This window comes from Entelurus aequoreus, linkage group LG04 (genome assembly GCF_033978785.1).
Source record: "Entelurus aequoreus isolate RoL-2023_Sb linkage group LG04, RoL_Eaeq_v1.1, whole genome shotgun sequence".
Taxonomy (NCBI): domain Eukaryota; kingdom Metazoa; phylum Chordata; class Actinopteri; order Syngnathiformes; family Syngnathidae; genus Entelurus; species Entelurus aequoreus.
In genome coordinates, this window is record NC_084734.1 from 70,803,224 (window position 1) to 70,865,950 (window position 62,727).

The window sequence follows — 62,727 nt, forward strand, 5'->3', positions numbered from 1 at the left end:
GTTTTTCCTTCAGCCTACAATGGAGACATGATATTTAATTGATATTGCAAATGTACATTGGTGTGACTGTGAATATGAATTAGACGACTGGGACTCTTGTTCTCATGGTAACACAAGCAGGATGTGATGTGCTCACCGACCTTGGGGCTGTGGAGGTTTTTTTACATCTAAAAACTAAGCACTGAGGTACATTCGAGTGTTTGCGACGGAGGCATGCCATCAAATGCCGCTGTTCGAGTTCCCTCCTCTCCTTCGGTTGCATTCACACGCTCTGATTAGTTTATGCAGCGAGGAAAACAAGTCTGCCGGAAAATGAATGGCAGCCATTTCATTCATTGCGGTCGGTCTATTAGGAAATGTTCAGGTGATCATTGTGTAATGTTTTCATTTTCACAGCCAATGCGCAGAAACTGCTGAGGGGCCGTCTGCCGTGCCCCCTCGTTGCTACCCCTGCAAGCCTGCGGGGGGCACTGCAGCACCTTCCCCTCATCTGTCGCCCTCCATCGCCACTTATTCCCCAGCCCTCCCTCACCATTTTCTGTTTTCCTTTTGTTCTGTGACTCTATCACAGCTCATTCTTCCTCCCTCTCTTTTCTCGCACTAATACTCTCTCATCACCGCATCTTCTTTTGGCTCTCTCTCTCATACACCTATCTCTCAAGTTCATCCCCATCTTCTTCCACTATTTGACTTTTAGTGGGCACCCATTTTGTCTCCCTCCTCTCTTCCCATTCCTCATTCTCAGACCTGTTATCTGACTGGCACTTCTTTTTTGTGGATTGCCATTCGATGCATATCACTCCTCTTCCTTTCTTCTTCACACCCATGTGACAATGTACACACATTGGCAACAAGCACTAAGTGTAGCTGGACCACACGTCTCTCATTCATTGTGTCTCCACATTGAAGCGGGTATAATTGCAGCTGATGGGCAAAATCCCAATTTGATCTGTCAAAAACAAAACTGGTTAAAGGTGATAACTACAAACCCCGTTTCCATGAGTTGGGAAATTGTGTATGTAAATATAAACGGAATACAATGATTTGCAAATCCTTTTCAACCCATATTCAATTGAATGCACTTCAAAGACAAGATATTTGATATTAAAACTCATAAACTTTATTTTTTTTTGCAAATAATAATTAACTTAGAATTTCATGGCTGCAACACGTGCCAAAGTAGTTGGGAAAGGGCATGTTCACCACTGTGTTACATGGCCTTTCCTTTTAACAACACTCAATAAACGTTTGGGAACTGAGGAGACACATTTTTTAAGCTTCTCAGGTGGAATTCTTTCCCATTCTTGCTTGATGTACAGCTTAAGTTGTTCAACAGTCCGGGGGTCTCCGTTGTGGTATTTTAGGCTTCATCATGCGCCACACATTTTCAATGGGAGACAGGTCTGGACTACAGGCAGGCCAGGCTAGTACCCGCCCTCTTTTACTATGAAGCCACGTTGATGTAACACGTGGCTTGGCATTGTCTTGCTGAAATAAGCAGGGGCGTCCATGGTAACGTTGCTTGGATGGCAACATATGTTGCTCCAAAACCTGTATGTACCTTTCAGCATTAATGGCGCCTTCACAGATGTGTAAGTTACCCATGTCTTGGGCGCTAATACACCCCCATACCATCACAGATGTTGGCTTTTCAACTTTGCGCCTATAACAATCCGGATGGTTCTTTTCCTCTTTGGTCCGGAGGACACGATGTCCACAGTTTCCAAAAACAATTTGAAATGTGGACTCGTCAGACCACAGAACACTTTTCCACTTTGTATCAGTCCATCTTAGATGAGCTCAGGCCCAGCGAAGCCGATGGCGTTTCTGGGTGTTGTTGATAAACGGTTTTCGCCTTGCATAGGAGAGTTTTAACTTGCACTTACAGATGTAGCGACCAACTGTAGTTACTGACAGTGGGTTTCTGAAGTGTTCCTGAGCCCATGTGGTGATATCCTTTACACACTGATGTCGCTTGTTGATGCAGTACGGCCTGAGGGATCGAAGGTCACGGGCCTAGCTGCTTACGTGCAGTGATTTCTCCAGATTCTCTGAACCCTTTGATGATATTACGGACCGTAGATGGTGAAATCCCTAAATTCTTTGCAATAGCTGGTTGAGAAAGGTTTTTCTTAAACTGTTCAACAATTTGCTCAGGCATTTGTTGACAAAGTGGTGACCCTCGCCCCATCCTTGTTTGTGAATGACTGAGCATTTCATGGAATCTACTTTTATACCCAATCATGGCACCCACCTGTTCCCAATTTGCCTGTTCACCTGTGGGATGTTCCAAATAAGTGTTTGATGGGCATTCCTTAACTTTATCAGTATTTATTGCCACCTTTCCCAACTTTTTTGTCACGTGTTGCTGGCATCAAATTCTAAAGTTAATGATTATTTGCAAAAAAAAAAAGTTTATCAGTTTGAACATCAAATATGTTGTCTTTGTAGCATATTCAACTGAATATGGGTTGAAAATGATTTGCAAATCATTGTATTCCGTTTATATTTACATCTTACACAATTTCCCAACTCGTATGGAAACGGGGTTTGTATAAACCCCACAACCAGTGAAGTTGGCACGTTGTGTAAATCGTAAATAAAAACAGAATACAATGATTAACAAATCCTTTTCAACCTATATTCAATTGAATAGACTGCAAATACAAGAGACTTAACGTTCTAACTGGACAACTTTGTTGTTGTTTTTTGCAAATATTAGCTCATTTGGAATTTGATGCCTGCAACGTGTTTCAAAAAAGCTGGCACGAGTGGCAAAAAAGACTGAGAAAGTTGGGGAATGCTCATCAAAAACTTATTTGGAATATCCCACAGGTGAACAGGCTAATTGGGAACAGGTGGGTGCCATGATTGGGTATAAAAGCAGCTTCCATGACATGCTCAGTCATTCACAAACAATAAGGATGGGGCGAGGGTCACCACTTTGTCAACAAATGGCCAAGGAAATTGTCAAACAGTATAAGAACAACATTTCTCAATGAGCTATTGCAAAGAATTTAGGGATTTCACCATGTACGGTCTGTAAAATTATCAAAAGTTTCAGAGAATCTGGAGAAATCACTGCACGTAAGCGATGATATTATGGACCTTCGATCCCTCAGGCCGTATTGCATCAAAAAGCAGTGTGTAAGGGATATCACCACATGGGCTCAGGAACACTTCAGAAAACCACTGTCAGCAACTACAGTTCGTCGGTACATCTGTAAGTGCAAGTTAAAACTCTACTATGCGACAGCCATTTATCAACAACACCCAGAAACACTGCCGTCTTCGCTGGGCCCGCGCTCTTCCAAGATGGACGGATGCAAAGTGGAAAAGTGTTCTGTAATCTGACGGGTCCACATTTCAAATTGTTAAAATTGAAAATTGTGGAAAAGAAGGATCCAGATTGTTATATGCGCAAAGTTCAAAAGCCAGCATCTGTGATGGTATGGAGGTGTATTAGTGCACAAGGCATGGGTAACTTACACATCTGTGAAGGCACCATTAATGCTGAAAGGTACATACAGGTTTTGGATCAATATACTGTATGTTGCCATCCAAGCAACGTTATCATGGACGCCCCTGCTTATTACAGCAAAACAATGCCAAGCCACGTGTTACAAGAGCGTGGCTTCATAGTAAAAGAGTGTGGGTACTAGACTGGCCTGCCTGTAGTCCAGACCTGTCTCCCATTGAAAATGTGTGGCGCATGATGAAGCTTAAAATACCTCAACGGAGACCCCCGGACTGTTGAACAACTTAAGCTGTACATCAAGCAAGAATGGGAAATAATTCCACCTGAAAAGCTTCAAAAATTGGTCTGCTCAGTTCCCAAATGTTTACTGAGTGTTGTTAAAAGGAAAGGCCATGTAACACAGTGGTAACAATGCCCCTGTGCCAACTTTTTTGCAATGTGTTACTGCCATTAAATTCTAAGTTAATGCTTATTTGCAAAAAAAAAAATATATATGTATATTTTGTTTTTGAAGTCTATTCAATTGAATATAAGTTGAAAAGGATTTGCAAATCATTGTATTCTGTTTTTATTTACGATTTTCACAACAGGCCAACTTCACTGGCTTTGGGTTTTGTAGTTTATACATATTTTGACGTCATTAACACATGCATATCATGACAAGCCAAGTCTCTGTTATGATGTTGTCGAAAGCTTAGCAGACAGACAAGATGAGCCAGTTGGCCCTATACATAGTTTGTTACAAAAATAACAGTATAAAGTCCAAAAAAAGTGATTTGCAAGAAAGAGTTTCAGTTTCACTAAAGCTGTAAGTAGGAATGAGTACTGAATTAGGTACATTTACAGGCATTGACCAAATTCCGTCGATACCAATTACAATTTTTCGAGGATTTTCGAGATAAAGGGAAGGTGGGACAACGGCCGGTAGTTTGCCATGAGGTCTGGACCGAGGTTAGGTCTTTTGAGCAGAGGACAACGAGGTGTACAGATAGCAAAAAAAAAAAATATGGGGATGTAACAACAAGCATCAAGCAAGAGTCCAAACAATCCAAAATAACATCGACAACATGGACCAAAACACACGTAGCACGGTAGAAAACGCATGCAGTGACCCAACAATTATACGCTACATCTCAATGTAAATAGTGCTGATCAAAGCAAAGCTGCTGCCAACGGTGAACAACAGTAGAGGGAAAATACCAAATAAGAGTCTGACAAGAAAAATAAAAGAAACAAAACAAGATTATAAGTCCAAAACCTAATCATAAACTGGTGTGTGGTGTGTTTTAGCTTGATTTTATTTGTAATTTCATTTGGACTTGTTAATAAACACATACTATGTTTTGTAGAACAATTTCCCTTGTGGATCATTAAAGTTTGTCGAAGTCTAAGTATGAAGTTGTGACCCGTTATTTATCTTAATGTTAAGATAATACAGTGAACATAGGCATATTCCAGATACAGTGGTTGCACATGGTAGGTAAACATAATTTAAAAAAATTTAAATGGGTGATTAATCTGATTGCCATAATTTACCGACCATAAGTGTATAAAATTGTATAATGTATTATTGTTTCTGTGTTCGCAAGCTTCACGTGCCGTTAATAAATTTCACCTTGTTACGTCAGACCAATGAAATTACCGAATTGGTCACGGTGGACCAATAAAACTGTTCATATTAAATCAAACATACTCACACAACCATTCAGTCAGCCATTTAATGCATTAGTGACTCACCCTCATCATGGAGAAGAAACCACAAAATGCAAAGGTGTAGCCCCCAATTTGAAGGTGATCAACTCGGCCATCAGAAAAGGAAACGACCACCCCGAAAGGCACGACAGACGCGTGTCAAAAGAGATGGCTTCAGCAGTTTCGGCACGCAGGAGAAGATGGACGAGGACCGCGCTCAATGACCTCTAAGTATAGGCTATACTGTTAAATCTGTCTTTAAAAAAAAAAAAAAAATCACTACATATATATCCATCCATCCATTTTCTACCGCTTATTCCCTTCGGGGTCGCGGGGGGCGCTGGAGCCTATCTCAGCTACAATCGGGCGGAAGGCAGGGTACACCCTGGACAAGTCGCCACCTCATCACAGGGCCAACACAGATATATATATACTGTATTTATTATTATATTTTTAATATATTTTATTATTACAATTTAATTTTAAAAAATTCCCTCCCTCAGGGGGAGAATTCGACAGGGCAATTGCTGGTTCTTCCATCTCCATCGTTGGGGTCCCTTCGGGTGGGGTGGGTGGTTCCCGTGGCCCAGTGCTAGGCGGTCCTGCGGCAGCCGACTTGGGTGGGGTGGCCCCGTCGTGCTCTCCGGGGCATGGGGGTCTGTCTCGGGGGTGGCCCGGTTGCTGGTGGGGCGGGGGCGGTCTTCCCGTCCGGTTGTGTATACACAGTTATTCATACATACATACATACATACATACATACATACATAAGTACCTACGCTCCCACATACATACACAAATAGAGTACATACCTACACACTCAAAGTTCGTACATCCACACACACATTCACTTTACAAACATACATATACACATACTGTACATATGTATTCACTGTACAAACATACATATACATATACATGTACATATACATTCACTGTACAAACATACATATACATATACATGTACATATACATTCACTGTACAAACACACATATACACATACTGTTCATATACAAGTACATACATATACATACATACACTCATGCATATTATCACGTTTCATTAAAAATAGCATGTTTCATCAAACATATATCAACGTTGTTACCCTAGGGGAAACTGGGTAACACATGGCACACTGACAAAGCTTAAACTATAATTACTATAACAATCTACAAGGTTAATATAGCTGGCTTTTAATTCTTCCCCTCCATTTATCTGCTTTCTTTTGTATTTCAAGTTATCATTACATATACGTATTCTTGAATTTGAACAATTGTATTGTTGATAATAGAGGTAAATTATTGGTATTATTCATTATCAATAGTGCTATTTCTATTGGTATTTGTATTGCTCCATTTTTAGTGTAATAATGTTCATTGTCCTTTCTGTATTATTATTTATTTCACTAACTGCTTCTTTGTTATCACGTTTACTATCATATTTGTACATATCATATTTGCTGATGTTCTATTGTTGTTGTTGTTGTTATTGTTGTGTTTGCTGTTGTTGTTGTCTCTCTGTCTTATCCTCCTCTTGTCCCCACAATTTCCCCCTCTGTCTTCCTTTTTTTCTCTTTCTAGCCCCTCCTGCTCTGGTCCGGCTGCACCAAATAATAATATAAATACATTTAATAAAGTCAAATACAAATAAGGCAACAAGAGAAGTATCCCACACTTCTCTTTTTTAAAGTAAATCTGTACAGCCGATATGGGCATCTACATCAACTATATGATTTGCCCGAGAAACAGGACAGGACAAAAAAATTAATAAATAAATAAAATAAAAATATGTCTTTTGTTAAATTTGTGAATGAACATGTTTCATGTTCATGTTCAAAAGGTTTCAATTTCAAAAGGTTTCAAGACATTTAAATACATAAGTCTCATGGGGTCCAGCAAAAGGGTTTACTAACAGTGCCAGCATGAGGTGTATTTGTCCAAAAATAATATCAAGGTCTACACAGTAGGGATGCATATTTTGATACATTCTCACCTTTTTTAACTATGTCCGCTAATTTAAAGTTCTGGGAACTCATGTGGTCCAGATGTTATCAATCGTTATCAGCTACACTTGAAGCAATATAATACAAACTGAACCATTTTCCTAATCGATTTGATCGTTTAGCCTTCGTTTACTGACCTGAAGCCAATTCCTGACGGGAACGTAGAGGAGCGTACTGTTTCTATATCCACCATCTCCACCTGCGGTGTCACAATGGAGGAGTGGAAGTTAATTACATTAATAACACGTGCAGTTCTGAGAAATGTCAAGTCCAAGAGCATTAAGGCAGTGCTACATAACAATGGTGCTCACACTATATATCCACACTTCTGTTCACTGTGAGGTGTTCTTACTTGCCAATTATGTCAACAACATTGGCTGTGTGTTGACAGGTCTTCAAAGGACAGTAATTGTGTGAATAACATGTGAATTTGTATGGTTTTTATTGTGTGAATGCTCCAAAGTTCTTCTTCCTCTTCTTCTTCTTCTTCTCCACATTTTGGCGCACTCTACCATCCACATTTTTCATCTGATTCAAACCGTTCCAACTTCAAACTGTTCAGCCTATTAGAGAATCGCGGGCTTTAGCTTGTAAAATTCCAAAAATTCCCAGATTTTCAAGAATTCCAGGATTTTCCGGGACATTTTTCCAAATCAGAATGAATTGGCCCTTTTTCAAACCTCCACAATTTCCATATTTTTCAACCGATTCATACTATTCCACCTTCAACACATTCCACCATCCTGGAACTACAAACTTCTTTTTTTCAAAGTTCCAAAAAATTCCATGATTTTCCAGAATTTCTGTTTTTACAAAGCCCTATTAACACCCTTTTTTCTGGCGACTACTCCTTCCACATTTTTTAACGCATTTCAACCGTTCCACCGTCAAAACGTTGCTTTTAATTAGGACAAAAAACTAAGTGGTTTTTTTTAACTGAAAAACTTCTTGGGTTTTCCGAAATTCCAGGAATTCTGTTATACCATTTCTCAATTTACCATGTTACTACTTCAACATTTCTTGACTGATTTAAACAATTCCAACACCAACCAATTCAGCTCATTCAGATTCATGTTCCTAATAATTTTCTTAAAAAAATACAGCTTTTCTCAAAATTCTCAAATTTCCAGGAAGTTCCCATTGAAATGAATAGGACATTTTTGTCACGGCACAGGTGCATTGGCATGCGTGTTCTTCATTGAGCCCCTCAGAGCGCACCTCGGGACACGCCCCCGGCCGCTCACCTCCTGCTGCAGCCGGCAGCTGTAGTCAATCTGCAATCAGCACACCTGTCAGTGATGATCTTCCTGCGCTTCTTAAGCCAATGCAGACCTGCGTTCCGGGCCAGAACGTAACCATCCGTTCCAGTACAATAAGAGATCTTAGCTCTATGCAACCTTGCTCTTTGCTCTCCGTGTTTTTTTCCCCGTGTGTGATTAGTCCCTTATCTTCCTTGTCGTCCTCTCAGCAGTCTGCCTTTGTTCCCGCGTCAACGAGCTGTGCGTCTCGTCGTACCCCCCTCGTCGTACCCCCCTCCCCCCTCCTATGCCCCCGCTTAGCCACCGAATTACTGTCTTTCGGATCACGAGCCTGCCTTGCCCTGTTGGACTTGCCTCTCGCCCAACACTACGGTAACACTCATCAGTTAATTCATACACATAGTCACACACACATACACTCTCTTGGATTTTGGTCACACGCCATTCTTTAGTTGATTTATAGTTTATTTGATATTATTGGCTAGTGTGTGAATGTGAGTGTGAAGGTTGTCTGTCTATCTGTGTTGGCCCTGTGATGAGGTGGTGACTTGTCCAGGGTGTATCCCGGCGTCCGCCCGATTGTAGCTGAGATAGGCTCCAGCACCCCCCGCGACCCCAAAAGGGACAAGCGGTAGAAAAAGAATGGATGGATGGATGGCTGTTATTATATGTGTATATATAGTGTGTATATATATATAATAAAACATAGAGCTTCTACGCCCCCTTGTGGTCTGTGCCGTCTATACTCCTCCTGCACACATAACAATTTTCCCAAGTTGCACAATTCCCACATTTTTCAAACTATTCAAACCATTCCAACATCAACACAATCCACTTATCCTGGACATTCAAACTAACACTTTCCCAAGTTGCAAACCACATTACCGTTTTCCTGGAAATTCAAACTCTTCAACATTCAAACCATTCCAATAATCAAACCATTATTACATTCATACTACATTCTGTCAGCATTGGAGCATTCACATGCAATTCCTTCAGGTATTGCCTCCTCTAGTTCTATACTGCTTTCCAATCTTTTCACCGACTACTGTAAAGTAAGTCATATTCAAGATCATTTTTTTTTAGTATGGAAACTTTTTTCACCTAGTATCACCTCAGAAAACACTTGGCTCTCCGAGTACCACCATAATATATGAAATATTAAAATACAGTAGCATAGTAGGTCTAAATATTCATTAAAAACAAGGCAAGGATTTTTATTCAACAAGTATATTTGATATTTTTGGCCACTGTAACATTACACACAGTTTGAACAGTAACACTGTGTCTGAATATTCAATTAAGCGATTATTTGGCATACCTCTAAATGGTGCCCGCCTATATCATCACAGTTTGAGAATCACTGTTATAGATCATTTGAGAAAAAAATAAAATGGCTGCTCAAATGTAAAATGTAAGATGACAAATTAATGACACCATTTTCTAGACTTGTTCCTGTTGATTATATCCACTTTGATCAGATTCATGAAATGGATCCGTATGTTTAATCATGGCAGCCATTCTTTTATATCATTTGCAGATTCCCTTGCTATTGAAGGCCATTTCATCTTGTTTGAGCTTCAGGCTTAAAGCGCCTTCTCAAGTACATAGATATTTTATCTCCAAAAAATGTCAGCGTGCCAAGTGTATGCCTTAGTGTAATCGAGTTGACAACATCTGCACTCCAGGGATTAAATGAAAGAACAGCAGAACGCTACCAGAGATTGAGCAAATCATATTCAATTGCCCTGCCTGAGGATAAAAGGGTGCCCACTTTGCAGTTTGATGTGCTTTTATGCCAGCCACACCTCCATAACTCTTGTTTATTTCATTAAAAAACATTATTGATTCATCCCGTGTCACAAATGATAATAAAACGCAGGCCGTGTCAAGTGATGGTAATTAATGATTAGCCCTCATATTTATTACTTAGGCAGGAAATGAGCGATGGCCGCTTGATGGCTGACAGCCATGACCTTGACTGGGGAAAATATCGCTAAGGGGGCACATCAAGGAGATAGGTTGCATGAGGCGGCCATTTCCTAATGACTGAATTATATCATATCACTTTCATAGATGATGGCTTCATGCCCCTATAACACACAGATAATTAATTTTAAACCACTTCTCCAAGTTCAAATTGCACCGGGCTCCTTTGCAAATATCTACATGCCTTTTTTTGAGGATTAGATGTAAAAGGGGGGTTGTTTGAACCGTCTGCGATCTCATTTCCACGGATGAGGATCATATTTAAATGTGAAAAATGGTTCTTGTAATTAGCAACCTGTTAAGCAATTTGGATATTCCATATGTGTTTCTAATTGCTTCAAAACCCTCACACAAATGTGTATGTGCACCCAACAGTTTTTCTTTCTTTGGCTCAATAATGATAACAATAAAGTTATTATTGTTATTAACCTTTATGTCTTATTTACACTAGCGTCACCATATCCTAATGCAGTGGCGTGCCGTCACTAGAGGCAGGGGAGGCACGGCCTCACCTGCCATCATGGAGAGAAAAAAAAAGTAAAAAGAAAAAAAAATTAATTCAATTGTTATATGTATCCAGTGATTGTACTAAAGTTATTTTCCATTTAACTTCACCAGTTTTAGATTATTTTTATTTTTATTTTCACATTTGCCGTTCAAATACTGAGAAGAGACGGTGCGGTGATCAGCAGCCAGTTGAGGCACTTGTGCCTCACCATGGATTGCGACTCGGCTAACTGCTGGCCTGCTGTGCAGTGAGACCGTATTGCTATATGAATTATATTATACATTTCCATAGTTTAGTTAGCTGAGGTATATAATGTACAGTGTATTTTGTCAACAACTGCATTTGTGTAACATATTTTTAGTGCTGAGCGATCATAAATCTGCTGCGGAGACGCACTGTGTGAGGCTCGTATCATAACCCCGCCTCCTGGTGCCAAGCACCTCCGCCGCAGAATGCACCGCCCGACGGGAGCGCCACACCAACCAAAGCCCACACCCAAACCCTCCACGTGCAAGACCGAATCCACCCAAAAAAAGTCACTTAACAAGAAGCCAAAAAGTGCAAAAACAACAATACTCGCGCTGCAGGAGCCGCGAACGACCGCAGGGACACAACATTAGGTACACCTGCACTGCAGGTTCATATGTTTTTAAATTTGACTGTGATGATGCAGTCGTGCCTCACCAGACATTAACCTCACCGCACGCCACTGTCCTAATGCATCTCATACATAGAACAATCTGTGCGGTGCTTTTGGAGAAGAAAAGGAATTACTTTTCTGAGTAGTAATGATAAAATAATGGCTCCCAAATGAATTACATTTTGATCCATTGTCCATAGCTAGATCGTTATTATTTGTGATTAATCACATATAATAGTTGTATCTTTAATACGTGTATCTTTTTAAAATGCAAACCAAACAAGGGGCTGGACATGTTTTCTCAATCATGCAAATGTTTACTAAACATTAAAGGCCTACTGAAACCCACTACTACCGACCACGCAGTCTGATAGTTTATATATCAATGATGAAATCTTAACATTGCAACACATGCCAATACGGCCGGGTTAACTTATAAAGTGCAATTGTAAATTTCCCGGGAAACTTCCGGTTGAAAACGTCTATGTCTGATGACGTTTGCGCGTGACGTCAATGGTTGAAGCGGAAGTATTCGGACACATTGTATCTCAATACAAACAGCTCTGTTTTCATCGCAAAATTCCACAGTATTCCGGACATCTGTGTTGGTGAATCTTTTGCAATTTGTTTAATGAACAATGAAGACTGCAAAGAAGAAAGCTGTAGGTGAGATCGGTGTATTAGCGGCTGGCTGCAGCAACACAACCAGGAGGACTTTGAGTTGGATAGCAGACGCGCTATCCGACGCTAGCCGCCGACCGCATCCATGATCGGGTGAAGTCCTTCGTCGCGCCGTCGATCGCTGGAACGCAGGTGAGCACGGGTGTTGATGAGCAGATGAGGGCTGGCGTAGGTGGAGCGCTAATGTTTTTATCATAGCTCTGACGAGGTCCCGTAGCTAAGTTAAATTCAATGGCGTCGTTAGCAACAGCATTACTAGGCTTCGACAGGCGGCACAGCATTAACCGTGTAGTTACATGTCCAGTGTTTGGTTCTGTGCCTCCTGATAGTAGTATTGTTGATCTTCTGTCTATCCTTCCAGTCACGGGCTTATTTCTTTTGTTTCTATCTGCATTTAAGCACGATGCTATCACGTTAGCTCTGTAGCTAAAGTGCTTCACCGATGTATTGTCGTAGAGATAAAAGTCACTGTGAATGTCCATTTTGCGTTCTCGACTCTCATTTTCAAGAGGATATAGTATCCGAAGTGGTTTAAAATACAAATTCGTGATCCACAATAGAAAAAGGAGAAAGTGTGGAATCCAATGAGCCCTTTTACCTAAGTTACGGTCAGAGCGAAAAAAGATACGTCCTGCACTGCACTCTAGTCCTTCACTCTCACGTACCTCATCCACAAATCTTTCATCCTTGCTCAAATTAATGGGGTAATCGTCGCTTTCTCGTTCCGAATCACTCTCGCTGCTGGTGTAAACAATGGGGAAATGTGAGGAGCCCTTCAACCTGCGACTTCACGCTACTTCCGGTACAGGCAAGGCTTTTTTTTATCAGCGACCAAAAGTTGCAAACTTTATCGTCGATGTTCTCTACTAAATCCTTTCAGCAAACATATGGCAATATCGCGAAATGATCAAGTATGACACATAGAATGGATCTGCTATCCCTGTTTAAATTAAAAAAAAATCATTTCAGTAGGCCTTTAAGCTTTTATTAAAACAAATGACACAACATTCTTTTACAGGCACAAAAACACACGCACACACACAAGCGCAATAAATAAATCAAATTATATATACACTGTATTGCCAAAAGTATTTGGCCACCCATCCAAATGGTCAGAATTAGGTGTCCTAATCACTTGGCCCGGCCACAGGTGTATAAAATCAAACACTTAAGCATGGAGACTGTTTCTACAAACATTTGTGAAACAATGGGCCGCTCTCAGTGATTTCCAGCGTGGAACTGTCATAGGATGCCACCTGTGCAACAAATCCAGTCGTGGAATTTCCTCGCTCCTAAATATTCCAAAGTCAACGGTTGGCTTTATTATAAGAAAATGGAAGAGTTTGGGAACAACAGCAACTAAGCCACCAAGTGGTAGGCCACGTAAACTGACAGAGGGTTCAGCAGATGCTGAAGCGCATAGTGCAAAGAGGTTGCCGACTTTCTGTACAGTCAGTTGCTGCAGAGCTCCAAACTTCATGTGACTTTCCAATTAGCCCACGTACAGTACGCAGAGAGCTTCATGGAATGGGTTTCCATGGCCGAGCAGCTCTATCGAAGCCATACATCACCAAGTCCAATGCAAAGCGTCGGATGCAGTCGCCACTGGACTCTAGAGCAGTGGAGACGTGTTCTCTGGAGTGATGAATCACGCTTTTCCATCTGGCAATCTGATGGACAAGTCTGGATTTGGAGGTTGCTAGGAGAATGCTACATTTCGGACTGCATTGTGCCGAGTGTGAAATTTGGTGGGGGAGGAATTATGGTGTGGGGTTGTATTTCAGGAGTTGAGCTGGGCCCCTTAGTTCCAGTAAAAGGAACTTTGAATGCTCCAGGATACCAAAACATTTTGGACAATTCCATGCTCCCAATCTTATGGGAACAGTTTGGAGCGGGCCCCTTCCTCTTCCAACATGACAAGCAAGGTCCATAAAGACATGGATGACAGAGTCTGGAGTGGATGAACTTGACTGGCCTGCACAAAGTCCTGACCTGAACCCGATAGAACACCTTTGGGATGAATTACAACGGAGACTGAGAGCTAGGCCTTCTCGACCAACATCAGTGTGTGACCTCACCAATGGGCTTTTTGAAGAAGAATGGTGGAAAATTCCTATAAACACACTCTGCAACCTTGTGGACAGCCTTCCTAGAAGAGTTGAAGCTGTAATGGCTGCAAAAGGTGAACCGACATCACATTGAACCCTATGGGTTAGGAATGGAATGGCACTTCAAGTTCATATGTGCGTCAAGGCAGGTGGCCAAATACTTTTGGCAATATATTGTATATACATACATGTGTGTGCGTGGGTGGGGTATTTATTAGAACTGTCAAATAATTAAAAATATTTACAATATTTAATCATGATTAATTGCATTGCCCATTGTTACCTCATAATTAATTGTGATTAATCGAAAATATAAGGTTTTTTTTGTTTTAATAAGTCTACCTCACTAAATGTACACCCAACATGGGACTGGGCAAATTGTTTGATTCATGCAAATATTTGTTAAATAAACGTTGTGATTTTTTAACAGCTCAACACAAACAGGCACACACACACAAACGCATATGCGCACGCACACAAGCAAGACATTTTCCACCTGGCATTTAATCCAGTATTTATACCTTTCTTTCTAATCCTTTAATCTAATCCTCCTTTCCTAATCCTTCTTTCTACCATTAATATATATATATATATATATATATATATATATATATATATATATATATATATATATATATATATATATATATATATATATATATATATATATATATATATATATATATATATATATATATATATTTATATATGTATGTAAGTATGTATATTAGGACTGTCAAGTGATTATTCGTGTTAGAGAATGCCCCAATATTTGGACACAAATGCACTTTTGTTGTCAAAATGTGATCCAGGAACGTTTTTTAAATGTTTTATTGAACTGTAAGTCATTGATTTGCTCCAAACTTGAGCAAATCAAGTTATTTGGACAAGCGGTAGAACATGGATGGGATGGATAGATGTATTGGAAAAAAAATCACTACGGTGTTACCGAGTGTTACCATATCGGAATCTTAAATGATAAATGATAAATGGGTTATACTTGTATAGCGCTTTTCTACCTTCAAGGTACTCAAAGCGCTTTGACAGTATTTCCACATTCATCCATTCACACACACATTCACACACTGATGGAGGGAGCTGCCATGCAAGGCGCTACCAGCACCCATCAGGAGCAAGGGTGAAGTGTCTTGCCCAAGGACACAACGGACATGACTAGGATGGTAGAAGGTGGGGATTGAACCCCAGTAACCAGCAACCATCCGATTGCTGGCACGGCCACTCTACCAACTTCGCCACGCCGTCCATATGTCCATATATCTTCATTCATTAACCGTGTTACAAAAAAAAGATCAGTTAGAATAATACATAATGTTGGATATAGAGAACATTCAAACCCTTAATTTATTGAATCGACAATACAAAAATTCCACGAAATAGTGAATTTTATGCACAGAGCTACTGTAACCTGCTACCCAAGATCTTACAACAATTCTTCTCAACTAAAGAGGAGAAATACAACCTAGGAGAAAAATGTAACTTAAAACATGTGTATGTGTGTACAACACATACAATCATTAGTGTATCAGTATGTGGAAGTACATTATGGAATGGATTAAGTAAATAAATCAAACAATGTACTAATATGATCAAGTTCAAGAAACTGTTCAAAATCAAAGTGTTTACGAAGTGCAAAGTCATGATAAACATTTCGAACTCATTACTACTGTTATTCATCCTGCTATAAGAAATGCAACTTACTTCACTAGTTATTTATTTATTTTTCAGTTCGGTTCAGTTTCAGTTTACTTCGAACATGCATACGATACAATGTAATGTGCATACGATACAATGTAATGCATCACATATTTCCAGTTGTTTCATTACAGCACGTCCGAAAAGGAGTAAGAAGAAGCTGAGCTTACTTAATCCTACCCCTTTTCATATCATAGCAATTTTATCCCATTTCCTTGTTCTCTGTAAAATAACAGTTAAAGGCCTACTGAAATGATTTTTTTAAATTTAAACGGGAATAGCAGATCCATTCTATGTGTCATACTTGATCATTTCGCGATATTGCCATATTTTTGCTGAAAGGATTTAGTAGAGAAAATCGACGATAAAGTTCACAACTTTTGGTCGCTGATAAAAAAAGCCTTGCCTGTACCGGAAGTAGCGTGACGTCACAGGAGCTAGTATTCCTCACAATTCCCCATTGTTTACAATGGAGCGAGAGAGATTCGGACCGAGAAAGTGACGATTACCCCATTAATTTGAGCGAGGATGAAAGATTCGTAGATGAGGAACGTTACAGTGAAGGACTTGAGAGGCAGTGATGGACGTATCTTTTTTCGCTCTGACCGTAACTTAGGTACAAGCTGGCTCATTGGATTCCACACTCTCTCCTTTTTCTATTGTAGATCACAGATTTGCATTTTAAACCACCTCAGATACTATATCCTCTTGAAAATGAGAGTCGAGAACGCGAAATGGACATTCACAAAACAAGCCCATAAAAACACAACGAAATAACGTTGGTCTTGTGTAGAGAGCGACCTGCCAAGGCTCTCTTTTTGTATCGGCCTTTCCAAACTTTCCAGGTTCTAAACCAAAGGCCGTGGGCTGAGCCAGGACAGGTGGTGCACTTTCATGCGCACTTCAAACTACAACTTAAGTCTTTCCAAAAATAGCTTTATTTGCATGAAAAAGGCTTTCTTTCTAAGGTTAACAAAAACAACTTTAACTACATATAAAGCTATAACCAAATCAAGCTCAAGTGTTGCGTAAGCAGTGGTCAAAAATGTTTGTCACCGCCAGTCTCTCCACCCGACAGGTGTCCAATCAGTTTCACCTGTGCGCCCCTATATGCTTTCCTCACGGGTGCTGTAAATGACACAAACTGTAAATGACTTTCTAATACAAAAAATTAATAATTTAACTTAATATGTGCAGTACCAGAGAAATAAAAATAACACAAAATTGGCTACCAAAACCACAATGACCAACACCAAAGTGCAGTAGCGCAGTAAGCGGAAGTATTCATCAAACAACAAAAAATTAATTTAACTTAATTGAAGCAGGACTACCGAAATATGAACAACACAAAAATGGCTACCACACTTTTCGTTCCTGTGACTTACCTTCTGTCATGATCCATGGTCCGGATCATGTTTTCGTTATGTTCTGTTAGTTTAACTCCAAAAGTTCCTGTTTTTGGCGCACTCTTGTTTGTTTTGGTTGCCATGGTGGCATATGATTTTCACCTGCCGCTGGTGTTCGGACGCTCACCTGGCTCTAATCAAGAGACTATTTAAACCGCCTTTGCCAGTCAGTCGGCCTGGCGTCATTGCTCGTTTCAGGTCTGATTTTATAGTTATGCTAGTTATTGGTTGCATGCCACAGTTTCATGTTGTTCTATGCCATAGTTCATGTTAGTTGTTTGTTTCTTGCTATGCTATAGTTTATGGTAGTTGTACCGCCCTCCAAAATAGTTTCTGTCTCTTTGATGAAATAACATTGGAGGAATTGTCAAAATGTGTAAATGGGACAAAACAAACAACATGTTTACTTGACCCAATTCCTGGGAAACTTATCAAGGAGCTTTTTGTATTACTAGGTCCATCAGTGTTAAATATTATAAACTTATCACTTTCCCCTGGCACTGTTCCCCTAGCATTCAAAAAAGCGGCTTATTAGTGATTCCCAGAGCCCAAAAAAAGTCTGCGGGCTATAGAGCGTTTTCTATTCGGGCTCCAATACTATGGAATGCCCTCCCGGTAAAAGTTAGAGATGCTACCTCAGTAGAAGCATTTAAGTCTCATCTTAAAACTCATTTGTATACTCTAGCCTTTAAATAGACTCCCTTTTTAGACCAGTTGATCTGCCGTTTCTTTTCTTTTCTTTTCTACTCTGCTCCCAACCCGGGGTGGACCGCTAGCCTGTCCATCAGATGGGGACATCTCTACGCTGCTGACCCGTCTCCACTCGGGATGGTTCCTGCTGGCCCCACTATGGACTGGACTTTCGCTGATGTGTTGGACTTTCACAATATTATGTCAGACCCACTCGACATCCATTGCTTTCGGTCTCCCCTAGAGGGGGTGGGGGTGGGGGGGGGGGGGGGTTACCCACATATGCGGTCCTCTCCAAGGTTTCTCATAGTCATTCACATTGACGTCCCACTGGGGTGAGTTTTCCTTGCCCGTATGTGGGTTCTGTACCGAGGATGTCGTTGTGGCTTGTACAGCCCTTTGAGACACTTGTGATTTAGGGCTATATAAATAAACATTGATTGATTGATTGATTGAGTTGTTTGCTTCACGCTATTGCCACGCAACCCTCTACGTAAGTCTTGTTTATTTCATGCCACAGTTAGAGAGTTTTTGCCTGTTATTTTGTAGTTAGATTAATAAATATGTTCCTATCTGCAAGCCTTGTCTGGAATAGTCCGTTTGCATCCCGGGAGAACAAACCTCGCAGTAAGCTGCAAAAACCCCGTTATGACACCATCAGCTGGAACACCGCTGCTTTTCTACCTGTAGTGTATCGACTGAGGATCACACGGGAGACACGTTAATCACACAGTAAAAACAAAAGTAATGTTAAAGGAAACTTGTTATCTATCGTTATCGCATTAACTTCAACGGATTAACTTAGACTTTATATTTTTCTACAAGAAGAACAAAGGAATGATTACATAGACACAAAACAACACAGGGTTGGTAATATGATGCCATGGTATGGCTTACAGGGCTTTATGTATTTAAGTCCCATCTTAAAACTCATTTGTATAATCTAGCCTTTAAATAGACCCCCCTTTTTAGACCAGTTGATCTGCCGTTTCTTTTCTTCTCTCCTCTTCTCCCCTGTCCCTTGGGAGGGGGAGTTGCATAGGTCCGGTGGCCATGGATGAAGTGCTGGCTGTCCAGAGTCGGGACCCCGGGTGGACCACTAGCCTGTGCATCGGTTGGGGACATCTCTGCGCTGCTGACCCGTCTCCGCTCGGGATGGTTTCCTGCTGGCCCCACTATGGACTGGACTCTCGCTGATGTGTTGGATCCACTGTGGACTGGACTTTCACATTATTATGTCAGACCCACTCGACATCCATTGCTTTCGGTCTCCCCTAGAGGGGGTGGGGGGGTTACCCACATATGCGGTCCTCTCCAAGGTTTCTCATAGTCATTCACCGACGTCCCACTGGGGTGAGTTTTTCCTTGCCCGTATGTGGGCTCTGTACCGAGGATGTCGTTGTGGCTTGTGCAGCCCTTTGAGACACTTGTGATTTAGGGCTATATAAATAAACATTGATTGATTGATTGATTGATGTATGGGTTTTGCTACTATGTAGTAACTAGCATTATATTTGAATAATATTTCAGTTTAGTTAGTCAAATAAGCAGCAGCAGATTTTTTTGAAATCATGACTGAATTCCGGCAAAAAGATAACGTGGCAGACTCCCACAATGCGGATCAACTGGTGAATAGAGCGGAGGAGGATCCCGGCTGCTGTGCGGAGACGGATTATTTTGTCATAGCATGGATTGCCTGCCTACACCTAAATGATGCAGCGCTCAGACAAAAGTATGGGGATATTATTTTCAGGTTACCACTGCACCTCTTTCTGGTATGGGAGACGAGAGTGTCGGCTCAAATTATGCGTCACAAAGAACCTTTGAAACAGCATCCTTTGTTGAGATTCGGGTACAGGAGATTTCCCATGTAGTGTCCTATTTTACACAAATACCTTCACTAGGAAAAAGAAATAATGCGCGGTGGTTCAAAACAATCTAATTACCATCACCATCATTTTCTTAATAATCTGCTCTTGACTCACTTCCAGTTCAATCTGTTGTTGTTTTCTATCGCTTAGCCGAGGTCAAAGGTCAAGTCAGTCAAAGTTAAAAGTGTTAACTACATTGTAGATTTCCATTTAAAATATTTTCCTTTGAAAATGTATATTTAATCTTAAACATTGTATTACCAAGATAAATCATATTTGATTTATATGTATACAATATTATAATATAGATCTAATTCCCTTGATCTTTGACTACTTTGTTGATGTATTGCATACGATATTTAACAAAAAGCGGCCGTATTATGATTATTTTTTCTGTAGTTAAAAGACTTGCATGTGGTTTATATAACAGGCGGTGGAACAGGCGGAGGATGATTGCTAACCCTATGGAGCGTCACAACGGCTGGGATGGCTGTTGAAGGCTGCAGCAGAAAAGGGTCTCCAGTCGTCTTGGACTCCATGCCACTGGACCCTGACCCGGATCTGTCAAGGATCGTGCGGTGATTGTCTGTGCACCAGTTAACCAAAGTCACGCACAGGCATCCTCCATAAAGGGATAGCCCCCTACCAGGAGGATCGTCATACTCGCTTCGAGTGACCGCCGATGATGATGACATAACAGACACAAAATAGCGGCCGCAGAATAGTTCCAGGCTTGCAAAATCACATTGCGAGCACTACACGATGATATTTCTATTGCTTCCTCCCAGTATTGCGGGTGTTCTGATATTTTCTGCGTATACAAGAACGCAGATACACTAAGTGGATTGCGCTCTCTATTTTGTTCATTTAAGAGACGCCGTCCTCTGCGCACGACAGTGGCGGATGCTGGTCTCTCAAGGAGGGGAAGCTCAATGTGTTGGTTTATTTATACAAACCCTGTTTCCATATGAGTTGGGAAATTGTGTTAGATGTAAATATAAACGGAATACAATGATTTGCAAATCCTTTTCAACCCATATTCAATTGAATGCACTACAAAGACAACATATTTGATGTTCAAACTGATAAACATTTTTTTTTTTTGCAAATAATCATTAACTTTAGAATTTGATGCCAGCAACACGTGACGAAGAAGTTGGGAAAGGTGGCAATAAATACTGATAAAGTTGAGGAATGCTCATCAAACACTTATTTGGAACATCCCACAAGTGAATAGGCAAATTGGGAACAGGTGGGTGCCATGATTGGGTATAAAAGTAGATTCCATGAAATGCTCAGTCATTCACAAACAAGGATGGGGCGAGGGTCACCACTTTGTCAAAAAATGCGTGAGCAATTTGTTGAATAGTTTAAGAAAAACCTTTCTCAACCAGCTATTGCAAGGAATTTAGGGATTTCACCATCTACGGTCCGTGATATCACCAAAGGGTTCAGAGAATCTGGAGAAATCACTGCACGTAAGCAGCTAACCCCGTGACCTTCGATCCCTCAGGCTGTACTGCATCAACAAGCGGCACGTGTCCGTCCTGAGATCGGTAGGTTGTGAGTTCAAACCCCGGCCGAGTCATACCAAAGACTATAAAAATGGGGCCCATTACCTCCCTGCTTGGCACTCAGCATCAAGGGTTGGAATTGGGGGTTAAATCACCAAAAATGATTCCCGGGCGCGGCCACCGCTGCTGCTCACTTCTCCCCTCACCTCCCAGGGGATGATCAAGGGTGATGGGTCAAATGCAGAGAATAACTTAGTGTGTGTGTGACAATCATTGGTACTTTAACTTAACTTTAATCAGTGTGTAAAGGATATCACCACATGGGCTCAGGAACACTTCAGAAACCCACTGTCAGTAACTACAGTTGGTCGCTACATCTGTAAGTGCAAGTTAAAACTCTCCTATGCAAGGCGAAAACCGTTTATCAACAACACCCAGAAACGCCGGCGGCTTCGCTGGGCCTGAGCTCATCTAAGATGGACTGATACAAAGTGGAAAAGTGTTCTGTGGTCTGACGAGTACACATTTCAAATTGTTTTTGGAAACTGTGGACGTCGTGTCCTCCGGACCAAAGAGGAAAAGAACCATCCGGATTGTTATAGGCGCAAAGTTGAAAAGCCAGCATGTGTGATGGTATGGGGGTGTATTAGCGCCCAAGACATGGGTAACTTACACATCTGTGAAGGCGCCATTAATGCTGAAAGGTACATACAGGTATTGGAGCAACATATGTTGCCATCCAAGCAACGTTACCATGGACGCCCCTGCTTATTTCAGCAAGACAATGCCAATCCACATGTTACATCAACGTGGCTTCATAGTAAAAGAGTGTGGGTACTAGACTGGCCTGCCTGTAGTCCAGACCTGTCTCCCATTGAAAATGTGTGGCGCATGATGAAGCCTAAAATACCACAACGGAGAACTGTTGAACAACTTAAGCTGTACATCAAGCAAGAATGGGAAATAATTCCACCTAAGAAGCTTAAAAAATGTGTCTCCTTAGTTCCCAAACGTTTACTGAGTGTTGTTAAAAGGAAAGGCCATGTAACACAGTGGTGAACTCATATGGAAACGGGGTTTGTACGTAAATTCTACCCTCCGTTCCTTTTTAAGAAAGTGATCTGTGACCCTGTCGTACCAAGAATGATAAATAAATATAAATGATAAATGGGTTATACTTGTATAGCGCTTTTGTACCTTCAAGGTACTCAGAGTGCTTTGACAGTATTTCCACATTCACCCATTCACACACACATTCACACACTGATGGAGGGAGCTGCCATGCAAGGTGCTAACCAGCACCCATCAGGAGCAAGGGTGAAGTGTCTTGCCCAAGGACACAACGGACGTGACTAGGATGGTAGAAGGTGGGGATTGAACCCCAGTAACCAGCAACTCTCCGATTGCTGGCACAGCCACTCTACCAACTTTGCCACCTTTTCCAGGGATTTGACAAGTGTCCTCTCAATGGCCAGCATAGGTAGGCTGCTTAAACGGCCTTGGCCCATGGTGTTGCGCGTGTAAGACTGGAGCCACTTTAAACAGGAGAAGCATATCTCTACACCTGCAGATGTAGCTGCAATCTTTGCCACTAATGACAATAGTTTGTACACCTGTGTGCATTACAAATGTATGTTTGTTGTTCAATTAAAAAAAATAAAAATTAAAAACATTAAAATTATCTGGCATTATGTACAGCTTGCTACCTAGCTGGGACTGGCACGAGGCTAGTGCGACGTGAGTGCTTTGAGACGGTGGAAGGGCTCAGCAGCACCCGCTGCTCGGTAGGGACAGACACTGCAGAGTGAAAGAAGTCAGTCTCCAAACACAAAACAACACCGGAAATAGAAGCTCTTTTTGTCGCTTGACGTTTTTTACAAAGAAAATGTCGCTAAGAGGATCAGGAAAGTCTCCGGTTCAACTCAGAACAACAGAATGAATATTGAAAAATGCCCCCCAGAGAAGTTTACAACACAAGATCGCTGATTCGCTCATTTTGCTGTCAATCAAAAAGGGAATCAGCCTTAGACAGATCATTCAATCATCATGCAGAAGTTGAGCGTCCGGGCCAGCCGAGGCCAGCCTACTGCCCCATAGACCCCCGGAGACGCTGAGCGTCCGATGGGCGGGACAAAGCCCAGCATTTATCCAATGACTCGTCTCGTTTGGCTTCCCCATTGAACTCTGTGGACGGCCAGCGTCTACAATGTTTAAAGCACCGTTTTTTGATTGATTGATTGAGACTTTTATTAGTAGGTTGCACAGTGAAGTACATATTCCGTACAATTGACCACTAAATGGTAACACCCGAATAAGTTTTTCAACTTGTTTAAGTCGGGGTCCACTTAAATTGATTCATGATACAGATATATACTATCATATATACTATCATCATAATACAGTCATCACACAAGATAATCACATTGAATTATTTACATTATTTACAATCAGGGGTGTGGGGGGGGGGTATGGACATCAAGTAGTGGACATAGAGAGAGAGAGAGAGAGAGAGAGAGAGATCAGAAGGCATAAGAAAAAGAAAAAGTATCTGCATTTGATTGTTTACATTTGATTATTAGCAATCCGGGGAGGGTGTTAGTTTAGGGTTGTAGCTGCCTGGAGGTGAACTTTTATTGCGGTTTTGAAGGAGGAAGCTGCGGGAATGAAAGAGAGGATAGCCGCGTGGTTACCAGTGATAAGAAGCTGATTCTGAACAAAAGAGCGCGTTGTAGCGCATATTTAGTCAATAACATGTACACACAACACTATATATTTTAATCGCTAATATTTCGACATTTTAGGGGAAGCTCAGCTTCCCTTGCAGTCTTAGAGCAATCGCCTCTGGCGCACGAGCTTAGTACACCAGCTTTGCGTGCGCTATCATGTTTACCCCTTTTTATGTGGAAACCTCAATGAGATTAGACCCAAATTGTTCTTTCTTATAAATTATACGTAGACTAAATACTTTGACAATATCGCGTATCGTCTTGTCCCTAGTTTTGCTTTACCACCGAACCTTCAAAACTGAGTTTAAGTACGTAAGATTAGGTTTCTGTTTATTTTGAACATGTATACAATGTCAGCATGTTCCATCACATATTACACCGTTTCATTTCTCATTACATGTCCAAAAAGGAGTAGGAAGAAGCAGAGCTTATTTAATCCTACTTATTTTCATTTCATTACTTCTTCTCAATTTGTAACACAGTAATGATCAAGATGTTTATCAAAATTATTCTTCCTTGTACTTTGTAAACACTTTTAGTTTGAACAGCCTCTTAAACTGGAGTACATTGTTTGACGTATTTTTGCTTAATCCATTCCATCATTTAATTCCACAAACTAAAGGTTTTAAGTGTTGTACATGCATACAAGAGTTTTAAGTCTGACTCTTCACTTAGGGTATTTTTCTCCTCTTTTTTTGAGAATAATTGTTGCACATTCTTGTGTAGCAGGTTATAGTTTGCTTTGTGCATAATTTTAGCTATTTGAAACTGCACCAAGTCCTTGACTTTCAATATTTTGTATTCGATAAATAGAGGGTTTATGTATTGTTCTAACTGATCTTTTTTGTAACACGGTTATTTAATGAAATGTACTTTTGTAATTATTTCCCCATATTTCTGCACAATAACTCAGATATGGTAACACTAGTGAGCATAAAAGATTATGACCTTTTTTTTTTTTTTTGGCCAGTACAAATTTTGTTTTATTCATTATTGGAAATATTTGTTGCTACCTTATGTTGTATTTTTTTAACATGAGATTTCCAGTTGATTTTATCATCTAATATTACTCTTAAAAATTATATTTCTATTTCTATGGAGGTCTTGCTCCCCAGGGTTCCTTGGATCACCACAGACGGACATGACAGCTTCGGTCATATTTGTGCACAATGATTTATTTTGCAATAAATAGTTCTTTATGCTTTTCAGCAAGAGTCTGTCACTCTCAGTGAGCACACAAATGGTTTCTCTCGTGCTCCGCTGCCAACTCGCCCCCCCTCAACGACCATCAACCCCCTTCTCCTTCCCGACTGCTCCCTTTAACAGAGCGACAGGTGATCAGACAAACACTCTCAGCTGTGTCATCCACGCACCTGTCGCTAATCTCGAAGCCGGTCCCGGCACATCCCGACTCGCTGCAGGTCCGCAGGCCACGCCCCTCACAATTTCAAATGTATTTTTATTTTTTTCATATGTGAACAAGAACATATTTATTGGATTCCAAGTTGTACACATTTTCAGCTTTTGACTTTAATATTAAAATATATCAAAAGACATCTCTGTTAGGTGCGATTTTGACACTTCAAACCATTGGGTGTTATTTGACCTTAACAAAGCTTGAATCACATTAATTTTAAGGTACATCTAAAATAAAACTATTAATATAATATACTTTTTTTAAATCAGAATAATCACAATTTTAAATTTTGATTAATTGTGATTAATTACAATAAATGTCTTGCTTCGATAATTTAAACTAGCTTAAAAAAAACAATATGTTGATACAAATGCAATTTTACTGTCAGAATGTCAAAGGAACATTTTTAAAAATGTTTTACTTGGAGATGTGAAACTAATAAAAACAGCAACAACCGGCTCCCAGTGTTTCAATTCCCTTTGCAAATGTAGCAAACGATTCCTTAATCGATTCCTGTGGGTGCAAATGACTTCTTATATTTTTAGCCTTGTTCAAACTTGGGGACTTGAAGAAGATTTATTGTTATATACTTCAGATGGGGTGGCGTGGCACGGTTGGGAGAGTGGCTGTGCCAGCAACTTGAGGGTTCCTGGTTCAATCCCCACCTTCTACCAACCTTGTCAAGTCCATTGTGTCCTTGAGCAAGACACTTCACCTTTGCTCCTGATGGGTCGGGATTAGGGCATTGCATGGCAGCTTCCGCCATCAGTGTGTGAATGTGGAAATAGTGTCAAAGCGTTTTGAGTACCTTGAAGGTAGAAAAGTGCTATATAAGTATAACCCAATTACCATTTAGAAGAGCATTGCTTGAAGAAGCTGGGATAAAATGTTAATGCCATGTTTTTGGCCAGTGCTTTCCAAAAAGGCTAATCAGTAATTCCTTCTAGTTACATCTTATTAACATGTAGTCTTCCTTTTGCTCACGTATATAATTTGAGGCATATGCTTTCAAGTGGTTTCCATGAAAATATCACACACTGTACGTTTCCAACAGATGGTTAAGAGGTGCTTTAGACACTACAGCAGTCAAGTAGAAGCTTGTTCATCCTTTTCAGAAAGAGGCTTCTATAAAAATTTAAAAAAGTCACAATCGTTTTGGTGAAAATACAGCTTTCCTTTGCTGTAGACTGTTGGAATTACAGTATTTGCGGTTGAACCAAATAATTTATTACAGAGTTGAGTGGTTCATTCATATTACATGATTGGCAGATGTAAATACTTAAGAGATCCGTCATTTTGTGGCAATTCGCCTCAAGGCAATGTACTTAAATCTGTCCAGTGTAACAGTGCAATGCATTTTCTTAACGTCGTCAAGAGCTTCTTGTATTTCCTTGGGAGTCCTTTGTCCAGTTTGATTTAGTCTTACCAGGCTCCAAGGGCCTAACATGCCAAGGCATTTTCTTGAAGATATAACATGTGTACTGATCGTTTTTCTCATGCCCATTTATGGAAGTACTCAAACTCGCACCTCAACTGCATCCCCACGCACGTCCTCACTTCCTTGTTCAGATGTGGACGTGTGATGATCATCTCTCATCGTCCCTCATTTACCAACAAAAAACATCACTATTAATCAGGGGTCCCCAAACTTTTTGACTCCGGGGCCGCATTGGGGTAAAACAGTTTGGCTGGGGGCCGCACTATATATATATATATATATATATATATATATATATATATATATATATATATATATATATATATATATATATATATATATATATATATATTTATTATATGTAAATGTGTTATATGTGTGTGTATATATGTATATGTCTATGTATATGTATATGTCCATGTATATATATATATATATATGTATATGTGTATATATGTATGTATATATATATGTATATGTGTATCTAACCTAACCTAACCTATCCCATAACCCCAAAGGGTCGTTGGGGCACCACAGACGATCTGTTGACCAGCTCTCTCCATCCCTCTCTGTCCTCAGCAGCTCTCATTGCCTCGGTGAGTTTCAGGTGAGTCCATTCTCCAATGTTATCTTCCCATCTTTTCTTTTGTCTCCCTCGTCTCCTGCCACCTTGTACGGTGCCTTGCAGGATTGTTTTTGCAAGGCCTGAGGATCTGGTGATGTGTCCGTACCACCTCAGTTTCCGCTTTATGACCGTGGTGAGCAGGTCATCATGTGGGCCGATGGCTTGGCTGATCTTTTGCCGGACTTCTTCGTTTGTGACATGTTGGGTGTAGGAGATACCCATGAGTCTTCTGTAGCATCTCATCTCCATGTTCTGAATTCTTTTCTGCAGCTCTGCTGTAAGGGTCCATGTTTCACAGGCGTAAAGGAAGATCGACATTACAAGTGAGCGCTGTAATCTCACCTTTGATGCCAGACTGATGTTTGTGTCTTTCCATATGGGTTTGAGTTTTGCCAGGGCAGCAGTTGTTTGAGCACTTCTGGCAAGGACTTCCCGTTTGGATCCTTCATCGGACACGATTGCACCGAGGTACTTGAAGCTTGACACCGTGTCCAGTGCCTGTCCATTGACTTTGATGTCTGAGCGGATGCCATTTTTGTTGTTGGTCATCATTTTGGTCTTTTCAGCATGGATTTCCATTCCGTAGGCTCGGGAGGTGGTATCAAGCCTTTCAACTAGACTGGCAAGTTCTCTTTCTTCTCCAGCTAGCCCATCGATATCATCTGCAAAACGGAGGTTGGTGATTGGTCTGCCTCCAATGCTGACAGTTCCTTCATGATCTGCTAGGGCATCCGTCATGATACGCTCCAGAAAGATGTTGAAGAGAATGGGAGAGAGAAGGCATCCTTGGCGCACTCCAATTGTTGTCCTGAACCAGTCTCCGATAGCGCCGTTATAGAGAACTGCGCTGGTAGCTTTATTGTACAGATGTTGAATGACTCTGACAAGGTTAGGACTGATGTTGTATTTCCTCATGGTTGCCCACATATGTGTATATGTGTGTATATATGTATATATGTGTATATATGTATATGCGTCTATATGTGTGTGTGTATATATATATATATATATATATATATATATATATATATATATATATATATATATATATATATATATATATATATATATATATACATATATATATGTATTAATACATATATATTCCTCGCGCACTTGCTGCATGTCACGTTATCGATGGTAAGATGCATTTTTAGACAATATGATTTGCCTGAGTGGCTAGGAGACGGTAGAAAATGGACTAGTAAGGACAAATTTAAAAAAAATATATATATTTTTTTATTTTTTGACTTGGGACTTCCCGCGGGCCGGATTTTTGACGCTGGGGGGCCGTATCCGGCCCGCGGGCCGTAGTTTGGGGACCTCTGCTATAAATGGCTCTGCAACAGTTGCCAAATGATCCTAACAACAAAAGCGATGGTAAACTATGTGTATTGTGTTTATATTGGTCAAAAACATTGACTCATAGGCTCTATAGCAGGGGTGTCAAAGTGAAGGCCCGCGGGACAGATCAAGCCAGCGAATTAATTATCTACGGCCCCCGGTATGATATTTGATTATTATTAGAAAACCGGCCCGCAGGCCACAGCCGCCTGCTCCTGTTTTGCACGCACCAATACTCCATCAGTGTTGGCGCTAGGAATTTCCAAAATGGGGTCCTAGGGACCCCATCAAGTCATAAAAATGGGGTCCCACAGTAAATATTTGGGGTCCCACTTTTTTGTAACTGTTTTGAAAACAAATGATAAATGTATGCATTATCCTGTTATACCTCACATTCCATATTGATTTGGAAAAAGGTTGTCATAAACGTTACTCAATTCATTAAAAAAATAATACAAAAGAAAACAAATTTATTCAGTTATAATCATTCATTCACTTTCTTCTTTCCTTCATGGATCTAAACTTTATCGCTGCCGGTATTTTTTAAATATATTTTCAGAATGTGTTCGTTATATTTATGGCCAAAGTAAGGCAAAGAAAACAATCTGAAGTTGTCTTTATTTTTTTGTTTTACTGTCATGATTTCAATAGTCCGACCCCCGTGTGCACAGATTTTCCTCCATGCGGCCCCTGAGCTAAAATGAGTTTGACACCCCTGCTCTAGAGCGTTTTACACTCGGGCTCCATTACTCTGGAATGCTCTGACAGCAACAGTTAGAGATGCTACTGTGCCTCAGTAGAATCAATCAAGTCCCGCCTTAAAACTAATTAATATACTCTAGCCTTTAAATAGAACCCTTTTTAGACAAGTTGATCTGCCGCTTTTCTGCTCTGTCCCCTCTCTCCCGGAGAGGGTACCAGGTGACCACAAGTCATTTCTGGAGATGTAGCAGTCTGGAGGAGGTGTTAGCTGACCAGAATTGACACCCGAGATGGATCACTTTTTGGACCACTCTGCACAGCAATAGACATCTCTGCGTAGCTGATTGGATGAGCCTGGAAGAAGACACACTCTCCCCAGGACTATCTGCTGGTTTCCCGATGGACTGGACTACCACTTTATTATTTAACAACTGATTTATTTAAGTATATAATTTAACAATTCAATAATTGTATCCACTTTACAGCCATTGCAGCCGGTCATCCCTGAAGATTGCCTTTTTCCTATCTGGTTTTTGTTTTTGTTTTTCTTTGCCGGGATGTGGGTTTAGATTAGGGGATCTCATTGTGAGTTTGTTAAGCCCTTTTAGGCACTTTTGATTAAGGACTATTGTTAGAATAATTGTATCTAAGTTATCACAAAAACTTTGTCTTGAAATGAGTTCCCGGGGAGAAGACCAAAAGCTGTCTTTGAACCTACCAAGAAGAAGGCTTGTAAAACTCCACCGTGTAGGGGGGAAGCAACATGAAGGTGTTCTGTTTTCTTTCATGTATTGTAATCAACAGAAATATATTGTTTTAACCCAAGGACTACAAAGCGGAGAGAAGGCAGGATCTGCCCAAGTTCCAGACACCGCTTTTTGAACTATTTTATGAACCTCTATTTGAACTGTTTTACGAACCTCTTTTTGAACTCTTTTACGACCTCTTTTTTGAACCGACCTTTTCTGTGAACTTTTTACGACCTTTTCTGCGAACTGTTTACGACCCTCGTCCCTTAGAAACAGCTGTGGCCACGTGGTCAGGGAAGGTCCAAATATAAGAAGGAGGCGTGCAATCTTTTGGCAGTGCGTAATGACAATGTGCAAGGGTACAGATGTATACGTTTCTCCTCACTAAGCCAAATTGAATTCTGTCACTGTTTAATTCCTTGCTTCTTGTCTTGTTTAATAGATGTCATCAGCGTTTGAACCTGACAACTATAGGAATCCAATTTTATTGATTGATGATGATTTCAACCATGAGAATGTATGTAACAATGTACTGCTTTTATATTTCCTGTATTATGTATTATTACTTGGAATTGTTTTATATTCACATTTTTATCCTGTAAAGCGTCTTTGAGTGCCCTGAAAAGCGCTATACCAAATAAAATGTATTATTATTATTATTATTAACTCGTGCAAAGAGCAAACAGCGGAAAATATGGGAGCCTTTGATGGTGTTTGTTTTACAAGCTATGCACGTATTTCAGTGAACTGGTCACAGTCGTATTTTGTCGACAAAGTGTATTCCACAATGCAACTTTTTATTAACAAACCCAGGTAATTGCAGCCCTCCGGTTCTGCTTAGCAACACTCAGACAAATCAGATTACTATATCTTGTCCATGCAAAAGTCAAGCATTCAAAATAAAATTGCAGTCATAAAACACTGTCTTATGTGTTAAAATAAGGGCCGTCAAATAAAACCAATAATAATGAGCTAACCTTAATATCTTGCAAAGTTTGTAAGTCGCAGATTGCGGTTTTTTTAGGGGTTGTTTTTTAACGTATAGTTGCTTATTTAGCAAAACAACTCAAATTCTTTACAACATTTTCTAGTTATTGCACCCCCGGTCGACTCGGCACACACTCTTGCAATTGACGAAAGAGTAAATATGCCAGAGCATGGACTGACAAACGAGTGACTAAAAAAAAGTTGGTGGCAGTAAGTGTGGAAAACTTAGTAAACATCTAAATTAAAATGCATATAAAGGTGAAAAATATCTTACTTATTTGTGTGTGTCTGTAAAGAGGTGTGTCATTTTTGTGTTGAGCTTTTGAAAAAAAGCAAACTGTTTATAGACAAACATTTGCATGGATGAAAACAACATGTCCAGTCCCATATTGGGTGTACATTTTAACAAGGTATTTTTATTAAAGATAAGTGACTTCTATTTCCGATTAATCAAAATTAATTATGAGGTAACTATGGACTTAATGCGATTAACAATGATTAAATATTTTAATCGTTAGAATTAAACGCCAGTACATGGAACGTGTAACAGGGGGTCTTTAGCCAAATTGTGTGTGGTTTAAGAAAGGACAAAGACTTCTTTGCATTTAAAAAAAAAAGCATTTTCAGCTGCAACAGTAAGAAAAACGGCATAAAGGGACAAATGTATAGTATATGTAAAAATATACATGGTTTTGTGGTTCTGACAACAACTTGCGGAATGAAATATAACATTAATTCGAATTACGATCCTTTCCATCAGGCAATGGATGGGGATGAGTGGTGGGCACTCGGTTAGGATTTGTTTCAGACATGTTTAACAAGTGACATTAAGGGACCTCATTTGGTTACATTTGCCCATTTCAACTTATCTGAAAAGGAGTAGTAAGAAGCAACATTTCACATGAGGACGGGCTAAAACGGCCACTGCCAGGCTCCTACTAATTTTGGTTTAGCTCATTTAAGAAACAATAAGCAGATGTAAATTTAGTGGGTGTGCTAAAATAAATTTAAATAACCCACAAAAGAAACCGCACACATTGTCTCCTTCTTTTTTTTCACATCGGCTTTGGTTAAATACAACTAATTTAATTGTTCAGTTCAGTTCAGTTTCAGTTTATACGATACAATGTAATGCATCACACAATTCCAATTGTTTCATTACAGCACGCCTGAAAAGGAGTAGGAAGAAATAAATAATAGAATAATAGAAATAAATAATAAATAAATAATATACCATAGTAAGAAAACGCATATTAAATACAAAAATAATCTTAATCACAATAAAAAAAAAAAAAAAGGAAAAAAAAGGGTTCAAGATGTTAATCATAATTCTTGTTCTGTGTACTTTGTGAACACTTGTAGTTTGAACCATCTCTTAATCTGAATCATATTGGTGCTTTTTTGTTTGATTTCTTTGGTTAATCCGTTCCAAAATTGAAATCCACATACTGATATACTAAAGGTTTTAAGTGTTGTACGAGCATACAAATGTTTTAAATGAGATTTTTCTCTATTATATTTGTCCTCTTTTGTTGAAAATAATTGTTGTACATTCTTGGGTAGCAAGTTATAGTTTGCTTTATACATAATTTTAGCTGTTTGCAGATGCGCCAAATCGTACAATTTCAATACTTGTGATTTAATAAATAAAGGGTTTGTATGTTCTCTATATCCAACATTATGTATTATTCTAATTGATCTTTTTTGTAACACAGTTAGTGAATGAAGCGCACGTGTGTAGTTGTTTCCCCATATTTCTGCACAATAACTCAGATATGGTAACACTAGCAAGCAGTAAAGAATATGAAGTGATTTTTGGTCCAGAACATGTTTTGCTTTATTCATTATTGATGTATTTCTTGCTCCTTTATGTTGTACATTTTTTACTTGAGATTCCCAATTGATTTTATCATCTATTATTACACCCAAAAATGTGTTTTCTTTTACCCTTTCAATATTTATTCCATCTATCTGTATTTGTGTTTGACTTTCTCTTCTACTGTTACCAAATAGCATTATTTTAGTCTTACTGAGATTCAAAGATAGTCTGTTTTTGTCAAGATTTAGACAACAGCTAGTACATCTTACAGTGAAAAATTAGTCTACTGTTTTAGAGAGGAGAAGGCAGAGCAATAGTGTTGTCCCATGATGATACATCTGATGAAACACCCGTGCATGAATAGACATCAGAAAATATACACACCCACACAGTCACACAAACACGCACACTGTAGCAGTCAGCTGCACAGAAGCACCGGCGAATCACAGTTCCAAAACTTTGCGAGAAAAATCCAAAGTTTCAAGTTCATCCCAGTATTTTGTCCTTTCCGTGATATGACCCTCTTTGAGTTAACCCCATCTGTCAGAATACCTCCCCCCGCCCCTGCCCCTGCTGCCACCACCCCCACATACGAAGGTTGACAGCCTCCGCCTTCAGTAGAATTACAGCCGCTACACTGTTCTGTCATTCGTAACTTGCATTCAGACACAAAAAAGGCCTTTTGCTAACATTGTTTGAATGGATCCTGCTCAAACCAGACTCCCAGAACCAGCAGAACTGTTAGCACAAAGCCCCAAAGAGTGCTAAGCAGCTCCAAACAGTTGACATTTTCTGCAGTGCCCCGCGGCTTTGTGATTCAGTGATGCAAAAGTGTTTAAAGATTGTGCCATGTCTCATCCTGTATCAAAGTTGGATGGCAACATATCAACACATGCTCTTATTTAAATGTACTCTGGAGCTACAAAACATTCCAAGCTTGGACATTCGGATTCACTTTTGAAACAGAAGTAAACACATCCATACAACTGTTGGCAATACAAACACTTTCATCAAATATGCATATCAGTAATAAACTGCAGGGAACATGTAATCATCCCAGTGTAACTCAGACTCAGTTACACCTCCAGTGTACAGGCCTGTCCAGTTAGGGAGCAGTGAGAATTTGAAATCAATGTCTCTTGTTGTTGTGTAAATGGGTCAGACAAAGGGTGGAAAGGAGAGGCAATTAGAGAACAACCTCTATCAAGTAAGGGTTTTGAAGTGGCCAAAAGGTTTGTTATGCCTGCCAGTACAGTGGAAAGAACGTGGAGGAGATACTGGAGACAGGCCAGTACCATACCTGTCAACCTACCCAGTTTGCAGGGAAATACATTGTTTGTCCTTCTTTACCGCCATCTTCCCAGTACTGGGGTTTTTTTTTTCCGGATTTTGCTCTCCACAGAAAAAAATATATATATCACCAGTACTTCTGCTACTGCAGTGATCAGGTCCGCTTGACTCAAGCCTCTGCAAAACCTGGGGGCGGGCTCGTGAAAGCAGCGCTGCAATATGCATGTTATGTGATTCAATCAAATCAACAACCCCAGACGTAGAAGATGACAGAAAAGACATCTCTGCCAACAAATCCAAACTTTGTGTGAGTATTTTGAGAAATAAGAAACGTATTCATCTAAAGAAGCTTTATATTAAACCTAAAAACTGGTTATGTCAGAGTGGATCGTGCATTGGTCAGTGACACTTGACGTTTTCAATGGATTATTCAATTAAATTCCATTCAGGACATGTTATTTTATTGATTTAATGGCGATTTGTGATGAAAATCCCTTATTTTTACCTACTTTCTCATATTTGGAAATGCAAATGATGACAGGTATGCCCAGTGCAACGGGAGATGTGCGGGAGGGCCTTTAGAAGACAACTACCTAACCAGAGGAAAACTACCGTCATTTTCGGACTATAAGCCACAACTTTTTTACAATGCTTTGAATCCCACACTTTATTTTTTGTTGTAGTTTGTTATGCCTGCCAGTACAGTGGCAAGAACGTGGAGAAGATACTGGAGACAGGCCAGTACCATACCTGTCAACCTGCCCAATTTGCAGGGAAATACATTGTTTGTCTTTCTTTACCGACATCTTTTTAGTACTGTTTTTTTTCTTTCTTTGTATTTTGCTCTCCGCGGAAAAAAAAAAATATCTCCAGTACTTCTGCTACTGTAGGGATCAGGTCCGCTTGACTCAAGCCTCTTCAAAACCTGGGGGCGGGCTCGTGAACGCAGCGCTGCAATATGCATGTTACGTGATTCAATCAAATCAACAACCCCAGATGGAGAAGATGACGGAAAAGACATCTCTGCCAACAAATCCAAACTTTGTGTGAGTATTTTGAATAATGAGAGACTTATTCATCCAATGAAGCTTTATATTATACCTAAAAACTGGTTATGTCAGACTGGATCGTGCATTGGTCAGTGACACTTGGCGTTATTCAATGGATTATTCAATTGAATTCCATTCAGGACATGTTATTTTATTGATTTAATGGCGATTTGTGATGAAAATCCCTTATTTTTACCTACTTTCTCATATTTTGAAATGCAAATGCTGAAAGGTATGTCCAGTGCAACAGGAGATGTGCGGGAAGGCCTTTAGAAGACAACTACCTAACCAGAGGAAAACTACCGTAATTTTCAGACTATAAGCCACAACTTTTTTTACCATGCTTTGAATCCTACGCTTTATTTTTTGTTATAGTTTTATAATGCTTCACTTGCCACCAATAAATTTAGCCTCGTCACATCAGGCCAATTAAGTTGTCGAACGGTCAATGAAATTGTTTACATTAAATGAAACGTGCCTAAACAATCATTCAGTCAGCCATTTAGCCAGTTATGCACTCACCCTGATCCTGGCAAAGACAAAACGAAATGCACAAGACGCAGCCCCAAAGCCGAAGGTGATTGACAAAGCCATCAAAAAAGGAAATCGAGACATCTCGCGGATCGAAAATCCAAAAAGTCTGGGCCGCTACACACCTAAGTAAATAAGGCACAAGCCCAGAGATGATCAGCCTCGAGACAAACGTTAAAAAGCAAAACAAAGTCTGAGAAAACACCCAACGAAGCAACCCCCAATCTCCTCAATGCAGACACCAGACAAAACGACCCTAGCGCAAAGGAGAAGGATGAAGACAGGGCTCAAGAGCCTGTGTTAATATTTAATGGTTCAATGTGTATAGCTGCGGCGTGTACAAAAACAACATTTGTCAAACAATTAAGTGGGCGCAACTTATATTCAAGTGTGCTCTACAGTCCGTAAATCACGCTATATCCAATTTCTGCATGCCCAAACTATTAAAAACAGACAATGAGGGTGGCATGAAGGTTTGACATTGAGCCGCACTTAAAATCATTTTTTTTCCCCTCAAAACTCGACAGTGCGCCTTATGTAAGGAATACGTTTTGTTGAGCTTACTCACCTCGAAGCTATTTTATTTGGTACATGGTGTAATGATAAGTGTGACCAGTAGATGGCAGTCAAACATAAGCGATAAGTGTAGACAGCACTATGATTGCAATATGTCTCAGGTAAACAACACCAACATTTTAAATGTTCCATTAAAAATATAGAACATTACACACGGCGCTCAAGAATATATCAACATGTTTTACTACCTCTTTGGTAAGCTATGAAGCCGCACCGCTTGAAGGATTGTTGGCGCATTAAACATACAAGTATTATTATGGTGTGTGTATAAGGTAAGACATTATCTGTCGTTTTGTTTCGCAATAATATGCAAAATTGAGTTTTCTTACCTTCTGGTACCTGCTGATCTGCATTTGGGGTCTGTATAAGTCCTGAAAAATTGTGCGCATCCGTGAGTCGATAAGCTTCTTCTTTTTTCTCTATCTTCTTGTTATGGGACATTCATCCTCCACTGTTGCCATTTCTAATATAAAGTAGTGTAAAGTTCTTACTTATATATGTCAGTAAACCCACCATGAAAGCGCTAAAACATACCGGTGTAGTGATTCACCCAAGGAACTTTAGTTATTAGACCAGTTATGTAGACCACAATGAAGTGTTTTCAATTTAGAAAACAAGTATAATAATAGGACTCCTTTAATGCACCCTATAATCCGGTGCGCCTAATGTATGAAAAAAGATCAAAAACAGACCATTCATCGGCAGTGCGCCTTATAATCCAGTGCACCCAATGGTCCGGAAAATACGGTATGCTCTCTTGCTGTCTGCCAATAAACACCAGAGTTGGCGGTTTATCCTTTTCTCTTCAAAGATGAGAGCAGGTTTTCAAAGAGAACATGTGACACACGTTAGAGTTTGGGGATGTTGTAGAGAGTTTTCTCCTTCCCCCAACATCCTCCAGCATGACCATGATGTTTGGTGGGGTAGCGTTGATGGGAGAGTCATACCCTTGGAGGGCTGCACAGACCAGGTACTCCCTCCGCACCCATTGTCAGACCATATGTGTTGGCAGCGGGCCCTGGCTTCCTTCTGGTGCATGACATCACCTGGCCTCAAACGGTGTGTCTGCAGTTCCTGGATAATCAAGGTATTGAGGCTATAGAACAGCTGTTTCCCAGACCTGGATGCAATGGAGCGCATTTTGGACTTCATGTATCATTGCATCCAGTGCTACTGTGGTATGTCACATCACAGACTGCCCAGGACCTGACTGGTGATGCCCTGATCCAGTTCTGGAAGAGGTGGGTATTATATTTGAAGTACTTTAAATTCTGGACTATAATTTATGGATTTTCTTTGTTGGCAACCATAATGCAAATAGTTGTAATTAAACACATGCAAATACACTGAAATGGTGTTATTGTTTGTGCCGTGGTGCCATCTTTTGGACGAGTTTGTTCGCTGCAGGTACTGCAGGATGATTGTTCGCTGCTGTTTAAAATTTTGAACCGGAAGTACAAGTGTGATCGTCTATAGCGTTTCTACTCGTATGGATTGTTTATTACTTCAAGCAACATTTGTAAGTTTTACAGTATAACTAAAACAATTCTTACTTACTAACCCGTCCCATGTGTGAGGTCTACAGGAGTGTTTTCATGCATATTTGTACGTGCTATTGCAATGTAATGAAGCTAGCGTTGGTAGCATTAGCTAATATGCTAACTTGTTTACAAGTGTTTGTGTTAGTTTTATTAAAGGCCTACTGAAACCCACTACTACCGACCACGCAGTCTGATAATTTATATATCAATGATGATATCTTAACATTGCAACACATGCCAATACGGCCGGGTTAACTTATAAAGTGCCATTTTAAATTTCCTGTGAAACTTCCAGGTGAAAACGTCTCGGTATGATGACGTTTGCGCGTGACGTCACGTAGTGAACGGAAGTAATCGGACCCCATTGGATCCAATACAAAAAGCTCTGTTTTCACCACATAATTCCACAGTATTCTGGACATCTGTGTTGGTGAATCTTTTGCAATTTGTTTAATGAACAATGAAGACTGCAAAGAAGAAATCTGTAGGTGGGATCGGTGTATTAGCGGCGGCCTACAGCAACACAACCAGGAGGACTTTGAGATGGATAGCAGATGCGCTAGCCGCCAACCTCACCTTGACTTCCTCCGTCTCCGGGCCGCCGACCGCATCTATGATCGGGTGAAGTCCTCCGTCGCTCCGTCGATCGCTGGAACGCAAGTGAGCACGGGTGTTGATGAGCAGATGAGGGCTGGCGTAGGTGGATAGCTAATGTTTTTAGCATAGCTCTGTCGAGGTCCCGTAGCTAAGTTAGCTTCAATGGCATCGTTAGCAACAGCATTATTAAGCTTCGCCAGGCTGGAAAGCATTAACCGTGTAGTTACAGGTCCATGGTTTAATAGTATTGTTGATTTTCTGTCTATCCTTCCAGTCAGAGGTTTATTTATTTTGTTTCTATCTGCAGTTAAGCCCGATGCTATCACGTTAGCTCCGTAGCTAAAGTGCTTCGCCGATGTATTGTCGTGGAGATAAAAGTCACTGTGAATGTCCATTTCGCGTTCTCGACTCTCATTTTCAAGAGGATATAGTATCCGAGGTGGTTTAAAATACAAATCCGTGATCCACAATAGAAAAAGGAGAAAGTGTGGAATCCAATGAACCCTTGTACCTAAGATACGGTCAGAGCGAAAAAAGATACGTCCTGCACTGCACTCTAGTCCTTCACTCTCACATTCCTCATCCACAAATCTTTCATCCTGGCTCAAATTAATGGGGTAATCGTCGCTTTCTCGGTCCGAATCGCTCTCTCGGTCCGAATCGCTCTCTCTGCTGGTGTAAACAATGGGGAAATGTGAGGAGCCCTTCAACCTGTGACGTCACGCTACTTCCGGTACAGGCAAGGCTTTTTTTTTTATCAGCGATCAAAGGTTGCAAACTTTATCGTCGACGTTCTCTACTAAATCCTTTTAGCAAAAATATGGCAATATCGCGAAATGATCAAGTATGACACATAGAATGGATCTGCTATCCCCGTTTAAATAAAACAATTTCATTTCAGTAGGCCTTTAAGTTACAATGGCATTCTTTTTGTATTGTTCCAGTTCCACAAAATCAGCAGAAACTTCACCAAGATGTCAGTCACATTGGAGTTATTAAATCTGATTGGAGAGGTAGCTTACGCGGCTAGTGGGTCCATGACAATGACGAATGTTTTGTTTGATCAGCCGTTTTACTGCCATTTGGAAACAATTAGGGTATGTTAATAAACATTTGCAAATCTGTGTAAGGAACTAATTTCACAATGTATGCATATGCAGCTTATAGTCCAGTGCGACTAATATATGGGAAAAATGTTTTTCAAAAATTTTGTAGATGTGATTTATATACCAGAGCGCTCTATAATTTGGAAAATATGGTAACTCTTTTGGATGAATTGTACTTTTCATACTTTTACTTTACTTTTAATTGAGTATTTGTGTGTAGAAGAAATGCTACTTTTACTTTGTTACATAGAATTTTATTCTGATTGTTACAATATTTGTAATCTATTGATTACTGCTTGCAAATATATATATATATATGTATATATATATATTGTAGATAATGCATATGTTTAAGAGCTATTTCTTTATTCATAATCATGTTTGAATCAGCTCATTTCTTTCCTTAATTTTACTCTGTATACTAGTTTCTCTTTGTCTTCAGATTGCCTGGTTAGATAGGGTCGTAAACCATCAGGAATGTGAACACAACCCCCAAGTCTCTCTTCTTATCAGTGTTGGGGGGAGGGGAAAGGCGGGCTTTCTTTGTGTGAAAAGAGTTGCTTTTGGCCTGTGGAATGCCAGATCGACTTGGGCTACGCATTTGGATGTGTTGTTCGAGGCTGGTCTCTATTCTCAAATATTTGACAATAAAATTAGAAAATACCTATTCTGTGATTGGTGTATATTCGAGATCAGTTTATGTGTCATCTAAGTAACTTGGGACTGACCAGCGTTTTACATCCCACTTGGAGGAACATCTGGTCAAACGCAACAATTTGGGGGCTTCGTCCGAGATGACACGCTGACAATTGGACCTTCTCTTGCAATCTTCTGGACAGACTCACATGGCCAAAACATAATTCAAGGTAAGCAGAACCTTTCTTTTTAGATAAAATCTGCATTAGGAGTCTGCCCAGAAGTCTGTAAGTTAAACACTGCTTTGTACCGCAGACACAGAATGGTGATTTTGATAGATTGATTGCATTTTTGCCGAGCCTGCCATTGCATTAAAATTGTAAATAGGTGGTCAACTCACGCCATTGTGTCTCGATTACCGTGACGGGCAGTTTCATTGACGAGTGAACTAATAGTTGGGTGTGGCTCACCCTGGGTAGTTGGTCGCCGCCTAAAAGAGTAACGGGTTAAAGGCCCTCGTATGATATGGAGGTTAGAGGCCTGCATATTGCACGATAAATTGCACGGGTTAGAGTTAGAGGCTCTAGCTGCGTATTGTACGAAAAATTACGGGGTTAAAGGCCGCCGTATGGTTTGTGGGTTAAAGGCCTTCAGGGGTTCGAGGCCCTTCTGAAAAAAAATAGACACAATGGCCACTGAGTGTGACAGACAGGAATGTGATGGCGGTCGGGGAGGAATGTGATGAATCATTACTGTGTAATGATCAATTGAATGGACGGTTGTCGACAATAAAATTAGCAAGTAGAGTTTAAAAAGAAAAAAAAGAGAACGTTCCTTGAAAGGGTTAAGAGGGAGTTTACAATACTCGAAAAGTTGTGAACTCAAACGTCAGGTAAAATAAAAAATAAAATAAAAAAGTAACTGGAAGTTTTATGGTAAAGTGAAACGCAGAGAGAGTGCTTACGTGTGTGTGTGTGTGTGTGTGCGTAGGGCTGTAGGCACTTGCTTGTGTGTGCGTGAGTGCTTACACGTGCTTGTGTGTGTGTGTGCGCTGGTGAAAATGGCCAAGGAGTGTGACAGACAAGAATGTGATGACGGCTGGGGAAAATGTGATGAATGGTTATCGTTCAATGATCAATTGAATGTGCTTTTGGTAACAATGGAGTCCGCGGGGAGAGACAAAAAGGAACGAAGTAAAGTAGTTAAGGAGATGACTCGAGCACAGGGCGAGGAACCTAACGGGTTAAAAGAAGGCTTACAGAACTTATGTGCTCGAGAATATAAGCGTTTGACGAATGAGAAAAGGAAGCTAGAGGGAATTCGAGTAAGCGGGAGTTACATGGAAAAAAGAAAAGCTGCTAAAGAAATGAAAACAATTGAGATAAACATGAAAAAATGGATTGACTGGTCTTTCGCCTGTCGCGCATGCGCAAGACAATTCAAACGACCCGCCCAGACTTTGACTAAGCCACCGCCCTATGACGTAAAGCCGGAGGCGTCTTTATACCCACTTTTGACAGTCACAGGAGGAGCCCTGGTGGTCGAAACAGAAACAAAGCTCTCTGGTCCACCCCCTACTCCTGTGACAAATGAGGGCGGTGCTCACACAGCCTCTCTAAGATTGAACCCTCCTCCAAAACTAATGCTGTCTCCTGAGTGTAAATCACCTCTGGTGCCTAAGCCCCAAAATAACAGCCACCCAGCGGAAAACCTCCCGAATATGCCTAATCTTACTAGACAGCAGATAATGCATGAGTCAATGCAGAACTCCTCACTTTACACGCCAGACCATTTTGTTGCCATAAACAAATGCCCTCCCCCAGTAGATGACAGTCTCTCACGTGCACATCAGACATTCTCGAACAACACACAACAGAGCCAGACTTTGTGGTCTCCTGTAACTGTTAATGGCTCAATGGAAGGCTACATTGACCAACACCCACATGAACCACATGCATACAACACACAACAGAGCCAGACTTTGTGGTCTCCTGTAACTGTTAATGGCTCAATGGAAGGCTACATTGACCAACACCCACATGAACCACATGCATACAACACACGCTTAAAAAAAAAGCTGGAGGGACACGCATATCCACTTTTTCCTGATAATAGCGGCAGATTCCAATATAAGCCTTTTGCTGTTGCAGACATACAGGCCATCGTTGACAAACTCCCACCTGTGTCTGAAGGTGGGAGTCTTTGGCTTAATACGTTAGACAAACTAACAGCAGGATACACACTCTCAGTAGGAGACTTTAGGGGCATTTTGTATCGTTGTGTTTCCACGCAAGATGGCCAAAACATGGAACAACAAGCAGGATTAATGGCTGAACCTCAGACCCTGCCAATAACACCATACATTCACGACATAGCTACTGCTATGCGCAGTCTCTTTCCTCTTCCGTGTCAAAATGCCACACCCACTTATCAGTGGAAAGATGGTGAGTCACCTTATGTATTCATAAGTCAAGCTAAAGAGCAATGGTCACGTGCTACAGGTGTGCACCCCAGTAAAGAAGGGGAACACCGACAGTTTTTTAGACGAGCCGTACTTGACGCAATGCCAACTGTGGTGAAAAAAAGGATGGATGCTAATCCTGATATACCAGGAGCTGACGGTGCTACCTGGGAGAGGCACCTTATCCACCACATGCAGAATTGGACTAAGCAAGGTGAAAATGATAAGGCTGAGGACAGAGCAGTAAGGAAACAACTCCTTAATTTACAAATTGATGTAGCAAAAATGTCTAAAGACCCTAAAGGTCACAAATCTGCTAAAGTGTATTCGGCAACGGGTGAACTTGCTTTTGAACTACAAAAGATGGAGGAAAGAATCCTCAATAAACTTGAAACCAGACCCTCAGGCTCAGGTGGTGGACGCGGCGTTTCAAAGTCAATCCGGGGAAGAAACTGTTTCAACTGTGACCAGCCTGGTCACTGGAGCCGAGACTGTCCGAGTATTTCCGAACAGGAATGGTTCCGTCGTGCCGGCAGACGAACACGAGGTCGTGGCAGAGGGCACCCACAGCAGAGCTCCTCCCAACAGCAGCCACAACAACAGCAACAATACCACGCCCCCAGGTCCGCCTTAGCGCCTGGCGCCTCCGCCTACTTCCTGGGTGACGACGTGGACCAAGGGGGGGTCTTCTGAAGCTGCCCACAGCAGGAGCCACAGCAGGAAATACAGACAGGCCCCCTGCTGGACATAGTTGTCAATGGACAATGTTATCAGTTCATGATTGACACTGGCGCTACACATTCACTTTTGAATGCAGTAGTTCCAAAGAAACTGTGTGCTTCCTTTTTAAAGGTTGAAGGCTTTGCTGGGGTCACAAGGATGTTACCTGTCACCAAACCACTTCCGGTTCAGATTGCTGGACACTCGCTAAAGCATCCCTTCGTGGTTGATCATCACACACCTTGCCTGCTCGGTAATGATCTGCTTTACAAACTGTACCCTGACATCCAATATCGCACAGAAGGAACCTTCCTGGTGTTACCTGACGGCACTATCACCAAGCTGCGACACCACTATAAAGGCTCCTCCATGTTTGTGCTCATGCCTCAACCTGAGGTACCACAAATGGCGGACATCTACTGGACACGCCTCCTCCCGGAAACAAGTGAAGGACAAGGGCTGCTCCTGCTCTTCTATCAGTGGAAGCCCTGGCTGACCGAGCTGCGTCCGTATGTACCACCACCTGATCCGCCACATGTCACCTTATATTATGATCGCCAATCTGATGAAAGTTACCAAGAAGGTTTTGACACCATAGCAGGGAAAGAGTGGCCTTTGGCCTACACTCACATCTATGCTGGAGCTCAGGGTGTGTCCGCCCATGTCGATTTCACTCCTCAACAGAAAAAATGGTATAAAATGGACGCTACGGCAGTCCCACATTGTTCTCTTGCTCTTTGTCCCGCCTACCAAGCCAAGGACTTGGGTCCAATGACAAAACAGGGAGTATCTGCCACTGATTGGGTAGACACCCAAATACCACACTTACAACATTCTGACTCAGTTGATATGTTTCGTATCTCCTGCTCTCAGACTGCTGACCTCGGGGTTCTACAACATCTTCAGGTCGCTCGAGAGCATGGGCAAGAACGAACAGACCATCCTGAAGCTGCTGACATGTTAAACACCCTCCCACTGACCGTTTGGTCTCAAGGTCCCACAGATGTTGGTCTTGCTGTCAATGCGTCCCCTGTCTCTGTCAAAATTGACACCAGTAGTGTGGTACATGTCAGACAATACCCACAAAAACAACAAGCCATAGATGGCATTACAGATACCATCTCAGGCCTTAAACAATCTGGAGTATTGGAACCCTCCAACTCTAAATGGAACACACCTATTTTGCCTGTTCCAAAAACTGGCACCTCTGTGTACCGGATGGTACACGATCTTAGGGCCGTTAATGACGTCACAGTGACCCCTCCCATACCTGTTCCTAACCCTTACACAGCACTCACCCATCTGACCACTGCACACTGTTATTTCTCTGTCATTGACCTAGCGAATGCTTTCTTTTGCATCCCTATCGCTGAATGCATCAAACATGTCTTTGCTTTCACCTTTCAAGGTCAAAAGCTGCAGTACTCCCGCCTCCCACAAGGTTGGAAACTGTCGCCTGGCCTTTTCAACCAGCAATTACGAGACGATCTGGCCTCAGTGGAGCTTTTTGACGACACATTTGTTGTCCAGTATGTAGATGACATACTCATCGCTGCTTCTTCTCCTACCTCATGCCTGGCGGGCACCCTAGCTGTTCTTCAGCGTCTGGCCTCAACAGGATACAAGGTCTCTCGTAAGAAATTGCAGGTTGCCCGTTCCCTTGTTCATTTCATGGGGCGGGAGATCTCCTCAACGGGGGTCTCCCTGTCCCCTGACCATCGCCAGTCTATCCTATGTCATCCTAAACCTTCTTCTGTCAAACAATTACAGTCCTTCCTTGGATTGGCTGGTTTCAGCCGCTCCTACATTCCTTGTTTTTCCTTGAAAACAGCTCCTCTTCGTGCCCTCCTCCGCACTGCTGGAGTCCGCAACTCAAATGCTGCCCTCCAGTGGACGGTTGAGGCCGAACAAGCTTTCATTGACCTCAAGCAACATTTGTCTTCTGCTTCTGCCCTTGCAGTACCAGACTACAAACTACCCTTCTACTTAGATGTTTCTGAGAGTGAAGGTACTGCTAACGCTGTCCTTTTTCAGAAACCTGAAGGGGGAGGTATAGGGGGAACGCGTTGCGTTTTAACCTACACCAGCATTCTGCTTGACCTATCTGAACTTCGACATCACACATGCTCGCAACATGCTTCCACTTTGGCAAAACTGATTGACAAAACGGCACACATTGTCATGGGACACCCACTTACAGTACTGACAAACCACACTGTCATTGCATATGTATCATCACATTTGTTTACCATGACGCCACTCAAACAACGCAGACTCATGAAAATTTTGCAACAACCTCACATAACTTTTACACACGAAGGAATCAACATGGCTGATAACATAAATAGTGGAGAACTACATCACTGTGAGGAGAGAGTTGCTTTGACTGAAAAGATAAGACCAGACCTGTTGACCACACCCATCCCAGGCTCCCACTGGCTGTTCACGGACGGCTGTTGTTTCAGACATCCTCTAAAGGGATTGCAGGCAGCTTGGTCAGTGGTACAGCAGTCCAGCTCAGGAGAATGGGAGACCTTGGCCACCCAGACACTTGACGAACAGCTGTCGGCACAAAGAGCTGAACTTGTGGCTTTGACAGAAGCCCTAAAGCAAGGAAAAGACTACGAAGTGACTATCTTTACAGACTCGGCTTATGCCTTCATGTCAGCTGTCATTGACCTTCCTAAATGGAAGAGAAATGGCTTCCTGACTGCTGAAGGACATCCGATTAAATACAAGACAGAAATGGAAGCACTGGAAACAGCGCTGCTCCTACCTAAAAGGATAGCTATTGTCAAGTGCAAGGGACACAGTAAGGAAAAAGGGACAGTAACTGATGGTAACAACTTTGCTGACTCCGTAGCTAAGCAAACTGCTGGCTATGACAAGACTGGAATTATCATGACTGCCACTGCCTGCCAGACAGAACTCCTACCTGCCCTGTCTGATAATGAAATCAGAAAACATCAGGAGCAGGCCTCACCACAAGAGAAAACTTTGTGGCTGAGAAGAGGCGCTAGACAAGACCCGACAGGTCTTTGGCGAGGGCCAAATGGTCACCTGGCCTGGCCCCCAGGAATTAGACAAAAAATGCTCCGATGGGCCCACGGTCCCGGACATGTGGGGGCAAAGCAAACAAAAGCGAACTTGTCACTATGGTGGCACCCCTATTTGGAGAACATTGTGGACAACCACGTCAGATACTGCGATATCTGCCAGGACTTTAACCCCAGACCAACACTGAAACCAGAAATGGGGACTTTCCCCATTCCGACACAAAATGGTGAAGAATGGACGATCGATTACACTGACATGATCAATCCGGTACAAGGGAAAAGGTACTTGCTAACTTGCGTTGACAATTACAGTGGATGGCCGGAAGCAACTCCAACCTCAAAAGAGGATGCAAAATCAGTAATTAAATGGCTTGTTAATGACCTAATTCCCCGACATGGTTTCCCCAAAAAGATTAGGTCAGACAACGGCACCCATTTCAAAAATACTCACCTAGCCTTGGTCGAAAAGGCTCTCGGACTAGAACACAGGTTTGGTTCGGTGTACCATCCTCAGTCCCAAGGTAAGGTCGAGAGAATGAACCAAAACATCAAGACAAAATTGGCAAAAATCTGTGCACAGACCAAATTGAAGTGGGTTGACGCGTTACCATTGGCTTTAATGACCATCCGAATGTCCATGAACAAAACTGGTTTTTCACCCTATGAACTGCATTCAGGTCAGCCCTTCCCAGGACCAGCTGCCTCCCTGGAAGGAAGAATCAGCGTAAAACCAAAATGGTACTTTGAACAAATTCAGAATTTGTGTAATAATTTCTCTGCACAGATTCGTGGACAACAATCCACTCCTCCAGGGACCCTCCCTCCCGTAGAGTGGGTCAAGCTCAAAGTCATCAAACGCAAGTGGACGGAGCCCAGGTGGACTGGTCCCTTCAAGGTCGTGGAACGGACGTCTCACGCCCTTCGACTAGCTGGTAAAGGGGACACCTGGTACCACCTCTCCCTCTGCACTCCTGCTGAAGAACCTGATAGATCACCAGCGGATGTCATTGCTGACATAGCCACATCATCTGCCCCACTCGACCCCCTAGCAGCGCCTTTTGAGCCTGAGGCAGCTGAAGAAGAACGGGAGCAGAAAACGACTCATTTTTAGTGGGTGTGTTAACGAAGTAACACACATAAGGGGTGATCGTGCTAGTAACCTCTCCCCCTCTAGGTCATAGAAGAGCGAGGCTTTAATTACACACACATAATCCTACAGCCCAGAAGACGACGCTGAGAGAGAGATTTTCTACCTATATTACTCTTTTTAACTTCTATATTGTATATCCTTATTTGAGACCAGCCTTTATACTCGAAGTTATCCAATTTCTCTTGCTTGTTTTCAGCATAACTATCTGTGTCGTTATATTAAGTGAAAAGTTTGATGTTTATCCCCGTTTCGTTACCTGAATTACTCTGATTTTGATAGTCGAAAAACAAGGATGTTACGCCCAGAAGTATTTCCTGACGGATTGGTGTTTAGGCTTGTTCTACTGTTCTTGTGCCTCAGTCCTTCCTTCCCGACGACAGTGACTGACAAGTGTCTTAGAACATACGGCGGACTTGAAATAGACTGGGTTAGGGGGGACAGCAAGACTTATTTTTTTGACCTGTGCAGTGTGATTAAATGCGGGGGGAAAAATAGTTTGTACCGTAGTAGTAACCTCTATCTTTGTGACGACATAAAACTGAATCATTGGTGTCGGAAGCAGACAACATACTCTAGTGGGTGGTGCCCCTCATGGACGAGTGTAACCCACTACACAGGGCCCTCTTTTTACCATTACCGCCTACCTCTACTATTACAAGTTATTCAGAGAGGGATGACCTTTCAGAGGAATTTTGATCGTTCCCAGAATCCCCTTGCACTTACAATTATCGGAATGGGTGTTGTGCCAAGTCCCTTTTATGTTGTTTTGGGGGTTGAACAGGCTGGTACGGACCCTAAAGGGATTATTAAAATTAATATCCTTGAGAGGGCATTAACTACCTTTGCCCCCTCTGTAGCACCTAAAGTGCCACTCCACCTCGGTGACGTTACAAAAGCTCTCACATCTGTGTATACTAATGACATCACCACTGAAGACCTGGTAGCTTTGACCTTAGGAGCAGGTGCAGGCAACCTATGGCTCAGGTGGATGACTAGCATGGCTAAGAGCCAAAACCTGGGTGACTGTGTTGCTTGTTCCGCTGGACGTCCTTTTCCCCACACTTACCCCGCCCCTTTTAAGTTGACTGACATAAATGGCTCAAACTGTCTTATTTCCTTGTTCTCTGAACCCACGCCACCAGGGTGCGATTTGTTGGCTAGTGTGTACCCTCCTGTTGACAATTCCACCCGACTTCTTCCATTTGTGGCCCAAAAGCTGAATTACACGTGTTTTCAATTCAAAGGACCCTCTTCGTCCCCCAACAAATTGGGTGATATTAACCCTTCCTGGTGCACCACACTGATAGATGGCTCAAGGATAGGCCCTTGGGCACGAGCTGACTTATTCTGGTATTGTGGGGAGCACAGATTGTACATTAGAATCCCAAAGTCATCCGTAGGGCTTTGTGCTATGGTTAGACTGGTGACCCCACTCACCCTAGTGGGTACCAAATTAACTCCCCTTGTAACTCCTGTCTCAGCGGCCTCTCTAACTTCTCGCCGACGCCGCCATGTTTTATCTCGAAGGAGTGTAAAGGGCTCCTTTGATCTGATGAGAAACCCTGATGGTGTTTACTTTGATGCAATTGGACAACCAAGAGGGGTCCCCTCACAACACAAATTGTGGTGTGAATCCTGTGCAGGTTTCGAGAACCTTCCTATCATTGGTGCTATTTTCCCTGTGACTGCTACTAAAAATGTTGAACGCATTAACTATGTTTTTTATAATCTGTTGAGACTGACCAACCTGACTCGTGACGCCGTTGAGGGACTTGCTGAACAACTTGCCCCGACCTCTCTCATGGCCATCCAGAACCGCATAGCCCTTGACCGCATCCTAGCCAAGGAAGAAGGCGTGTGTGCAATGTTTGGTGACCAATGCTGTACCTTCATTCCTAACAACACTGCACCAGATGGCTCAGTTCAGAGGGCCTTAGAGGGCCTCCAGGCCCTGTCTAAGGAACTTACTGAAGTTTCAGGGGTCTCTGACCCCTTTAAAGATTGGCTCCAAAGCACATTTGGCAGGTGGACTGACCTAATTAAGTCTGTCCTGGTCTCCATTGGAGTTTTCTTGGCCATTATAGCCTCTTGCGGTTGCTTTATCGCCCCTTGTGCTAAGTCTCTATGCACCCGCATCATTGTTAGAGCTGTAGAAGGTCAACCCCACCCTGTTTCTGGGCTCGTTATGTCTTTGAAGGGGGTCAAGCAAAATGGAGACTTTCGAGAATTGTTGATTTCCTTCCCTGACCATGACGACATTGACGTGGACTCCCTCCATCTGTCATCCATGTAAATATGCTGTTGTTTTATTGCTAGCTTGCTCAAAGAAAAAAAAAACTACAGCACCTACTTTAATGTGGGGCGTGCTTTAGAGGTGTTGCTCTCGTAGGAGAGATCTTTTGGATAAGATCTGAAGGGGGATTGTAGATAATGCATATGTTTAAGAGCTATTTCTTTATTCATAATCATGTTTGAATCAGCTCATTTCTTTCCTTAATTTTACTCTGTATACTAGTTTCTCTTTGTCTTCAGATTGCCTGGTTAGATAGGGTCGTAAACCATCAGGAATGTGAACACAACCCCCAAGTCTCTCTTCTTATCAGTGTTGGGGGGAGGGGAAAGGCGGGCTTTCTTTGTGTGAAAAGAGTTGCTTTTGGCCTGTGGAATGCCAGATCGACTTGGGCTACGCATTTGGATGTGTTGTTCGAGGCTGGTCTCTATTCTCAAATATTTGACAATAAAATTAGAAAATACCTATTCTGTGATTGGTGTATATTCGAGATCAGTTTATGTGTCATCTAAGTAACTTGGGACTGACCAGCGTTTTACATCCCACTTGGAGGAACATCTGGTCAAACGCAACAATATATATATATATATATATATATATATATATATATATATATATACTGTGTTGGACAATTCTTCCAGTGAAATGACTACATGTTGTGTTGTCTGTCTAATTGTAACATAACATCACACATTTCACCAATCCTAATTAAGCACTTGTGACGTATGACTCCATTTCACCAATCAAACGGAGTCTGGCGGTCACATAACTGCACTGGAAAATATTGATAGCCCAACCACACTTAAAAAAATGACATATTTACATCGCAGCAATGAAGAAAACAACAGCGACTCGCAGTCAACTGTCAGCAGTCAGGCAATAAAAAAAAAAACAGCCATATCCTTCGCTGTCATCTGTGTCAGTAGAAAAGTTTGTGTTTCAGCCTACAAGAATTCCAACTAGAGAAAACATTGTGCTTACGTTTTAGCTGTGCATATTCTATTATTAGACATGTTATAACACCATAAGTGATTGTAAAATGTGCATCTTTCGTAGTACATGCAGAACACACACACGCACACCACCTATACGGTTGTAGTGCAAGTATCATTGAAAAATAGCTACTAAATCAATCAGAAATATACTCACCAGTTACTCAGTACTTGAATATTTTTTTTTGCAGTAAATACCTACTCTTACTCAAGTATTTCAAGTTGTTTTACTTGAGTATTACTCTAAAGCAGGGGTCACCAACCTTTTTGAAACCAAGAGCTACTTCTTGGGTACTGATTAATGCGAAGGGCTACCAGTTTGATACACACTTAAATAAATTGCCAGAAATAGCCAATTTGCTCAATTTACCTTTAACTCTATGTTATTATTAATAATTAATGATATTTACACTTAATTGAACGGTTTAAAAGAGGAGAAAACACCAAAAAAATTACAATTCAATTTTGAAACATAGTTTATCTTCAATTTCGACTCTTTAAAATTCAAAATTCAACCGAAAAAAAGAAGAGAAAAACCAGCTAATTCGAATCTTTTTGAAAAAATAAAAAAAATAATTTATGTAACATCATTTGTAATTTTTCCTGATTAAGATTCATTTTAGAATTTTGATGACATATTTTAAATAGGTTAAAATCCGATCTGCACTTTGTTAGAATATATAACAAATTGGACCAAGCTATATTTCTAACAAAGACAAATCATTATTTCTTCTATATTTTTCAGAACAAAAATTTTAAAAGAAATTCAAAAGACTTTGAAATAAGATTTAAATTTGATTCTACAGATTTTCTACATTTTCCAGAATAATTTTTTTGAATTTTAATCATAATAAGTTTGAAGAAATATTTCACAAATATTCTTCGTCGAAAAAACAGAAGCTAAAATGAAGAATTAAATTAAAATGTATTTATTATTCTTTACAATAAAAAAAACAAATTTACTTGAACATTGATTTAAATTGTCAGGAAAGAAGAGGAAGGAATTTAAAAGGTAAAAAGGTATATGTGTTTAAAAATCCTAAAATCATTTTTTAGGTTGTATTTTTTCTCTAAAATTGTCTTTCTGAAAGTTATAAGAAGCAAAGTAAAAAAAATCATGAATTTATTTAAACAAGTGAAGACCAAGTCTTTAAAATATTTTCTTGGATTTTCAAATTCTATTTGAGTTTTGTCTCTCTTAGAATTAAAAAAAGCGAGACCAGCTTGCTAGTAAATAAATAAAATTTAAAAAATAGAGGCAGCTCACTGGTAAGTGCTGCTATTTGAGCTATTTTTAGAACAAGCCAGCGGGCTACTCATCTGGTCCGTACGGGCTACTTGGTGCCCGCGGGCACCGCGTTGGTGACCCCTGCTCTAAAGTAAAAGGTACTCTTACACGAGTACAATTTTGGGCTACTCTACCCTCTGGAGACGACAAATACATCTGTCTCACCAGGAAAATGCCCAGGTGTTGTATTGAGTGCACACAATTTTGGGGCGGTATAGCTCGGTTGGTAGAGTGGCCGTGCCAGCAACTTGAGCGTTCCAGGTTTGATCCCCGCTTCTGCCAACCTAGTCACTGCTGTTGTGTCCTTGGGCAAGACACTTTACCCACCTGCTCCCAGTGCCACCCACACTGGCTTAAAAAAAAATTAACTTAGATATTGGGTTTCACAATGTAAAGCGCTTTGAGTCCCTAGAGAAAAGCGCTATATAAATACAAACATATAATTCACTTCACTTCACAGGAACATAGAGGTCATACACACTACAATATGAAGCCATGTTACGAGTTATCTTGAGGACGGCATGCGATAGATTGTTTTCACTTTGTTTTTGAGTAAAATTATGTAACCAGTCCTCAATGAGTTAATGCAGGGGTCGGCAACCCAAAACGTTGAAAGAGCCATATTGGAGCAAAAACACAAAAAACAAATCTGTCTGGAGCCGCAAAAATTAAAAGTTTTATATAAGTGTTATAATGAAGGCAACACATGACGTAAGTGTCTATATTAGCTATATTAGCCTACTATCAAAATGACTATGGGTCGCAGGCTGAAGCAAATCTTTGTTGACAGAAATGTTGAAATATAATATTTATTGTACACATTTTTACAACATTAGAAACCATTAGTAATTCAGAGGCTACTCAGAAGTTGAAATAACTCCTGGACATTACTGGCTTAGAATGGCTCAAGGTATAGATGTGTGTCCAAGTTAAAGGAAACGGCAGGGTGTCTTCTTTTAATAGATTTATTACAGTCTTTGGCAAGCTAGGTAACATTTGCTGTCGTCTGGAACAACGTGGCACACAAACAACCATCTGAAATGCAGCCAATACTACATACAGATAATGTGCCATGAGACATGCAAAACTAAATTATATACAAAGAGGATACATGTATAGGATATAAAATTATCTCAAATATACCTACAAATGAGGCATAATGATGCAATATGTAAATACAGCTAGCTTAAATAGCATGTTAGCATGGATTAGCACTGACCAAATATGCCTGATTAGCACTCCAACAAGTCAATAACATCAACAAAGCGCACCCTTGTGCATTCACGCACAGCATGAAACTTTTGGTGGACAAAATGAGACAAAGAAGGAGTGGAAGATTTTACATGTAAACAAACTGTTGCGTTTCTTTGTATTCCCCCCATCTTTTTCCATTTTCAATCCTTTTTTAAAAATGCTCCAGGGAGTCACTAGGGCGGCACTAAAGAGCCACATGTGGCTCGAGAGCCGCGGGTTGCTGACCTCTGGGTTAATGTTATGTGTTTGCTGTAATTGTCCCTCTACCTAATTATGTTCACAACTTCAGTTTATTAAAACACATAAAATCAACTGAAAAATATCTTCGGTGTGTGATGTGTTCCCTTTATTTTCTGTTTTCAGTCAGTATTAATTATTTGTATGATGGAATTGTTAATCCCCCAAATATAAGTGAGTGGAGGGCAGTCAGGGGGGCTAATAGAAAGCTGAGCTGTTCTGCCTTTTACTTCAAAGCGTATGATGTGGAGCCAGCAGGTAGGCTTTTACACCTCTCCCGGTTAGCTTGTTAGCTAAGCTTCCTGTGCCAGATCGAGCTGGAGTCGAGAAAACATGCCATGAATCAGAGTCAGAAGCAGCCAGAGCGACTTTACTGGCGACAGGCGCCTCAGTATGTGTGCTCACACTGTGATAGTTGGCTTGGGCACGATTGCGGGGTTTTAGCCTCGGGCTGAACTGGCAACATTAGTTGTAGATGAAGAGGATTTGCTCATGCATGTGGAAATTTGATCTCCTATAAGTACTTTTTCTAGTTCTATGTTTGAAAATGTACCCGACATGCCACCCCACAGACAGCCTGACTAAATATGTTGATGGATGAGAGTGCATACAATGTGCGACATTGGTGTCAGATAAGCGGGCAGGGGCGCTACAGGTATTGTAGCAGAACTTCAAATTGGGCATGCAATATATATATTTTGCAACAAACAATTTCTAAAGCCAGATTTGGAGCATGAAGACATTTTTTGAAGTCGATTAACTTTACTGTAAGGATTGATGTTTGTTTTGGATTGTGTTTATGATTAACCTGCTTTTTTTGACAGGTTTTGTATGGACTTACATCATTACAGAAATCTCTGTGAACCTTTTCAATCCGGTTTCAGGGCAAATCACTCTACGGAGACAGCCCTCGCAAAAATGACTAATGATCTATTGCTAACGATGGATTCTGATGCGTCATCTATGTTGCTGCTTCTTGATCTTAGCGCCGCTTTCGATACCGTCGATCATAATATTTTATTAGAGCGTATCAAAACACGTATTGGTATGTCAGACTTAGCCTTGTCTTGGTTTAACTCTTATCTTACTGACAGGATGCAGTGTGTCTCCCATAACAATGTGACCTCGGACTATGTCAAGGTAACGTGCGGAGTTCCCCAGGGTTCGGTTCTTGGCCCTGCACTCTTTAGTATTTACATGCTGCCGCTGGGTGACATCACACGCAAATACGGTGTTAGCTTTCACTGTTATGCTGATGACACTCAACTCTACATGCCCCTAAAGCTGACCAACACGCCGGATTGTAGTCAGCTGGAGGCGTGTCTTAATGAAATTAAACAATGGATGTCCGCTAACTTTTTGCAACTCAACGCTAAGAAAACGGAAATGCTGATTATCGGTCCTGCTAGACACCAACATCTATTTAATAATACCACCTTAACATTTGACAACCAAACAATTACACAAGGCGACTCGGTAAAGAATCTGGGTATTATCTTCGACCCAACTCTCTCGTTTGAGTCACACATTAAGAGTGTTACTAAAACGGCCTTCTTTCATCTCCGTAATATCGCTACAATTCGTTCCATCTTGTCCACTAGCGACGCTGAGATCATTATTCATGCGTTCGTTACGTCTCGTCTCGATTACTGTAACGTATTATTTTCGGGCCTCCCTATGTCTAGCATTAAAAGATTACAGATGGTACAAAATGCGGCTGCAAGGCTTTTGACAAAAACAAGAAAGTTTGATCATATTACGCCTATACTGGCTCACCTGCACTGGCTTCCTGTGCACTTAAGATGCGACTTTAAGGTTTTACTACATACGTATAAAATACTACACGGTTTAGCTCCAGCCTATCTCGCAGATTGTATTGTACCATATGTCCCGACAAGAAATCTGCGTTCAAAGAACTCCGGCTTATTAGTGATTCCCAGAGCCAAAAAAAAGTCTGCGGGCTATAGAGCGTTTTCTATTCGGGCTCCAGTGCTCTGGAATGCCCTCCCGGTAACAGTTAGAGATGCTACCTCAGTAGAAGCATTTAAGTCCCATCTTAAAACTCATTTGTATAATCTAGCCTTTAAATAGACCCCCCTTTTTTAGACCAGTTGATCTGCCGTTTCTTTTCTTCTCTCCTCTTCTCCCCTGTCCCTTGCGAGGGGGAGTTGCATAGGTCCGGTGGCCATGGATGAAGTGCTGGCTGTCCAGAGTCGGGACCCCGGGTGGACCACTAGCCTGTGCATCGGTTGGGGACATCTCTGCGCTGCTGACCCGTCTCCGCTCGGGATGGTTTCCTGCTGGCCCCGCTGTGGACTGGACTCTCGTTGATGTGTTGGATCTACTGTGGACTGGACTTTCACAATGTTATATCAGACCCACTCGACATCCATTGCTTCCCCCCCCCCCCTAGGGGGGGGGGGGGGGGGGGGGGGTTACCCACATATGCGGTCCTCTCCAAGGTTTCTCATAGTCATTCACCGACGTCCCACTGGGGTGAGTTTTTCCTTGACCGTATGTGGGCTCTGTACCGAGAATGTCGTTGTGGCTTGTACAGCCCTTTGAGTCACTTGTGATTTAGGGCTATATAAATAAACATTGATTGATTGATTGATTGATACTATGGGTTAGGGTTGTATGGTATACCGCAGGGGTGCTCATTACGTCGATCGCGAGCTACCGGTCGATCACGGAGGGTGTGTCAGTCGATCGCCAGCCAGGCATTAAAAAAATAGTCCTAAAAATGAGCGATCATAAATCTTCACTATGACGTCACTTTCGACACTTGATTGACATTCACGGCACCCAAGGGTCTTGTGAGATGACGCTGGCTGCTGCCAGCTCATTATTAAGAAAAAATTACAGACAGGAAGGTGAGAAACACTTTTTATTTCAACAGACTCTGGCGCCGTACCTGTCGTCAAAACTCCAAAGACTGACTGCACAGTTGCACAATAAAAGCTCTGCTTCATCCTGCCTGCACTAACAAAATAGGAGTCTCAGAAAGCTGCCTTGCACAAGCTAGCAAGCTACGGAGTTTGCCGCCAATGTATTTCTTGTAAAGTGTATACAAAGGAGTATGGAAGCTGGACAAATAAGATGCCAAAAAACCCACCACTTTCACGTGGTATTGGACAGAAAGGAGGACTTTTTTTCTCCTCCATTTGAAAATACGGACGTTATCAGCACCACTGTCTGATTCCTATCAATGCAAGTCATCATAATCAGGTAATACACCAACTTATATTCTTGTCTTCATGAAAGAAAGGAAGCTATATGTGTTAAACATGCTTGCATTATCTTTAAACACCTTTAACTTGTTAACAATATTAACTATATGTGTTAAACATGCTTGAATTATCTTTAAACACTTTTAACTTGTTAACAATATTAACTATATGTGTTAAACATGCTTGCATTATCTTTAAACACCTTTAACTTGTTAACAACATTAACTATATGTATTAAACATTTTTGTATTATCATTAAACACCTTTAATTTATTAACAATATTAACTATATGTGTTAAACATGCTTGCATTATCATTAAACACCTTTAACTTGTTAACAAAAACATATATTTCATAAATAAGTAAATATACATTATATATATATGAATGAGGTAGATCCCCGCGACTTGATCAATTGAAAAGTAGCTTGCCTGCAGAAAAAGTGTGAGCACCCCTGGTATACTGGTATTAGTATAGTAATGAATCATATTCGGTACTATATAATAGTTTTATATGCGTTTATCCACACTGTTTATGCGGGGGAAATGGGCTTCAGTCCTGTCGATGAAGTCCCACCAAGCGGCGACATATTGAGTCTGGCGATGTAAACGGGGCGTTCCAAGTACAGTTAGTTACCTGTTTCTTTTGAAAACTAATTGATATTATGGGAAATGACATCCAGATTCATTGTTAGTAGCAAAACATTCACAAGTAGAAATTGATAGTAAAATGTCAGTCAGCTGGATGCTATAGGTCAAGCCTGGGCAATTATTTGGACTCAAGGGGCCAAATTTAAAGAAAAAAATGTGTCTTGGGGCCGGTATATCTATTTTTAGGAACACTAATACAAAACCTCACAATAATGTCTGATTGAATGCTAAAAACGTTATGACAGACCGCCTTACAAAACGGAATAGAATGTGGGATTTACAATATTAACTATGAACGATAAAACACTGAATATTGACAACATATGAACGTCACACCCCCTCTCCATCGACATACTTTACAATCAAGCGAAACGCAACAAAATTGCAACAAACACAGCGAAATATGAACGTGAAGGGTAAAAAAAAAAAAACACCTATAATCTGATACATCTGATACATCACTAAGCTTCAGAACTTTGTAGTAAAAATCTCCTTCCGCGTATGTCCCTGACACCCGCATTTCAGGCTGGCCGCTCTGGAAACACTCTGTGGAAACGCTCCCTGCCCACAGTGCTTGGTGCCTCGTCTGAGCTGCTGTGACTTAGATTACCATAGTAACTGGTATATCATGCAAAAGAGCAGATTGCAACCATTGAAATACTTTGTATAGTTCAAGACTTATGGTAATTTGAAAACATCACTGCACGTCATAATGGCAGCTACAGTTTTCATCTTAAAGATCCCAAAAATGCATCAACCCCCCTCTAATTGCAAACTTTTTGATTTACGGACTTTTAGATCGAGCCAAATCTGCCTTTGTGAGCGAACCATGTCTTTGTATACAAACGCCTCATTCATTCATTGTGTGTCCCGCCTGCAGGCAAAAAGCAGGGCACAGCATCTTTGGAGAGGAAGAGCCGTCCATGTCACTTGCTGCGCAGTACACTAATAGTCACTTCTACGTGCTTCAGCGTGCATCCTTTTCTGTGTTTTGTCACCTTTTGACAAGTTGTCTATTTTGCTCACTCAATGTGAGTCCCAGAAGGACAACAGACCAGCAATGAAAGAAGGAGGGAATCCCTGTAGAGTTTGTGAGGGGTACATTAATGGCGCTCATGTATGGAAGAATCAACAAAGTAAGCTCCGTGCCACAGCAAGTTTTAAATGTGACGAGTCCACAATTTTCTGGAAAAAGATGCTAAAGCAGACTTATTTCACAGCGGAGAAGAGCTACCATTCGTTCAGTGGCACCTCTTTCAGGCACACACATACACGCCCCACCACCCCGATCCCTCCCTTCTCTCCCTGTCTGCTACTTTCTTGTCAGCTCCTCCTTTGCCAATGTTAATGTAAGTGGATTTGACCTTTTTAAATGTTTATTATTGTAGCATTATGGTGGTAAAGTTTTGGATTATTTAGATTTCTGATCGTTTCTGAGGACACCAAGGGACTTCTGTGTGTGTGTGCATGTTGGCAGAGCAGCGCATTCAGAGGAGAGCAGTTTGTTGTTTTGGTTTGTTAACAAAGAGAAATTTGATCCATCACCTCTTCTTACAGTATGTTTGTTTGATATCCAGTACTGTATAGCGATGCATTTTGTGTTAAAAGTACACAAACCTTTACAGCCCTTTGAGACACTTGTGATTTAGGGCTATATAAATAAACATTGATTGATTGATTGATACTAAAACATAGACTTTTATCAAAGCTGGAACCTTTAACATTGTTTCTTATGGAAACTGTCAGGAAGCGTTTGTGACAAACCTCAACATGCAGTGATGGCAGGCTTGTTCAGAATCAGAATCAAAATCAGAAATACTTTAATAGAGATTTAAGATTTTCAGCACAATCCCATTCAAGAGCAGACAAACATTACCGGGAGACAGAGCAGGATCGCTGACGCGTCTGCCAACTTCCAGCACCCCTTACAAAAAAGGTAAGAAACTGGTATAAAAAAAACTCATAGCCATAGCACAGATAAACACATGTTTAAGAGGGAATCATCAAAAGAACACAAAGGACATTAAAGACATTAAAGGCCTACTGAAATGAATTTTTTTTATTTAAACGGGTATAGCAGATCTTTTCTATGTGTCATACTTGATCATTTCGCGATATTGCCATATTTTTGCTGAAAGGATTTAGTATAGAACAACGACGATAAAGATTGCAACTTTTGGTATCTGATAAAAAAAAAGGCTTGCCCCTACCGGAAGTAGCGTGACGTAGTCAGTTGAACATATACGCAAAGTTCCCTATTGTTTACAATGATGGCCGCATGAAGTGAGAGAGATTCGGACCGAGAAAGCGACAATTTCCCCATTAATTTGAGCGAGGATGAAAGATTTGTGGATGAGTAAAGTGCAAGTGAAGGACTAGTGGGGAGTTGAAGCTATTCAGATAGGGAAGATGCTGTGAGAGCCGGGGGCGACCTGATATTCAGCTGGGAATGACTACAACAGTAAATAAACACAAGACATATATATACTCTATTAGCCACAACACAACCAGGCTTATATTTAATATGCCACAAATTAATCCTGCATAAAAACACCTGCGTGTTTCTTATGCTAGCTCCTAGCTCCTATGCTAGCTCCTAGCTCCATAGAACACGCCAATACAATTCAAACACCTGATCAACACACACAATCACTCAGCCCAAAAGACCGTTCACCTAACCCAAGGTTCATAAAGCTCATATATTTTTAAAAAGTTACGTACGTGACGCGCACGTACGGTCAAGCTATCAAATGTTTAGCAGCCAAGGCTGCATACTCACGGTACCAGGTATTCAGCTGGGAATGACTAAAACAGTAAATAAACACAAGACATATATTTACTCTATTAGCCACAACACAACCAGGCTTATATTTAATATGCCACAAATTAATCCTGCATAAAAACACCTGCGTGTTTCTTATGCTAGCTCCTAGCTCCTATGCTAGCTCCTAGCTCCATAGAACACGCCAATACAATTCAAACACCTGATCAACACACACAATCACTCAGCCCAAAAGACCGTTCACCTAACCCAAGGTTCATAAAGCTTATATATTTAAAAAAAAGTTACGTACATACGCAAAAAAAAGTTGCGCACATACGGTCAAGCGATCAAATGTTTAGAAGCCAAAGCTGCATACTCACAGTAGCACGTCTGCGTCTTCACATCCAAATCAAAGTAATCCTGGTAAGAGTCTGTGTTGTCCCAGTTCTCTACAGGCGTCTGTGTATCAAAGTCAAAAGTCCTCCTGGTTAGAGTCTCTGTTATCCGAGTTCTTCCATCTTGACTGCATCTTTCGGGAATGTAAACAAAGAAGCGCCGGCTGTGTACTGTTGTTGCTGACTACGTTGGAAAAATACGTCCATTTCGCACCGACAACTTTCTTCTTTGCTTGCTCAGCTTCTTTCTCCATAATGCAATGAACATGATTGCAACAGATTCACGAACACAGATGTCCAGAATACTGTGGAATTATGAAATGAAAACAGAGCTTTTCCGTATTGGCTTCAATGTGGAAGGCATACCCGTGTTCCCCGGGCTACGTCACGCGCAAACGTCATCCTCAGAGGCGTTTCGAACCGGAAGTTTAGCGGCAAATTTAAAATGTCACTTTATAAGTTAACCCGGCCGTATTGGCATGTGTTATAATGTTAAGATTTCATCATTGATATATAAACTATCAGACTGCGTGGTCAGTAGTAGTGGGTTTCAGTAGGCCTTTAAAAGAGCAGAGCTAATGCAACCAGCCACTTCTAAACATAGAAACAAAAGTAAAAAAAAAACAAAAAAAACCTAAAACATATACACTGTGGTGGCCTCTGCAGTGTTCCACGCCATCGTCTGCTGGGTTGGGGGGAGCATGGCCAGAGACAGGAGCAGCAACCCAGAGAGCCGATTTCACCCTCGGCCGCCCACCAACTCTCGGCCAGTGTCCAGTCCGCATGGATGAGCGAGGATGCGTCTAAGAAGACCGAGGTGTTCGATACCTGCTCATACAACACCACCTCTGCAGCCATCTCTTCATCCCCATCTCCTCTCCTCCAGTCTCTCCAAACGGACTCTGGTGTGGCAGAGATCCAGCAGCTGGTCTCCATGGCCAAAAGGCTCCCGGGAGGCAGATCCACAAGTTCACAAAAAAGCACCGCAGAAGTCACGGAAGTGCCACCCCTTGTCATACGGTCCCAAAGGGTCCCGAACCAAAAGACAAAAAAAATTACAAGAAAACAAGAGGGAAACATCAGGAACACAAAATGATGACACAGGAGCACAGAGCTCCTGTCACCAGCAGCCACTACACCGGTGCCATCTTGGGAGAAAAAAAAACATGATTTTAATTTTTAAAGAAAATGCTGGAAAACAGGAATCAAGAACCAGGAAACAGGCAAACTGGAGACAGCAAACATGAACCAGGAAACAGGATACAAGATAGGAGAAACCAGGAGACAGCACACCGCAAACAGCTAACAATCTTCAAGCACTGACTGGAGGGCGAGGCAGGTATAAACAGTAGCCTGATTGGCAATTACCACCAGGTGTGCCAGGCTGCCAATCAAGGACAGGTGAGGGAAACGAGCGCTCAGGGAGACGTGCAGGAAATGGAACCAAAATAAGAGCGCTGACAGGAAATAAAATACAAACACAGAGAAAAAAACAAACATGACCAAACTGTCAGTGGTAAGCCTGACAGAAACATTTGATTCACTGAATTAACTTTTC

At 41.2% G+C, this 62,727-nt stretch overlaps 1 protein-coding gene across 1 annotated transcript; it reads left to right on the forward strand.

The window, feature by feature from the left end:
• Window positions 1-40,643: 40,643 nt before the first annotated feature.
• Window positions 40,644-50,735, forward strand: LOC133648983 (uncharacterized). The gene is made up of 2 exons (XM_062045615.1): window positions 40,644-40,912; window positions 47,704-50,735. The coding sequence occupies exon 2, from the start codon at window positions 48,362-48,364 to the stop codon at window positions 50,360-50,362; it is 2,001 nt and encodes a 666-aa protein (XP_061901599.1). The 5' UTR covers window positions 40,644-40,912; window positions 47,704-48,361; the 3' UTR covers window positions 50,363-50,735.
• Window positions 50,736-62,727: the final 11,992 nt, after the last annotated feature.

Excerpts from the sequence above, each read along its gene's own strand:
- LOC133648983 (XM_062045615.1), top strand. The coding sequence starts at position 48,362 with ATGTTACGCCCAGAAGTATTTCCTGACGGATTGGTGTTTAGGCTTGTT.